General features: G+C 45.9%; 4 protein-coding genes and 1 pseudogene across 4 annotated transcripts; 2 read left to right on the top strand and 3 right to left on the bottom strand.

The window, feature by feature from the left end:
• Positions 1-6,641: 6,641 nt before the first annotated feature.
• Positions 6,642-18,415, top strand: LOC120685074 (annotated as a pseudogene).
• Positions 18,416-27,357: 8,942 nt separating this feature from the next.
• LOC120684344 (achilleol B synthase-like) lies at positions 27,358-28,341 on the bottom strand. Its single transcript, XM_039966209.1, has 3 exons — positions 28,268-28,341; positions 28,094-28,177; positions 27,358-27,733 (listed from the first exon to the last, which is right to left on the bottom strand). The coding sequence occupies exons 1-3, from the start codon at positions 28,292-28,294 to the stop codon at positions 27,599-27,601; spliced, it is 246 nt and encodes an 81-aa protein (XP_039822143.1). The 5' UTR covers positions 28,295-28,341; the 3' UTR covers positions 27,358-27,598.
• A 6,256-nt stretch (positions 28,342-34,597) lies between these two features.
• Positions 34,598-35,416, bottom strand: LOC120685073. Its single transcript, XM_039966915.1, has one exon. It carries the CDS (start codon positions 35,414-35,416, stop codon positions 34,598-34,600), a length of 819 nt encoding a protein of 272 aa, XP_039822849.1.
• A 5,255-nt stretch (positions 35,417-40,671) lies between these two features.
• LOC120686430 (bisdemethoxycurcumin synthase-like) lies at positions 40,672-42,220 on the top strand. Its single transcript, XM_039968632.1, has 2 exons — positions 40,672-40,879; positions 40,990-42,220. Exons 1-2 carry the CDS (start codon positions 40,681-40,683, stop codon positions 42,012-42,014), a joined length of 1,224 nt encoding a protein of 407 aa, XP_039824566.1. The 5' UTR covers positions 40,672-40,680; the 3' UTR covers positions 42,015-42,220.
• Positions 42,221-43,498: 1,278 nt separating this feature from the next.
• Positions 43,499-47,699, bottom strand: LOC120686023 (50S ribosomal protein L4-like). The gene is made up of 7 exons (XM_039968182.1): positions 47,466-47,699; positions 46,199-46,316; positions 45,796-45,944; positions 45,553-45,660; positions 45,334-45,453; positions 44,132-44,305; positions 43,499-44,012 (listed from the first exon to the last, which is right to left on the bottom strand). Exons 1-7 carry the CDS (start codon positions 47,577-47,579, stop codon positions 43,911-43,913), a joined length of 885 nt encoding a protein of 294 aa, XP_039824116.1. The 5' UTR covers positions 47,580-47,699; the 3' UTR covers positions 43,499-43,910.
• Between the last annotated feature and the right edge of the window lie 18,064 nt (positions 47,700-65,763).

The raw sequence follows: 65,763 nt of genomic DNA, 5'->3' as shown, positions 1-65,763 counted from the left end.
TGATGTGTGGCATCAGTACCGGTTGCAACAGCAGCTGGTACCTTTGGCCAGGACCTTTGGCCTGTTTTCTAGTAGTGCGTGCATATGCCGCATGGTAGGTTATCGAGAGGCAATGTGTTGACACAAGGACCAAGGTGGCCAATTTATTCTGCAAAGGGCAACAAGTAGGTATCACAGTTCACATGGCAGGTGAGAGGCAATGTGTTGACCCAAGGACCAAGGTGGCCTCGGAATGAACAATCAACACCAGCTTAATGAATGAACTCTTCTTTGTTTAGTGGATCTCGAAAAAAGACGTTATGACAATCTGCTTGCATACACGGTGGATTCGCCTAGGCACTATTTGGAACATTAGGCCAAGACTAATTTTGAGGACTAATTTTTAGACTTGAATTAGTAGGCTAAGGATTAGCCTAAGGTGGGCTGTCTGCATCTCAGGCTCAGCAGATTTGGTATAGCGGATACCTATCCCTATAAACTACCAGAATACCTAGAATCCACTATAAAACAGCTCCAGCAGATTTGGTATATGGATACCAATCCCTAATTTTTTTAGCAAATTACCTAAATTTCTCTCTCCTTGACCCAAATAAACCAAATCAAAGGCTGGATTGCTAAAACTGGAGGCGTGTGGCGGGAGAGGCCAATCGCTCTTGGTTAGAGCTTTCCATGTTGCCTCCATCCCCTTCAAACACCGCATCGCCGGCGTTCTCCTTGCCTCCGGCCGCCCGCCGCCTTCCTGCGAGGCCGCGCCACCATTCCCCAAGATGCCGGTGCGGCACCGGCCACTTGCCGCTGCTCCCGCGAGTCCGCGCCATCATTCCTCGCGATGGCGAGATCCAGGCGGGCGAGCACCGCCCGCAGGCAAACTCGATGGCGCAAGGGAGCAGCACCACACGAGCTCCAGGCCGCCGCGGCTGCTCGATCCGCATTGCTGGGCGCCGCGACCCTGCACCATCGTGACCCCATGTCGCCGTCGGTCACAGATTGCTGCAGTCCCGCACGACAAGTGAGGCAGAGAGGAGGGGAGGGGAGGTGGCAACGCTGCAGAGGCCGAGAAGGACGCGGGGAGAGGGGGAGCAGGATGCGCTGGTGTCGGAAGAGGCTGAGCAGGATGACGGCGAGATCCAGTGGGCGACCTCATGGTGGAGGAGCACCGCCGCACAAGCAGCACCGACGGCCATGCATAGGCGCGGCATGGCATGGCGGAGGAGGTGTATTGCCCGGAGAGGAGGAGTCAGTCAGGGTGGGGGGGGGGAGGAAGAAGGGGAATTTTATGTGTAGGTGGCGTTTTGCAAAAAAAGTCTTTAGTGCAACATGTAATTTCTGATAGTTTTTCTGTATCTTGGACCTTTTACATAAGAGTATTTTTAGAAAACTTTATAGGTATCCAGTTATACCAAATCTGATGGAGGGGAGCATAAAACCATAACCTAAATCTTTTGTCCTATACCTAAAAACAAATTAAGGTATCCAGTTTTACCAAATCTACTGGAGATGCTCTAATGTTCCAAACAGGACCTACATCCCTTGATAAATACACCAACCCACACCCTCTCACTCCCATTCCCAGGCTTGGGTGTGCATGGAGACTCACCTTTTTTGTGGGGCCTACGTAAAATTAGTCCCATTAGCATCCCTTGGAGGGGTTAAGAATTGGGGATGGGGGTAATTCACTTTAGCTCAAAATTAGCCCACCAGTTTGGATCCTTGGAGCTAATTCAGGGCTAGGTGGGGGATAGAAATTATCCCATGGATCTAAACAGGACCCTGCTCCTGCACGGCCACCAAATTCTCCACCTCCACCAGCTCGAAGACCGTCTCCGCCTCCAAGCCCACAACCTTCTCCTGCACCTACACCGTCTCCGCCTCCGAGTCCTCCTGCCACCACCAAGGCACCAAGACCTCCGGTGGCTATTGGTCAAGAAGGGAGAGAAAGAGAGGACAAGATGTGGGTGATTACAGGTGGGGACAACAAGTGAAAGAAAGAGAAACTAATTAAATTAGCAAAAATTACTTCAAATCACTTTGAGTCGGGAGGGGGGGGGGGGTAATTTGCCCTGTTACACCGGTCTTGTAAAGTTAGAGGGCGTAGTTGTCTGGTTTTTGAGTTTAGGGGAGTTTTCCAAACTAGATCACAAGTTTAGAAGGGTAAAGCAGACTTTAATAAATTTATGTAAAAGTTGGTCCACCTATGTATTAGGTATGGAAATGGTAAGGAAACAGGAAAATGGTTATCCGAGATATCCGAATCCGTATCCGTGCGAATCCGATCCGTTTCCATCCTTGTATGTATGGATACAAATGGGAGAAGGAAAAACACAATCATCTCCTTAAACACAGATCATGGGGAGGTCTGGACACAAGGAGATTATATCATATACCATTAGTAGGTTTCTATATATAAGCAGTTGGTCGGAACAATCCTCCATGTGGAATTCACCTAGCCAATAATTTCTAAGGCGACCATCAGCGCATCTCTCAGCAGAACAATGAGAGCTGAACAAGCCTTTTAGTGAACTAGAAGTATACACTACCGGAATTCTCTAATTCGCAGTGTGCCCCAAGCACACGGCGAAGCCAAGTAGGCACACGGCGAAGACTTCGCCGTCAGTGGCCGACGGCGAACCCCCGACGGCAGCGCTAGGCACGGCAGAGGCCTAGTTTGCCGTGTGCCATCTGTCGCACACATGGCAAACACATTCGCCGTGTGTATCCAAGGGCACACGGCAAAAAAAGGCCAGACGTCGTGACGCCGCCGGCCTAACGGCGCGACGGAGGACTTCACCGTGTGCCAGGAATCAGGCACACGGCAAAATTTCCAACTTTGCCGTGTGCCCTTAGCTTTGGCACACGGCAAAGTATTCAGGTTCGCCGTGTGCCCCTGGCTTTGGCACACGGCGAACTATGGTCAGTTCGCCGTGTGCCCGGTCTAGGCACACGGCGAACTTGGTGTTCAGGGCTGGCCAAATGGTCACTTCGCCGTGTGCCTAGTCCCTGGCACATGGCAAAGTGACCAAACAAATGCTATTTTTTTGGTTTTTTTACGTAAAAAGGACCCCATATCACAACATATATATCACAGGCATTACATATCATAACAAACGTCACAGACATTATATATCACAACTAGCCACAAATAACATCAAACACATACAGAAGTCCAATGCAAAGTCCTGCAAGTTCACAAAATATCCAGAAGTTCACAAATACATATCCAGAAGTTCACAAATACATATCCAGAAGTTCACAAGTCCATAAATATTGAAATAAACAAGTTTATGTTTGTGGTGGGTCGTCGAACGGTGGGGCGCCGCCGAACTGAGGCGGGAACAACTGCTGTGGGAGCGTCGGTGAGATGCCCGGCGACAATTTTGGCGTATTCGATGCCGCCGATAGATTCTGCAAAAAAAGTAAGACAGTAAATTGGAGGTGAGACAAAAACCAAGTTCTCAAGTTATAATTCATGAGAGGAGATATGCTACACTCGTTTACTGAAATGCATTGGGACAGACAGAACAGAAGTTCAAACTTTCATTGAAATACCTGATTTCGAATTCCTATGATAATGCATCTTGTAATTCGAGCTTGAAACTTCAGTTTCGAATTTGATTTGCATAACTAGATCGACCAAATTACCGCAAACGAATCCATGAACCTCTTCTATGAAGAAACCTTCGCCAATGACTTTCTTTACAAATCAATTTCAACATTTCTATATGTAGTTTGGGATAGTTTAGCCAGTAACTTTTTTCAAAATGGAACCTACTTTAAATTTTCTACGAACTCGGATATCCAAATGAAAACTCCAAATTGAAATTTAGACACACTAGCGCTATTGCAAACGCTTTCCATTTCGCTTACTTATTTTGCCAATAAATAGAGCACTAAAGGATCAGATGTAGGTCCCCTAAATCGTTAAGTGAGTAATGTAAGTCACAATCTCTAAGTCTAAAGTTCTCTAAGTATCTAATACTTCAAAAATAACTAAAGGGTTTTCAAGATACTCACCGGAGGAGTAGTAGGAGGAGGAGCCACAGGGAATTGCATGGCTGGGATGGGATTACCCATTTGGACAGAAAGACTATGAATGTAGTTGTACATCTGGGCCATCTCGGCCGCCTGCTTCTGCTCGTTCTCTTGTCGTATCCTCCTCTCTTCGGCCAGTGCCGCCTCGTACGCCGCCTGTTGCGCTTGCATTCGGTGCTACAATAGTTCATGACAATGTTACAATGCAAAGCAAATATATGTACAAAACGAATGAACTATGAATAAATAAGAAACAACCTGAAGTTCTTGCACTTGGAGCTGCGACGCGGACAGTCGTGGGCGTATGGCCGGGCTATTGGCCGTGCTCCTCGCTCGAATCTGGGAGAGGGTGGGAGTGCTGGCCGTGTCTACAAAGCCATCGCCAATGTAGTAGCGCCCATGTTTCTTGCCTCCTCCCACCCTCATAATGACTTCTCCATCAAAGGGCTGGGAGCTCGGATCCCAGTCTGGCCCATGGACCTGTCTTCCCATCTCTGTGTACGCCTGGATACGACTGTGGACGGACGGGTTGCTGTACGCCGAGGGCGGGCCGTCAGGGTTGTAGGTGACGTTGGATGTCGCCTTGCCCTTGCGGGCCAGAGCCCATCCCACGAACGGGTTGCACTCTTGGCCTTCATGTGAGGACGACTGCGAAAAAGGAAGAAGTTGATTACAAATTATGCTGAATTGAATGTTAGTTTAGAGAAATGAGTCTGTGTACTGTGTACCCATATAGCCCTGTACTCGTCGTTGTTGAGGCTGCCTTGATGGTGCGCTGGACCTGGCATCAGCAATCGCCGTTGCCGGCCAGCGTCGTGCAAAGCCTGCCACTCGGGGTCGAACCACTTGTCCACTATGCGCTCCCAGCACACGGTGTCATTACGACACCACCACGCAGGAACCTACACGTGATCAAATGCATGACATGTAAGAAAAGAGACATTTAACGATGTTTTTCATCCTAAAATAAATTTGAACTTACCTGTAAATATTGCTCTCGGGTCAGCTTCAAATCCCTCGCCTCAGACTTCCCGATCTTCTGCTTTAGGAAATGTGCACAATAGTTGATGATGCACTGGACTTGCGCCTCATAATGCATGTCCTTCACGAGTTTAGCACATCGATTGTGAGCCACAATCGCCGCCCGCTCCTCGTATCCCTCATCACACCTGTAAAAATCCTGCATATAAAGACGATGGATCATGTCATCATTAACAAAATATTCAATAAATGTGATGTATTCACCATTTTTTGCCGGGAAAAACTTACCCAGAGCTCGCCCTTTACCCGCTCCGCCTTGTTCTCAATGGCTCTGCCGCTCCGATCCAACTGATCGTTGTTGGCGGCGATGTAGTGGTCCCACGTCCAGGCCGGCTCGTACCGTCCTTGATAGTGGACCAGGCCTGGGAAGTGCTCCCTGCACACCAGAACTACCCAATCCTCCAGCCTCCCCAGCACAGCAACAGCAGCGGCATCACCAATAGCCACAGATGAAGAAGGCTTTTGAGAAGGAGGAGTAGACTTATCTACTCCGGAAGCATCTTCCTTCGCTTCTACAGAAGCACTCGTCTCTTGGGATGTTGCATCACCAGAGCCTTTGATCACCCCCATTATTGGCGAATCGGGGGCGGATCGACTAGAAGACTCTGGATTGCTTTCTATCCAGCTACGCATATCTTGAATCTGAGCTTTCTCTTGCTCAGGGAGGTGTTGAATTCTGGAACAGTCAGAATCAGCATAAAGCAATTAAGCATGAACTGGTATTGAGAAAAGCAAGATACAGTTTGCTGTCAAGACGATAAACTTTCTTCCGCAGCAGAGATCCGGGGCTTTCTTTCCGCTTCTTCCCATTATCATCACCAGATCTGTTGGTTTCGGGAGGAGGTGGGGGTATGCAGTACCATACTTTGTAGTTCACTAGCAAGAGTGGTTTTATCGGAAAACAAAGGGAAGTTCACATGAAAAAGTACTTGGGTATGCTTATTGAACACTTACCCAAAATTTCTCGGGCGGATTACCTACCCAGAACAAAACTGGGAGAGTCACAGACTTATTGAAGTTGTCAAGTACTTTGCAACATCTCTTTAACAAGTCAGATTGATGAATCTGGTTAGGTGAGAATCTAGATGGATCCCCTACACCTTCATATCTGAACCCAGGATGCAGTCGACGTTGCAGTGGTTGTACTCGACGGCTCTGAAAGGAGTATACCACAGTGTCTCCAGTGACCCCATTCCTTTTCAGTCTTTCAAGAGTAGCGAGGAGTTTTATAACTTAACTCCTACCTGGCCCAGCATTCATCCAATTTGTCTGGGCCTTGGGGGCTCCAGGAGTTCTCTCAGGAAAAGGAGATTCAAAATTTCCGACGTAAAACCATAAACTTTTCTACTCAACTCCTTTACCAGAGGGCTGGTAAGATAAGTACTAGTTCACATCCACCAACGACAGCAGGTTTTCTAGCATTGGGGATTGGTTGAAGGAAGAAGAAATATTGGAAAAGGTGAAATGTGGTAAGACACCAAGGAAAGCTTCACACAAATGTTTGAAAATGGAAAGATGCAGAATGGATTGAGGGGTCAAATGATGCAATTGGATCCCCCATAATTGCGAGCATGGAGGAACTCAGAGATAGGGACTGCAAGATCGCGTTCCACAAAATCAAGGAACATGACTGCCTCAAGAGTACCTTCGTACGGGCGATCCTCTCCTTCGGCAGGACGCCATTGGATTACGGCTCGATTCTACAGCATTTTCATGTCCTCCAACTCCTGCACATCGGCTTCTGACATCTTGCACTTTTTCCAGACAGTTGCAATATCCGGAGCCTCTTCAACATCAGGCTTGGATTTAGTTTTCTTCGGATCCATTTTAGTGTCACGAGCAGGATTGTTTGCTCGGGGGCTGAAAGAGAAGCCAAGGGAACGGAAACTGAGCAAGGAAGGGTTTCAAAAATATGGATCTGCAATCGGTGGCGGCCAGGAGCAAAGGGGTAAAAACCCTAGGGAGTTACCACATGGTTAAATAAGTTTACGAGTGGCAATTTGGTGATTTCTTGTAAGTCCAATGGTCATCTTATTTTCTGAGCGGTTTTAAATCATCTGAATATCTTATACGCCACGAGTTTTGGATCCTCAAATCTAAAAAGAAAGATTTACATTCAAGGCTTGGGGGCTGCAGATATGTGGCATCAGAGATTTCTTTTTCAATTTTTTTGGAAAATAAAAGAAGAAAAAGACTAAAGTGACCCTAAGCCTGATTCTACGATTCAACCTAAGGCTCGGAGGCTACTCCATATGGAGCAAAAATACTTCGTGCACCATATATGATCAAGATTTTGGGGCTTGAGCACCTCACACCCTCGAAGCAACCAGAAGAACTTGGAAGACTACTCGATGTACTCGAAGGAAGGCCAAGAAGCAACCCGAAGGATGTTCTGACTACTTGAAGTACTCGAAGACGTCTCTCCAAGTACTCGACACCTGCAGGACTCGGCTACGAAGAGCTCGGGGACTTGTCAGGCCCGGTGCAGTGGGACTTCACATAGGCATAGAATGTTCTAGAGTAAGGGATAACACATAGATGTACCTTACCTCTTTTGTAACTACCCGAATAGACGTAGAACTAGCTGCAGTACAAGGAAACTACCTGACCGGATTGTAGTAGAACTCCAATCGTACCTGGCTAGGACTTTCCATATAACCTGGTTCCCCCGGAATATATAAGGGCGGGCAGGGACCCCCTCAAAACACATCAACACCTAAGGCAATACAAGCAACCATACAGGATGTAGAGTATTACGCATCTCGCGGCCCGAACCTGTGTAAATCCTTGTGTTCCTTGCACCATCGAGTTCCAGAGCTAATCAATCCCTTGCCTACAATCCTACTGCTAAGGGTACCCCTGAGCGGGCTTAGCGGCTAAACACCGACAGGGTCCGCTTGTCGCGCAGCTTCCATGGGCATTTGGTGTTCGAGTCCCATCATCACCATTTTCTCCGATGGAAAGGCATGCCAAGCATCCAAAACATATCTTTGTCAGTTTCAATTTCAAAAATACAAATGATTGAAACATAGAACAAAGGGATCGATGCTGACTTGGGTTAGGTTGTGCAGCAGGCACAACTTCAGGAAGCGGAGGCCTATATGGGTTAATCTGCATAGTAAGCTGGATTAACGAAGTCTAAGGGAGATAAAGTACTCGACTGCTACGAAACGACAACTATAACGACCTCTCGGGGATGCTTGCCAAGTCGGAAGTCTCCTCCGCTTAATGGTGGCTCGAGTACTCCTTCAAATACTCGGCATACGTGGCGCATCGCATCGTCCTTGCTGATCTTGTTAGGAGAGAAGCGCGATGGATTGCTCTAACCCTCATACATGAAGCCCAAATTGGCCCTTTGTTGAAGCAGCTGGATCCGTCGACATGTCCAGTTGAATACTACCGACGACGCTCCAGTTAACTTTTTCTTCTTCAAATGATCTATCTTGCCCAGAAGATCATTGATTTGAACAAGATTCTGACCCTTGGAATTCCAACTGGGTCTCGGCACTGGTGGTCCTGGAGTCCTTATTGGGAGTGATGGAGCTTGGTCCTCAATATAGAACCAGTAATCTTTCCAGTCGATCACTTTTGAAGACAACTTATAGTGGATGTACTTTGCTCCTAGTCCTTGACGCAACTGTAGCCCAGCCCCTCCAACTACATCTATCCTGTTTGCATTGGGCTGGGGTTTCAAATGGAAAAGATGTTGGAATAGACCGAAGTGGGGCACAATCCCTAGATAAGTCTCACAAAGATGAACAAAAATGGAGATATGGAGGATAGAGTTTGGGGTCAAGTTGTGTGCTTGAATCTCCCAGTGGAAGAGAACACCGCGAAAGAAATCTGAGGTGGGGATTCCAAAACCACGTAAAATGAAAGCTGTAAATGCGATGGTTTCCCCCCACACCCTCGCGAGGAGAAGTGTTTCCTATTGCTTTACGCCAATGAACTACCTCACGGGGCTGCAGGATTTTTTCCTCTATGAGTCTAAGCAAATGGAAGGTGGAAGGCTTACTTTCGTCCATTCTTCATGCTCTGCAGCTCCGACCTCCAGCCTTTTCCCCTTGCTAGCTGACTTCTTGGACGCCATCTCACAGATCAGAAAATTAACCTTGGTAACGAGCTCGGGGGGCTAGTGACTACTAGCTGGGAATGGCAAAGGAGAGTTGGCGCATGCTAATGGCGGCTGCGGTTGTGAGAATGACGAAAGGGTGTTAACCCTAGGTTATACCAACCGGTTAAATAACCCAGTCAATGGCATTATTGTTAATATCTCAAGGATGAAGAGACACACACCAGTTAAGATTTATTCTGAGCAGTAATTTAGGGATTTTCTGAGGAAGATATCGGATTATCCATATTTTTTTCTGGGATTATATTCCGAAAAAGGGGTTTCAAATTTCTCAATCGATAATTCCAAATTTACCATCAACATAATATTGTATGCCACAACCTTTAGACCCTTAATTCCAATTTAAGAATATTGGCTCTAAGGCACGGGGGCTGCAGGGTATAGGTGGCATAAATGGCATATCTTTCAAAGAAGATTTGAAAAGCAAATGAAGATTTGTAGGATCTTTTGAAGACTGATTTGACACTTAGTCTGATTCTGCGATTCAACTTAAGGCTCTGGGGCTACTCCATATGGAGCTCGAGTTCATCGCGCACCATATAGAAGAAGATTCGGGGCTTGAGCACCTCATAGTCTCGATGCAGCCAAGAAAGTACTCGGAAGACTGCTCGAAGCACTCGATGCAGCATTGGAGGATTCCAGAAGCACTCGAAACACTCAGCAACGCCTTCAAAAGTACTCGACGCCGGCAGGACTCGACTACAAAGAGCTCGATGGCTAGTTAGACTTGGGGCAGCGGGACGGCTCACATGCGTGGAATATTCTAAAGTAAAGAATAGCGCATGAAATGTACCTCATCCGCATGTAACTACTCATATAGGTAGGACTAGTTGATGTACCAGGAAACTACCCAACCATGATAGAGTAGGACTCTGCTATTACTCAGCTAGAACTTTCTATGTAACCCTATCCTCCCAGGATATATAAGGGCGGGCAGGGACCCCTCCAAAATATCAATCAACACCTAAGACAATACAAACCAGCACACAGAACGTAGGGTATTACGTCCCGGCGGCCCAAACCTCTCTAAATCTTTATGTTCCTTGCACTATCGCGTTTTGATCTCGGTGAGTCCCTGCCTACAGTCAATCTCCTCGGGGTATACCTCGGAGAGCTTGGCGGTTAAACACCGACATGGGCTTTAGCGTTTTCCCCCTATTTCAAAGTGAAATGATGATTTTAATTTGCCCCTATTTTTTGAATTTTGTGAATTTACCCCTACTTTTTGAAAATGAAGGAATAGTTTCCCCTATTCTGTGAAAGCCAGTTAATGGTGTTAAAATTGCTTTAAAAAGACCAATTTGCCCTTGCAAATTTGCCCCTACTATTATATGGATTTGGTGGTTTTACCCTTATTTTGAATAGAAGAACAATTTCATAGGTCTGAAATGAATTTTCTCAAGCAAATTCAAACCAGATTTTTATAACTTTCAAACATGACCAAAATTTGATTTTTTTTTAAAAAAATTTGGCAGCAACATGACACAACATGATAAGTACAAGTGCACACAACACAGCCGGCATGACTTTGGTTCACCATCAGGCAAGCTGAAAAAAGACCGAATTCTAACAACCTATTGCACATCTATGTGATTTAACCTACAAATCATAGCACCGAAATATAAAGTTAGTTGAATCTGTCTAGAGGTCATATCTAATTCGCCATACACAACCGATTTCAATCCACACGATTTGGAATCACAACATCGATTTTACCTTGATTCTTCCATGCTGAAAACGTCTGCAAGGGTGCCTGCTGCCTCCTCCTACCCTACTGATGCCGCCGCCGGCTCCCCTCGGTGCGCGCCCGCACGCCTCCCCTCCCCCCGCACGCCCGCACGCGCTGGCCTGCACGCTCGCTCTCAACCCCCTCACCCCCCGCGTGCGCTGTGCAGCCGCCGCCGCCGCTGCCTGCCTACCTCCACCCTTACTGTCCCCTGCCGCGCAGCCTATAATCCGCCGCCTTTTCACCTAACCGACCGGTCTCCGGTAACCGCCGGGCTCCGGTTCCGGTTTACCGGACCGGTTGCACCGGTTACCGGTAGAAACCGGTCAAATTCAAATTCAAAAAACTCAGTTCAACCGGTTCGTACCGGTATACCATCCGGTTAGACCAGTTTACCGGTCGGTTTGACCGGTTTACCGGCCGGTTTGATCGGTTTGAATTCAAATCCAAATTTAAAATCGCATGTGCAACCGGTATACCGGCCGGTTAGACCGGTTTACCGGTTTACCAAGTGGGACTTAATGGGCCGTCTCATTTTTTTTCCTTTTCTTTTTTGTTTTAACTTTAAATGCCCGAAAAGTATGTTAAACGAACGAATTTTTGAGAAAATTTGACACCATTAGATTCGTCGCACCTTGAAGTATTTTTAGTATTTTTTTGGGATTTTTTCATTTTTTTGAATTTAAATTTGAATTTTGAATTTGGGCCGGTTTGGTACCGGCCCAAACCGGAACCGGACCGGACCGGTTTGACCGGTAACCGGTCAAACCGGACCGGTTCCCACCGGTAAGGGGACCTTAGGGTTCAGGGCGCATGGGATTGGAAAGGGAGGCTTTCTGCCTTTGCAATGAGAAAGGAGAGAGGATAGGGTTATGGATAGCAAGGTTTTTTCCCATTGCTTTGAGTTTTCCTCCAATTTATTTTTATTGTTAAAAGTAAGGGTAAACGGAGCATTCATTTTAAAAAAGTGGGGTAAAACTCAAAAAATTGAGGGTAAAATCACCATTCAACATCAAAACAACGGCAAGAATGCCAATTTCCTATTAATAATAATGGAAATATATATTGGTATACTTTATATTTTTTATGATTATATAATTTATATTCAGATTTAGAGGTTACTTTAACTCAATTGGATAATTTATATGCAAATTTAGTGTTTTATTTCCATTATTTTTATAATAGCATAGGTGGGTGATTTACACAAAGATTATGGGGTTACTTTAGATTTTCTTATAATAGTAGAGGTGGGTAATTTAGATACATATTGAGGAGGATACTTTAGTCTATTTTTATAATGACAGAGGTAATTTATTAAGATAGATAACATATCCAATGCCAGAGGTGGGTAATTATTAAGAAAGATAACAGATCCAATGACTGTTACGATTAGAGTAGTCATATTGATGGACGTATGTTTCTGATTTTTGTGAAAATTTCTAAGATTTCGCTATTTTTTTAGAATATCCACCTAAGATTCTAGATGTCTTCACATGGAGGCTTAAAATGAGCCTCTAGTTAAGAAAGATAATAGATTCAATGACTATTATGATTAGAGTAGTCAGATTGATGGCCAAATATTTTCTGATTTTTGTGAGAATTTCTTTGATTTTGTTATGTTTTAGAGTATACACCTAGGATCCTGAATGGCTTCACATGGAGGCTTAAAAGGAGCCTCTAATTGAGAAAGATTACAAATCCAATGACTGTTATGATTAGAATAGTGGCATTGATGGTCGAATGTTTTTTATTTTTGTGAGAATTTTAAGGATTTCGCTATTTTTAGAGTCCACCTAGGATCTTGGCTGGCTTCACGTGGGGTTTAAAAGGAGCCTCTAATTAGTAATAGTAAGATACCTTTGCTAAAGTTTTTGAATCTCGGCTAAACTTTAGCCGGCCCTATTAGCACTACTATTTGGATAAACTAATACTAAAGTTTAGCTTTTCACCTATTAGCTCTTGGATCCAAATAGAATATAATTATTTGCAAAAAGCTATTTACCATTATTATTATTGTGTGATCTTATTCTATTCCGCAGGAACTCATTACCGGAGGGAGCGACACGTCAGCGATCACACTCGAATGGGCCATGTCGGAGCTCATGAGGAACCCAGGATTGATGCAGAAAGCACAGGGACAGGTGCGCGGCAGGCTCCAAGGTAAGCCGACCGTCACTGAGGACGACCTGCCCGACCTACCCTACCTTAAACTTGTGATGAAGGAGACTCTCAGGCTCCATCCTGCCTTTCCATTGGTCGTGAGAGAGTGCACGGAGGATCGTGTGGTCATGGGCTACCATGTGCCAAGGGGCACAATCACGCTTGTGAACGCATGGGCGATTGGTAGGGACCCAGAATATTGGGAGGATCCGGAGGCGTTCATGCCAGAGTGGTTTCAGGATTGCAAGATCGACTTCAAAGGCACGGATTTTGAGTTCATACCGTTTGGAGCTGGACGAAGGGTGTGACCGGGGATCATGTTCGCGCAAGCCAACATAGAGCTTACTCTCGCGGTGCTCCTCTACCACTTTGACTGGGAGCTGCCTGGTAATGGGGTGCAGCCAAGTGACCGGGACATGGCTGAGGAGATGGGTATGATGGTACAAAGGAAGAATGCTCTTTACTTGTGCCCCATTGTTCGTGTACCGACACCCCACACGGCTGCACACAGTAGCTGCCTGCTAGCTATTTGTAATCTTTTTTTTTTGGGCGAGCTAGCTATTTGCAATCTACAAACCAGATTTTTCTCTTCTGCATGCAGCATCATTTATCGGATGTTTTATTATTCAATAAATTTTCATGAGCTTGTACTAGTATTAGTGGCACGTACACATAACGGGCACCATTAATTGCTGATCAGAAAATTATTACATTAGTAAGCTAGTCACGTGCGCCCAATCAGATCACTCTAAAATCCAGGAGTTTTTTTTTTGTGCGATTTGTATGTGTTAGCCTTCATTTTTCCCAATCAGATTTGATTTGCTAGGTGACTGAAGCTTTGATAGGGTATTTTGCATATTGCGGTTTGGAGTTGCTTACTAGGAGATTTATGCAGGTGTTTGCTGGGGAATAGTGTTCTCAGAATTTTGGACGGCAGCTTGATAGTTAGCAACTGAATATATCATATGATTTGCTTATCTCAGAGCATTCTGTGTACCTTCATCCTTCAGAGCGATAGCAAGCGGCATTTCAGTTTTTTGTGTATTAAGGGTTACAGTTACTCTCTTTTAACCGTTTCTGCATATGGTCACCATCTACTAAAAAACACTTCGTAGAGGCGCCTCATTTTTTAGAGGTGGCTCAAAAGCTAACCCGCTCCTACAAATGGAGCAGGGTTACAGTATCAATTCACCCACATCTGAAAATGTATTTTTAGGGACGGGTGATGGTGTCTTCCATCCCTGAAAATGGCCACCATTTTTAGGGACGGGTGACACCTTAACCTGCCCTTAGAAATACGCCTTCACCCACCTCCTATAAATTAATATAAGTTCTCTAATTTTAAAATCTATAAGTTTTGATTTTTTTTTTCCAAACAACTTCGGATGTAGAGTAATTCCATATCAAACTCAAAGTTGTAGTGGTAAGATTTAAAATTTATGGTATATATATTATTCATTTAAGATCATTTAGGATCACAAAAGATCATTAACTAGTTGTGCCCTACACATGGCTATGACCATATAGTATTTCATACAACTCAAGTCATACTTTGAGGTTTCCACAATCTTAATCTTTATATACATTGAAATATATTTGGCATAGTTTTTATGTATCTATAGTTCATAATAACCATAGTGTAGAAGTTTCAGTTTTTTACTTGTTCTTCTATATTTAAAGATTTAATTAAATTTTAGAATAAAATAGAAAAAAAAATTTAGAGATGTGGATGCCATCACGTGCCCCTGGAAACATATTTTTAGGAGCGGGTGATAGCGTCTCCTGCTCCTAGAAATTGATTTCAGAGTTAATATAAAAAATAGCATATCTCATAGAGTCACAAATGATTGTACAGTGTGGTAGAGAGGATGATATGTGCAAGACTTGAGATAAGTGGTTTGAACCCTGATTTATGCAAGTTTGCATATTTTGTCAAAATGTAGCTCGATAGTAGAGGGGCCTGTGGTGGTTGCCGGTTGGTTGGGATATTTTTTCCTTTCTTCTTTTGCTATTTTTGAGTTTTTTTTTCTAATTGTTTATTTTATTTTCTAAAATTAATTTGTAGGGGCGGGTGAGGCCATGACCTGCCCCTACAAATGTATTTCCAGGGGCGGGCACGTTACCCGTCTCTCAAATCGTTTTTTAAGCTATGAGAAGCAATGATGGGTACCACACCCGTCTCTGAAAATATGTTTTTATTGTTGGGTTGTGCCCTTAAGCCAATCACTCGTGGGCTAGATATGATCCGAGTAGGATGAGAACCCTAATGGACTTCCGGCGTGACGACCCATTAGCGGGGTCTATAAATAGAGGGGCGGGGCTGTGGGCGCCATATCTACATGTGACAAGCCCTAGCCGCTGCCCCCTCTACCTCTCCACAAAACCCTAGCCGCGCGCGCAGTGCTAGCACACCGGCGCACGGCGTTCCCGCCCCATATGTGTGGACTCTGAGGAGGTGCCCTTGTGTTGTTGTGGTGTTGATTGGCGGGATTAGGAGGAGGAACCGCGAGCTGCGATCTACTTCCTCTTCATCGACGTGTGCCTACGTTGGACAAGTCTAGTCCAACACATCTTCCGCTTCACTGCGCATCGAGGGTAACACTCATGATCATCTGCTTGCATGAGATCCTTATCGCTAGCGTAGCGTTTCCTAACAGTGGTACCAAAGCGATCATGTTTAGCTTTTGGTCTGGATGTGCATATAGAGATATGCTTGATTAGGGTTTTGCAATCTGTTCATATGAGATATATAGATTGATGCACGGTGTGGGATTGGTACGAGTTGATTGCATCACGATGACTGTAGATTGGTTCGTGTTCTTTCTCTATTGTGTGCACAGCTTGCCCATACTGGCTGGAATCACCATCTGGGCTAACTGTGCAAACGAGAAGAGATTGAGCCAACATATCTGACTCGTGTGGTGCGGTCTTCTCCGATGTACCTATCGCGATATTCAATGTGATTGACTAGTGAAAATAAGGGACATTGTGAATAGGGATGAAAACGGTCAGAAACAATCGGCGAAAGGCTCCACCACTTTCACTTTCATATTTTTTTCATCAAAAACAAAAGCCGTACGGTATTTTCGGGAATAAAAACGACATCGGTATTCTGGTAATTTTGAAAACAAAAATATACGGTCGGAACACATCGATAATGATCGAAACCCATCAAAACGATATTTAAAAAAGATAAACATATCAAACAATAGAGCATAATATTAACTATATGACTTGACACATCTCATACCCAAGTAGTGAAGATTCGATTAAGATATTAATCCAAATATCGAATCAATTCATGATAACTGACACATAGTAGCATGCACGATAGTATGGTACAAAGTTGCACACAGCATATGTGATATAGTCATACATGATCATTAACCAAATTCAAAGAGCGACTAGGGTTAGGGTTAGCCTGAAAGGTTGGGCCAGCCAGGAAACCCGCGAGCTGTTGGGCTGGGAAAGCATGTGTTGGACCGGGCTTCAAATACGGTAATACCGGCGGTAAATTACCGGATAAATATGGTAATTTTCGAAAACGGTCGGTAGAGGCTGAAATCGTTTTCGCTTTAAGTTTTGGATAAAAATATCATTTTTGTTTCCGTATTTTTGGTAGCCGGTTTCATTTTTGTTTACACCAGAATCTCGGTAAAATCTCGAAAACGGTTCCCGATAACCGAAAATTTTCGTTTTCGCTTTCAACCCTAATTGTGAATGCCCCAGATCGGTTTGATTGGATCGATCCGATGAGATTTTCATAGCAGGACCGCCGTTGCAGTCTGTTGATAACGGTTTTCATACCCTTACGATAGAATACGTTCTATGCTTAACTTGTTTTTCCAGGGTGTGATGTGAATGGTATGGGCTCAATATCATGTGATGATCTATGTGTAATGATTTTTGTGACCTGCATGTCACCGTTACAACAACCGGGTTGAGGTTGTAGCATTATTGTATAACGGCCTGCGTGTCGACATGTGATGCTTGTTCTCCTCATGTAATTTACTTTACTAGCTATTAGATGTAGTAGCTTAGTATTCTTTTTCATGGAGGCTTCAAGCATAATGGCGATGATAATCACCATGGAAGCAGGAGTGATGGCGATTGAGATCACCGTGGAACCATGGAGATGGAGACCACTATGATTCAAATGGCCATACTATTCACAATATAACATGATTATATGCCTGTGATGTTTATTTTCCTGTCTTACTATTCTTTCATGTTTTCATATGGTCGATATGCTTTTGTTATGATAGAATAGCTTTCCTTAGAAAAGTTGAGTTCACTAGATGCCTTTACCAAAAGCTGCACCTATTAGATTTTGATCGTTGCATGGTAGGTCTGCCAATGTAGGGTGCCATCAACAATCATAATAAATGGGGTGGATGTTGGACATTCGCTCGCATAGTTTTGGTTACTCAACATAGCTATCAAAACGGTTTTAGGCTATAGGCATATTGTTGGAGCCGGGGCATAGGATGCCACCCAACGAACAAGAGTCACATAGGGATGTGATTAACAAGTTTGTTGTTTACCTACGTCACTAACTTTCTAGCAGTGAAGCCAAAGCTCACTAGGAGTTTAGTGAATATGGATCTTGGTCCCCTATATGTCGTTAGAGGGAAGACGATGTTGATATAGTGGGAGTGTCTTTTATTAAATTTGTTAATAGAAAAATTACATAAACTTAGTGCTGAAACTTTGCATATTTGTGTTGTAGATTATGGCTGCTAATAACAATTCCAGTTTTAACTTGTGATCTGTGCTTGAGAAAGAAAAACTCAATGGAGCTAATTTTATTGATTGGTATCACAACCTGAGAATCGTTCTCAGGAATGAGAAAAAAAGAGTATGTTCTTGAGCAACCATATCCTAATAACCTCCCTGAGGTTGCAAATGTTGCAGCTCGCAGAGCTTATAAGAAGCACTGCAATGACTCGCTTGAAGTTAGCTGTCTCATGCTTGCCACAATGTCCTCTGTTCTGCAGAAGCATTATTAGAATGCGGATGCTCATACCATGATTCAGGGACTGCGTGAGATGTTTGGGAACCAGGCGAGGGCTGAGAGATACAACGTCTCTAGTTCCTTGTTTGCGTGCAAGCTGACTGAAGGTAGTCCAGTTAGTCCTCATGTGGTCAAAATGATTGGTTACATAGAGAGCTTGGAGAGACTGGGTTCTCCCGTCAATGCTGATCTGGCTATAGATGTTATTCTCCAGTCGCTCCCTCCGAGCTACAAGCAGTTCATTATGAACTTTCATATGAACAGCATGGAGAAAACATTGAGTGAGTTGCATAGCATGCTGAAAACAGCATAGGAAAGCATTAAACAAAATACCAATCATGTGATGGTTGTACAGAAGGAGAATAAAAAGAGGAAGCGTTGGATGCCTCCTAAAGGCAAAGCTAAGGGAAAAGTTCCCAATGAGCCCTCAAGCTCTGAGCAAAAGCCAAAGTTCAAATCTGGACCTACTCCTGATGATGAATGCTTCCATTGCCATGCCAAGGGACACAGGTCAAGGAACTGCAAGAAATACTTGGAAGATAAGAAAAAGAAGGGAGGTTCGACTTCCGCTTCAGGTAATTATCTTACAGAAATTAATATTGCTATATCTTCTAGTGATTCATGGGTATTTGATACCGGTTCAATGATTCACAGTTGTAAATCATTGCAGGGCTTGACAAGGATTAGAATATTTGCAAGAGGCGAGCTGGACGTGTGAGTCGGCAATAGAGCAAAGGTTGCTGCGTTGGCGGTCGGCACCTACCACTTGTCGCTACCCTCGGGCTTAGTTTTGGAATTAAATATTTGTTATTGCATTCCTGCTTTGAGTAAGAACATTATCTCTTCCTCATGTTTGGAGGAAGTTGATGGTTATGAGATTGTAATAAAGAACAAGTGTTGTTCAATTTATTATAAGGATTTACTTTATGGAGTTTGTCCATTGGTGAATGGTTTATATGTTCTTGAGCTTGAGGATAAAGATGTCTGTAATATTAATGCAAAAAGGCTTTGTCCTAATGATTTGAATCCCACTTCTATTTGGCATTGTCGATTGGGTCACATAAATGAGAAGCATGTAGAGCAGCTCCATTAGGATGGTCTACTGAGTCCATTTGATTTTGAATCAATTGGCACATGTGAGTCTTGTCTACTTGGGAAGATGACTAAGACACCCTTCACTGGTCAAAGTGAGAAGGCAAGTGACCTATTGGGACTAGTACATACTGATGTATGTGGACCAATGAGTTCGATTGCAAGGGGTGGTTTTCAGTACTTCATTACTTTTACCGATGACTTCAGTAGGTATGGGTATATTTACTTAATGAGGAACAAGTCTGAATCCTTTGAAAAGTTCAAGGAATTTCAAAATGAAGTATAGAATCAACTTGGCAAGACAATTAAATTCCTATGATCTGATCATGGGGGTGAATATTTAAGCCACGAGTTTGGTGATCATTTGAAACAATGTGGAATTGTTCCACAGCGGACTCCGCTTGGAACACCTCAGTGGAATGGGGTTTCTGAACGGAGAAACCGAACCTTGTTGGACATGGTAAGGTCAATGATGAGCCAAGCTGATCTTCCAATTTCTTTTTGGGGTTATGCTCTCGAAACTGCAGTGTTCACACTGAACCGGGTTCCAACTAAGTCTGTGGAAAAGACACCATATGAGATGTGGACTGGGAAACATCCCGAATTGTCTTTCCTTAAAGTTTGGGGATGTGATGCTTATGTCAAATGTTTGATGTCAGACAAACTCACTCCAAAATCAGACAAGTGTTTCTTTGTGGGGTATCTGAGGGAAACCAAAGGATATTATTTTTGTAGTCAAGCGGAAGGCAAAGTGTTTGTTGCCCGCAATGGTGTCTTCTTAGAGAAAGAGTTTCTCTCAAAAGGAGTTAGTGGGAACAAGGTGCAACTTGAAGAAATTCAGGATGTGCCTGAAACGGTTTCAGCCCCCACTGAACCATCACGGGATGAACAAGGAGTTGCAGAACCCGTTGTTGAAGAACCAACCCCACGAAGGTCTCTAAGGGCACGTCGCGCACCTGAAAAGTTCACGCTCCTAACCGCAGAGCAGCGCGACGTATTATTATTGGATAATGATGAGCCTAAAGACCTATACTGACGTAATAATGGGACCAGAATCTGAGAAATGGTTTGGAGCCATGAAATCCGAAATAGAATCCATGCACGACAATCAAGTTTGGAACTTGGTTGATCCAATTAAAGGTGTTAGACCTGTGGAGTGCAAGTGGATTTTTAAGAAAAAGATAGACATGGATGGAAATGTCACATCCATAAAGCGAGATTGGTGGCGAAAGGGTTTAAACAGATTCAAGGTGTTGATTATGATGAAACATTTTCGCCCGTCGCAATGCTAAAGTCTATTCGGATTCTTCTAGCTATTGCCGCATTTTATGACTATGAGATATGGCAAATGGATGTCAAAATGGCTTTCCTGAATGGAAACCTTAGTGAGGATGTGTATATGATACAACCTGAAGGTTTTGTCGATCCTACAAATGCTAGAAAAATATTCGAACTTCGGAAGTCCATTTATGGACTGAAGCAAGCATCTCGGAGTTGAAATCTTCGTTGTGATGAAGTAGTCAAAGGGTTTGGCTTCATCAAGAATGAAGAAGAGCCTTGTGTTTACAAGAAGGCTAGTGGGAGCGCACTTGTATTTCTGGTTCTATATGTTGATGACATATTGCTGATCGGAAATAATATTCAAATGCTTGAGACTGTTAAATCTTCATTAAGAAAGAGTTTCTCAATGAAAGATTTAGGAGAGGCAGCGCATATTTTGGGCATAAAGATCTATAGGAATAGATCGAAAAGGCTAATTGGATTAAGCCAAAATACATATATTGACACAGTATTGAAAAAATACAATATGTAGGATTCCAAGAAGGGTTTTCTGCCGATGTCACATGGTGTTAGTCTCTGCAAGAGTCAGTGTCCGTCGACACCTGATGAGCAAGCGAAGATGAATGTGATTCCATATGCAACGGCTATTGGATCCATCATGTACGCCATGCTTTGTACACGCCCTGATGTAGCCTATGCTCTAAGTGTTGCAAGTAGATACTAGTCAAACCTAGGAGAGGCTCACTGGGCTGCAGCTAAGAATATCCTTAAATACTTTAGAAGAACTAAGGATAAGTTTCTTGTCTATGGAGGTGAGGAGGAGCTCGTTGTAAATGGTTACACCGATGCTAGCTTCTAAACTGACAAGGACGACTTCAGATCGCAATCTGGATTTGTATTTTGCCTTAATGGTGGAGTGGTGAGCTGGAAAAGTTCCAAGCAAGAGACGATGGGAGATTCTACGACAGAGGCCAAGTACATAGCAGCTTCGGAAGCTGCAAAGGAGGCTGTTTGGATTAGAAAGTTTGTTTCTGAGTTGGGGGTTGTACCTAGTGCGTCCAGTCCAATGGACCTCTATTGTGATAATAGTGGTGCCATTGCACAAGCCAAGGACCCTAGATCACATAAAAAATCCAAGCACATACTGCGGCGTTATTACCTAATTCTAGAGATAATAGATAGAGGTGATGTGAAAATATGCAAGGTGCACACGGATCTAAACATTGCGGATCCCTTGACGAAGCCCCTCTCACAGCAGAAGCATGAGGCACATATGAGTTCCATGGGTATTAGATACTTGCATGATTGACTATAGAGTGAGTGGGAGATTATTGTAATCATGTCTAAGTTTGTGTTTTAATAAAATGTTATTCGTTCCCTGGATGATAATTATTTACATTAATTAACAAGTAGATTGACCCACCTCGAGACACTGCAGAGGTAGTTATCTTAAATGTGCCATCAGATGGTCTCGAGTGATATACCTACTGAATCCTTAGACCTAAGATAGCCATTGTTTCTCACTGTGCGTAATGGTGCACTTTAGAGCTGCCAAACACCACTCCGTAACTGGGTGGCTATAAAAGTAGTCTATGGGTGTATCATGAAACATGGAATGGGATGTGTGCGGATCAAAATGGAATTTGCCCCTCCTAGATGACCAGAGAGATATCTCTGGGCCCTCGATGCGGTTGGATTAAGAAAGTGCATGGCCATGCCAAAGTGATTAAATAGTTAATCACAAAGTGACTAAAAGGTTAGTCATAAATTGTAATCCGCTGCAAGATCGAGTTAAGTGGTCAAGCTATCACAAGGGTGGCACAAGACTCGCCTTGAGCTTGACTGGTATCCTGAGGCAAAGGGATTAGTAAATGCGTTTATCAAAAGGTTTGGCCGATATGATCTTTACGTGTGTGTGGGAGTCAGTACGCCCTGCTAGGTACCTCTACTGATTAGTGATGTAAGAATGGTTCTTGCAACACAGCTACTCACACATAAACCTTACGGGTCACACACTTAACGGGTTGGAACGAAAACTTGCCTATGTGATTGTCTCTAGTGCAAGTAGGAGATTGTTGGGTTGTGCCCTTAAGCCAATCACTCGTGGGCCGGATATGATCCGAGTAGGATTAGAACCCTAATAGACTTCCGGCATGACAACCCATTAGCGGGGTCTATAAATAGAGGGGCGGGGAGGTGGGCGCCATAATCTACACGTGACAAGCCCTAGCCGCTGCCCCCTCTACCTCTCCACGAAACTCTAGCCGCGCGCGCGGTGCTAGCACACCGGCGCACGACGTTCTCGCTCCGTATGTGTGGACTCCGAGGAGGCGCCGCTGCATTGCTGTGGTGTTGATCGGCGGGATTAGGAGGAGGAACCGCGAGCTGCGATCTACTTCCTCTTCATTGACGCGCGCCTACGTTGGACAAGTCTACTCCAACGCATCTTCCGCTGCACTGCGCGTCGAGGGGTAACGCTCCATGATCATCTCTTGCATGAGATCCTTATCGCTAGCGTAGCGTTTCCTAAAATTTATCCCAACTTAAAAGTCCTTTTCGTAGTAGTGCATAGGGTGACAGGGAAGCCTAAGCAGCGAGTCAGTGAGGTAGTGATCCAATTAATAGCGAGCGAGGTAGGAAGCCAGGAGCGAGGTGTGCAACGCAAACTCAAACAATTTGTGCACGGCCAGAATGGTTGCAGCTAAAGTGCATTCAAGGTTTACTTTGTCACAACTGCAATGCATTAGAGGCGAATTGGCTTGTAGTCCAATGGTAGGACGGTCCAGTGGGACGCTACCCACCAGGGTTCAAATCCAGGTGCTCGCACCTTTTCCTGGGATTTTCCTAGGATTTACCGGTGTTACACGTTAAGTGGTAAGCGATGTTCCCGTCGACGACGAGGCGCCAGTGGTGACTTCGAGAATCTTCAGATCTGCCGGTGCTCAGTCCTTCGGAGGTGCTTATAGGGGTAGGATTTGTGTACGTGTATTCATAGGGTGTGAGTGTGTGTGCGTGTTGTGGGCGTCTCCGTTGTACTGTGTGATTCTCAAAAAAAAACTGCAATGCATTAGAGGTTTTTAAATGATAATGCATTACAGGTTTTGACATGTATGTATGTATGTTGAATGTCTTCTTGCTTCTTTTTTTGAGGGAATTTGTTCATTCTTTATTCACCAAACTCTGGATCAACATAATCACGATCCAACATAATCGCTATCCAACAGCGACAATACAAAATTCGGGAGGGGATCAGACCAAATGGCTTGTTGATCCGGGTCCCTTACCAAACCAGAATGAGCCAGTTCATGAGCGATACGATTACAAACACATGGAACCTGGGTAAATTTAAGAGGAACAAAATGCAACGCTAACACCCCCCCGAATCTCCTTGAAGATAACTCCCACTGGTGCGAGATCGAAAGATCCTGATTGGATTGCTGTGATCAGGTTCAGCGAGTCAGTTTCTATAATAACTCGAGATATCCCAACTTATATCGCTGTCTTCAGGGCCATTAGGCAGGCCTCTCCTTCAGCTGATAGTGCATCATGCACTGCCCATAGTCGGCCAGAACCTGCTAGAATGCCATGGCCATCACTATCACGCACCACAAAACTTCAAGCACCTGTCTTATCTTTCTCCCGGAAAGCACCATCGGAATTGATCTTAAGAATATCAGGTGGTGGTGGTTTCCACCCCATTTGGTTTCAGTTCCTTGCACTGATGCCACCCTCAATCCCCCTTTTGCTGCTGGAAAATTTCAGATGAGAAGACCATAGCCCTACTAGCAATTTCCTCAACAGACGGCCTTCTTCCTCCTGCATTGGCCTTGTTTCTTTCCATCCACCAAGCCCACACAGGCGGATCACTAGCTTCTGTTTGTCTCGTTTCAGACAAAGCATAGCCTGAATCACCTCCCTTGCCGAAGCCAATGGAAGCATGTTCAGACGCACTTCCTCAAGGTTCAGTTGTTTCCAACACTTACGAACTTCTGGGAAAGATGTGTTGATAAAGGCAGTAGCACAGGCTATCCCGACCTATGCAATGTCATGCTTTGACTTGACAAAAGGCCTGTGTGATGATATTGGAAGGTTGATCTGTCGATATTGGTGGTCGCAACAAGAAAAAGAAAACAAAATGCATTGGCTGTCATGGGACATGTTGTGTAGCAGAAAGGAAAAAGGAGGTCTGGGCCATAGAGATCTGCATTTGTTTAATCTAGTGATGCTTGCTCGGCAAGGCTGGAGATTACTCACAGCTTCTGAATCTTTATGTGCCCAAGTCCTGAAGGCAAAGTATTACTCAAATGGTGACCCTCTTACAGCCAGGGGCGGATCTAGCACCGGGTCTAGGCGGCCTCCAGCCCCCTAGACCCGAAAAAACAATGGAGCCCCCCTTGAGCCCCTCCTCTAATTTTTAGAAGAAATAATGAGAAAGAAGGGGAGGAAGAAGAAAAGGAAGGAGAGGAAGAAGAAATCAGCCCCTCTTTTAATTATTTCTAGATCCGTCACTGCTTACAGCTAAGGAAAAACCAAGCATCTCTTATTCTTGGAGAAGTATTCTGCGTGGCTTTCAAGCTCTGAAGGAGGGGCTGGTGTCGCGAGTTGGAGATGGATCACAAATCAATATATGGAATGACCCATGGATCCCAAGTGGGAAGGGAAGAAGGCCTATTACGCCGAAGGGGAGGATACTTCTGAATAAAGTTTCAGAGTTATTGATTCGTACACTGGTTGCTGGGATGAGGAACTAGTACGTGGAATTTTCTGGGAGGAGGATGTGATTAATATTCTAGCCATCCCGGTGAAACAAGGCCACGAGGATTCACTGGCCTGGCATTATGATTCGAGAGGACTTTTCTCTGTCAAATCAGCATATCACGTACTAGTGGACAAAAGGGAGCAGGAGAAAGAACGGCAACCGGGAGAATCGAGTTCAACCGGGAGCAAGGTACTGAGAACAAATTCTGGAACTCCTTGTGGAAAGTGGACTGTGTTCCCAAGATCAAACAATTCTTATGGAGATTGGCACAAAATAGCCTACCACTTCGGATGAACATTGCTAGGCGAGGGGAAACCACGTAATCAGTTGGTCAGTGGAGAAACCACGTGCCTACCACGCCACCGTGAAAGAGGAAGTTCCAAAAAAAATCCAACTAAAATTTACACTCGTTCGTTCTATACCATCAAAAATATAGTATTTCGTTGTTTGCTATTAAATTTTGATCTTCCATCCCTTCCATGCCACTTCCGTTTGCTCCGTTCATAGCCTTTGCCTGCCGGCGCTGCCGCTCGCCAGCCGCCTCTGCTCATCTCGCCTTGTCTTGACAGACCTAGGAACCCAAGATAGAGGACCGAGGCGTCGAGGTCGAGCAAACCAAGATCCTTCCTCGCGGCCGTGCCACTCGCTGCTCCGGCGGCCCACGCCCACGCGTGGCCACCGTCTTGCCCCGCTGCGTCACATGTACAGTAAACTATGCTCCTGGGCATTTATATTTTATTTGAGCACCAAGATGGCTCCAAATGAAAAAAATTTGAACTACAAAGTTGTAGATCTCGTCGAGATCTACAATTTATATAAAAAGTTTATCTCCATACGAATACATATAAATTAATTATGATTTTTTGAAGGTGTGCTGTCCAGTGTTCATACCAAAATTTAAATTTTAGATCTGAAATTTGCGTCGATTATTTGAGCTCCAAGATGGTTCCAAATAAAAAAAGTTAGAACTACAAAGTTGTAGATCTCTTCGAGATCTACATTTTTATATAAAGTTTATCTCCATCCAAATTCATATAAATTATTTATGATTTTTTGAAAGTGAGCTGTCTAGGTCTAAAAAATTCCGTCGGGTGAACTGTCGATAGCATCGCTACAGTGCACGGCGGTAAGCTCTTACCGCTAGTTGAACTGGCGACTGGAGGCCAGATCTACAAAAAAAAAACTAAAATATATATTTTGAAAAATCAAAAAAATAAATAATTTAAAAATAAAAATAAAAAATCTCACCTGCACCGTAGCTCGCGCGCCCCCGCCGTGTGCGGCCTGCAGTCTCCGCCGCTGTTGCCCGGGTCACGACCCCCAACATCTCGTCCCCTATGCTGTAGCCTCTACTCCCTCTGTCACTTATTATTTATCGTTTTTCGTGTTACGAATTTAACTCAATTTATAGAAAATACATGCACTATTTATATCTCCAAATAAATTTATTAAAAAAATAAATTAAAAAATCTATCAAATGATATCAATTACGTATCATAAATATTAATATTTTTATATAAAATTAATCAAAATCATTTTTATATAAATCAATAATTATATAATTATTAATATTTAGGGAGGGAGGGAGCAGCTCGCAACGCTCTATACCGCCTATGCACAGCGCGAGCGGTTAGAGCCGCTACCGCCCCCCTCATCAACGTGGCAGCGTCAGGTTAATCTTGTTCGTTGATCTGCGATCCGACGCTGGTAAAGCAGCTCAACAGGGAATGAACAAATTGAAACAAAGCCTGTGTTCGGCTGGTGAGCAGCCCACCAGCTCTACAGTTTTTCTTTCTCACGTTCCTCCGGCTCCAGCCTCCAGCTCCAGTCTGCCGAACAGTGTTTTTCTCTCACAGCACTCCAGCTCCAGCCTCCAGCTCCAGCCTGCCGAACACGGTGAAAGTCTAGGCGGTCACTGGTGCTCTCTTTTTTCTTTGGCAATGTAAAACAAACCATAAAGTTTGCTCCATCTGGTCAGTCAGGGCCACTTTTAAATAAAATTCAGGTGGGGAATCCTCTCCTCCTCCATTGACCCCTAAAAAAAAGACAAATTGAAACAATAACACATAAGGGAATGCTATATTTTCAACGGCATATAAGGGCTTGGTAAAGTATGGATGGCGTTGAGGAAAATTTTTCAAAGTAAAACACATACATACACACCTTACGGCCTCATGTAATTAACAAGACTAGCGCTAACAGCTACTCCATTTTGCGAAGGATACACATATCAAGGACTGTATTTTCTTTGGATCATACATCATAATCATAGTGTGCCTGTGGGCATTTTTCTTGAAAGAGTTGCAAATCTTGCATGTACATTTAATTACCCCCTTCCTGCAGTGGATTCGAGCAGGAGAAAAATTAATCATGCCCATTGTTTCTCTTCTTTTCTGCAAGAAGTCGACTCCGAAACTCTCCAAGAGCCCAAATGGGAAACAAGTTGCGGTAGTTGCCATAGTTGAAGTAAAAGGAGCAATTGAAGCTTCCAACGTGTTCCTGCATTATTTGAGGTCAAACACAGCTAAGTAACTAAACCATATATCTTGAGGCATGGCAGAAGCAATGGTTCAACTGTAGAATCTACAGGGCACTAGCACAAACTCATATGGAAGGGCGATAAGTGATGCACACTACTACTGCACAGATGATGACTCGACTTATGCATATGTGATTATACAGAAAAAAGGAATATTTACAATATATGTGCCTTTTCTGACCATTTATAGTAGGGACGAAACAGTAAGATTTTTCATTACATATATTCTGACTATTATTAGTGATAAACCTACTGTTGGTAGAAAGATAAACTTTTTTTTGTGAAAAAATAAGGTGAAATTCCCAACTCATAAGACTTACTTGCTGGGGAAACTCGCCTGACTCTAGCTGCATATTGATCAATTCTTTTGCAGCACGATACAGGGGTTCTGGATCCCGTTCAACCTGCTTTGCCCACAGTATGAAATTAAAAAAAATCGACATCAGAATAGTTCCATTTATAATGTATTGCAATGTCCAATGTGCGATGTATACCTGCCCAGCATAAATCAAAGAGAGCATTGCCCATGCAGTGTTCACTGCATGAGGACGTCCAGTCCCTGCATAAACCTGGCAAATGTTTGTTATGAAACCATCACAAAATGATACAATTTATTAAAGTTCAACTAATAAATGTACTAGAGACACGGAAACAGATCAGATGCTCAGATTTGAAACTTGCTCAGGGATCAAATCTTAAATTTTGCTTGTCAGGCAAACACCTAACTACCAAACATGGCACAGAAAATCCTCAAACAAGCTCAGGGTCAGATAAGAGATCAAGAATTACCGCGTTTGCACTAGAAGGATAAGTCTCTCCCCATCCCCCTGTGCTTAACTGCTTTGACAACAGAAAGCTGCATGCTTTCCTGATGGAAGAACTGTTTTCGTAAGTTCTTCCAGCAGAAACTAACCCTTTTACCGCAAATAATGTCCCGTTAGTAAAACACACACCCCAACTGCCAAACCTGTTAGATAATGATGAACCAAGTTATTGCTACATATATACATGATATGTTTGAATAATTTAGGCATAACACATTAAACAAGATTTTGATATGACCATGCGCCATCCTTTCGCTGTTTGTTCTCAATAAACTTGGATCCTCCTTTAATGCATTTTTCTATCTCTTCATCGCGGTATCCTGGGTACAGCTCCCTGAACATGGCCAGAGTTTGTAGTGCCGATGATGTGCATTCAACAGATCTATCAATTGGTTGGTACAATGAATTACCTCCCATGTGACTGAAAAATAAAGAAACTAATGGTGTTCATGATTTTTTCTCTTACGGATGATCAACAACAATGTTCAGAAAAGTCTCAGAAGGGTTCAGAACCTATTGCGAACAAAGTGCAGGTTAGTGTGTAGTCGAGCATGACATGTAAAAGAATAAAAACACTGAACAACTCTGAATAAATGTAGAGAACATGAATACCAATGCAGACTTACATTTTTGCAGTTGTGGATTTAAAAACAATATGCCTTACGTGAACTAATTTTCGTACCGATTTTCGTATTCTTGCCGTCATTATCTTATACAGCGTGTATCAGTTGTATCGACTGGTTTCTACAGTTTTGGTAGAAGTTTCGAGCTAGTTTTCTTTGGAGGAATAGATAATTCCTTTTAATACTACGTGTCATTCAGCTACAGTATTGCTACTTGTTATTTGCAGGGTCAGTTCTCCATGCATGATCTAAAAGGATACCTGCAATATACTTATTTTCAAGACAAACAATGATTCTTATTAAAATTTGACAATAAAGTAAAAGTTCATACTGCATACAATCTTCTTTTTCTTGGGGCTCCCACAAACTCCAGGAGCTAACCAAGAGCATCCAGGTCAACATGACCATCTAGGTGCCATCAAACACCAAGAGTAACAAGTTCCAAAACCTTCATTTGACCTTCACTAAGTTGGCCCTAAGATCAAGTTTGATTATCATGTGAGGGTCCAAGCCACTCGTAACTGTGAGAACAGTTGATATATCAGTTTTCACTCTGCAGAGGTTGTACACTTTACCCACAATTTGTGTCTACCTTGATGTCCGAGGTAGCTAGCCTATTAAACACTTCCGAGGTGAGTGGTAGGGATCCACTATGAAGCCTTTACAGAGAAATATGAAGATCACTATGAAGCCTTTACAAAGATATAACTAATGGTCCGCTAGAGTTTCAATAGTGAGGTGGGTCATAGCCTATCTAAATGATCAGCACCTTAGCAATGGCTGCTACCCCAAGAGGACCGGACTATACCCCAACACTGACCCCCTCATTGTCCTTTCGGTAAGACCATCAATCAACTACACGTCTAATTATTTGGCTAAGGTCAGAGCCATGTGACAATTGTGGTTGTACTGCTTTTTTGGGTGGTTCTCAATGTTCCGATTAAACATATGATCTTGTAATTATCCATATATTAATAACAAATAAAGTGATGATTAATACTCTCAAAAGTTTGTGACAATACCGTCCCAAGACAATATGCAGCTAAGCACTTCTACCCAACAAATAAACTAAACCCGGTGTTCAAGAATTTTGGGTAAAAGATCTCCGGATACCCTCAAGGAAGAAAGAAGTCAGACTCGTACTAGGATTCCTCCGTAATCTTACTAGGACTCTACTTTGTAATTCTTCTTATACTCCTACCTTCTAACTGACTAGTATCCCACCCTAGAGTATATAAAGGATAGATCAGCAAGCTCAATAGAGCAGCCAATAGGCAATACAACACCCCAGCGCAGGGCGCAATATACAAAATCTAAAACAGAACGTAGGGTATTACGCTACTTTGGCAGTCCGAACCTGTCTAAATCTGTGTCTTATGTCATCGCGTTTATCTTCAAATTCTAGATCCGGCGATCCCTCACCAAACAATCTTCTATCTTAAGGTATCCCTAGGTAGGCTGGCGGTAAAAACACTGAAAGGGGTCTGGGAGGTTCCCTACCTAGGAGGAGCTCGGGCGGCTGCAAGACGACAAGGAGGAGCAGCGAGGTGGCAGATCAATGGTGAGGGTGAGCTCGAGGTGACGGCATTAATTAAGTTCATTATGTTGTGGAGAATGTGTTGGCATGAAAATAATGGATAACGCAACTAGTTATCGGTTGGCATTGCAGACACAGATGGTCCATGTGGTTGCCATTAGAAGCGCGCGAAAATCAATGGATCACTTATCACAAGAAAAAATCAGACTTGTCAACTTCACATGACAACCAATGAGATAGAAGAGCCTTGTATCACAATCAATCTCAAGGATAAAACATGCAAGCCGACATATTATTAGGATGACCCATACTATAGAAATAGTCTTCAATCTCTGATATTTGTTTCTGTCGATGTTGGTCCTAGACTAATATAGGCATTAGTCGTAGGTCGAACGGCTAGGGGGCGAGAGGGATCTTTAGACCCAGTTTGTATCACCAACCAGACTAAGAGTCTATACTTTTAACCCCGGTTTGTGCAATCAACAGGGACTAAAGGACCTTTTAGTTTTGGTTGGTGCTATCACTAGGGACTAAAGGATCCTCCTCCATAGGGTAGTTCAAGAGGAAAGCATCCTATCTAGGGTCACATGTATTGTATAGATGGGGTGGTAAAAGTCACTCACGAAACTAGAGGTCTTGAATGCAAAGTTTGGGTTGCTTGTGACCATGGTTTTTATGGCAGAAAGGCGAGGTGCGGCGACCCACCCCCTTCCGGACGCCTAGGCGAATAAGGCACGCGGTGAGGCGACGCCATACACATACCCTCATCTGGAATGAGGTAGCACAAACATTCACATACATACCTTTTCGCTTCCTGTTCTGGAGCACATGTACCATTGATCCTCCTCTTTCCAGCAGCCCTTGTTGGCTTGTTCCATGTAGCATGCATCCCCTTAAGGTTTCAACATGGATGAATGTAATTGTGTAAGACAAATACTTTGTAATCAATAATCAAATGAATAAAGGATGATGCATTCAAATGAAATACCTTTGTATGAACTGAACTTTCTTTTCTTTTCCCAGGCAACAAGCTGCAAGTACAAAAAGAAATTCAGCAACACTAGGAATCATGGACACAACCCAACAATAATAACAGATGTAAATTGGGTAACTTGGGATCGAGTAACAGCACACAGGTAGCAAAACATCATTAAATCAGTCCACAAGCCTAGACCCTTAGAGTCATAGATACTAGTGGCATAAATAATAGCAGTCCACAGCCACATTACAAATGTTCCACAAACATGAACTAGAGTCTTAGTGGCATAACTACGAGTAGTCAACAGCCACAAACAAAAGTAGCTTTAGTGCAGATCTGAAATCTGCTAGCAGCCTACTCTCAAGCCTCAGCAGTCAATATCCATCATCAAACTCATCCGGGATGTTTGTAGCCTCCATGTTTTCTGCATCGCCACTAGAGCCATTGGGAGCATCATCACAGTCGCTCACATAAGCATCATCATGTGGATCTTCTTCTTCATTAGCTGAGCTTGAGTCTTCTTCAACTAGCCTTGGATGCCCACTTCTTGCACGCTTGTTGTTGGCTCTCCTTGGTAAATTGTGGCCTCGCAATGAGCTTGATGCACCTACAGCTTCAGCAACAAGTTCCCATGTAAGACCATATTCATTCTCACCAAGGTCACACCCACGAGCACCTTGAGGTTGAACATAACAGGAGTCAGCCCACTCATTGTCCCAATCAAACTCCTCAATGACTAAAGGGTCAAAACTTTTCCCTTTTTTCTCACGCCTTATTTGAAACCTAGTCTTCATCTTCCGATTATAGGGAACAAAGACTAGCATTCAATCTCTTCTGCAACAACCTATTTCTTTTCTTTGTATGGATCTACAAAAGAACAATGGGAAGACAACAAACAAATAGTAATTAATTGGCTAAAATTATGAACTCAAATTGAGCAAGAAAATTAGTATCACAAACTCAAATGTACTCTAGTTTCTCTCAAAGCCAGATGATGCTGCACAAAGACTAACAATTCTTCTAGCAAACCTTTGAATCTTAATAGCACGACCACCATAAGAGCGCCACCAATCAACTATATTGTCAAATTAAAACAAATATTAGCAATTGGGAATAAAAATAAATTTGCTAGAATTTTTTGGATATGAAATTGCATACAACACTTACGAGGGATGTTTGTCTCAAGGTTTTGCTTGGCCAATTTGTTTGAGAATGCCTCTCCTCTAAGGGCTTCATAGTCCAAGGATTGTGCATCAATCTTGCTTCTAGTTTCTTCATCCTCCACCATTCTTCCAAGCACATCAAGAAAATAACCTCTTAGCTGCCCAACAGCGGCATCCTCATGATCTCGTATGAGAGGATGTAACTTTGTAGTGAAAATGGCCTCTCATGCCATATTTCAATATAATATTTTGGTGATTGACATAGACAACACAACACTTGGACTAATATGATTGTTAAGATGACCATTCTCAGACTTTTAGGTTCAAGTGATGACAAAGAGAAGATAGGCGTAGCAAGGCCCGAAGGGCCGCCCCTACGGTGGTTCGAAGATTCGAAGATTGAAGAGACCGTGAAGAAACCAAGTCAAAACAATCAAGACAGAGATATTTTAGTATCACCGGTTGAACCGACGCTAAGAAAATTACATACGTCGGTGCATTGACTTGGAGCACGTCTGGGAGTTTAGGTAACACCGGTTGAACCGACGCCAGGAAAGTTGAATACGTCGGTGCAATGAACTCAGCAGCTGAGGCAAAATCTATACACCGGATGAACCGATGCTAGATATTGGTGAACGCCGGTGCAGTTGTCCAGAGAGTTAGTTTTTCAGCAACTACACTCACCAGTTAAACCGACGCTGCATCGGTTGATTACGTCGGTCGATTGAGGTAGCCGTTGAAGTATAACGGCTAGTTGGAAAATGCACTCACCGGTTAATCCGGTGATGACAAAAATGGGAGCATCGGTTTAACCGGTGATAGCGCTTTTTGTCAGTCTTTTTCCAACGGCTAGTTTGGGGTGTGTGGGCTATATATATGCCACCCCACGGCTCATTTGAGGGTGCTGGAGACCAAGGAAGTATACAAGAGCCAAAGATCATCTCCAACCACCTTAGAGCTTCATTGTACATCATATAGGGTTAAGCACACTTGTGAGAGTGCTTAGTGCTTGTAATAGGGATTAGTTCTTGCGAGAGCTCCCTTGAGAGAAGTCTTGCTGCGGCAAGCAATCCTTGTGATCCGTCGTGTGACCCTCCAACTTGGTGTGGAGTGGCAACGACACTTTGTGCGGGGGAAGAGGAGACCCCCACCTTGGTGGAGAAGCTCCGTAGTGGATTTCGGCTGGGTGACCGAGAGAGACGATGGCGGTGCACGAGACTCGGTGTCTTGTGGGCACTTGCCTTTGCTTGCCGGCATCGCCTTGGTGGCGTAGTGCAAGACGGTGATCGGAAGAGCCTCGGTGTCCTGTGGACGTAGGCGTTTGTGCCGAACCACGTTACATGACCGTGTCTACTCGGGAGTTTGCATCCCTCTTGCACTTACCTCTTTACTTACCATATTACATTTCCGCATTTACTTTATCTTGCGTGCCTTTACTTTCCTAGTTAGTTTGTTTATGATTGGTTATAGGTTGCAAGTATTTTGGGGTAAGTAGAGAGTAGCAAAGATAAACCTTAGTCATTACTAGCATGTATAGGACGTGTTAGGTTTATCTTATGCAAGTAGTTTGAGCCCTAGGTTAAAAAGCGATTAGCGACCCTATTCGCCCCCTCCCCCTCTAGGGTCGGACACCTCGGTGATCCTTACAAACTTTCCTGGATTCAAATACAATGCAGCCCCATACAAAGGATGGTCGATCTATTTCATCCAACATTTCTCAATGATTTCCATGATTTTCTTGAGCAAAACTTTCTTATTGTCAACAATGAAGCTCAGCTTGATCTTCTCTTTTGCATGATTCATTAGTGTTGTCACATCCGGCATTACAGGCTTCTCATCACCATCAACCACCCTAAGAACAATACGGAGTGGGGCTGAAGCTCTAAAGCAATCTTCAACTGCATTCCAGAACTCCACCGAGAGCACAGTGTCATGCACTTCCGCATCGGCTGCAGTTTTTGCCAATTTGTTCCCAATCCATTCTTCACTCAGAACTAAAGCCTTCAAAGAATCCTTGTGCTTGTGTAAACTCTTCAGAGTGAGGAAAGAAGTGGCAAAACGAGTTGCTACAGGTCTCACAAGATCAGCCCCACCTATCTTCTCTCTCATTAAACTAAGAATTCTCCCATGCCTATAGATGAAAGTTGTGACACGTCTTGCTCGTCCAATGATCTTCTGAAATGGATGCAATTTGCCCATGTCTTCCAGCATAAGGTCCAAGCAATGCACAGCACATGAGCTCCAAAAAAGTGTAGGAATCCTATCCATTAGAATCCTACCAGCTGCCTTGTAGTTAGCACCATTATCGATGATAACTTGAACCACAATGTCTTTCCCAATCTCCTCAATATTCTTCTCTAGCAAATCAAGCATAAATGCATATTGAACCTCAACTGATGCATCAACAGACTCCAAGAAGTAAGTCCCCTCTGGGCTGTTCACAAGAAAGTTGATCAAATGTCGGCCCCTCCTATCAGCCATCCATCTGACATAAGCATGCAGCCATAATGCTTCCATGCTTGCTCATGTTCCTTCCTCGCATCACTGGTCAATTACACAAATTCCTTAAGTAATGGTTCCCCAAGCTGATAAGGAGAAGGAGGCACATAACCTGAATCGAACTGCGCGGTTGCCTCACTGCAATCTGAAATTGTCTTGCTGCTGCTAATGCTGCATTAAAAGGTACACCACACTCATAGAACCACAAAGCCCCCTGCATATCCACATAGAGATTCTCCTCTGGGGTCTTCATCTTGGCTAGAATTGTTGGTTGAGAACAGCCTTTACGCCTTTCATCAACTCATAGAACCACAAAGCCCCCTGCATATCCACATAGAGCTTCTCCTCTAGAGTCTTCATCTTGGCTGGAATTGTTGGTTCAGAACAGCCTTTACGCCTTTCATCAACCATTTCTTCAGGTGATTTTCGAAGCATCTCAATAATTGACTTGTTCCCCTTTGGTGTTGCCTTGGTCTTGCTTACTGTTGGAGCCTTAGATAAATAGGCTGCACACCTTTGTTTGAATGCAGTCCCTAAACTTGGCTGCACCTTGGAGGCTTGAGATTCTTCAGGTGCACCCACTTGAACTTGAACAGATTCAGCTGGACGTGCTTCCACCACCACCACATCTTCATGCTCTTGCTGCTCATCATCTTCTAGGAACAGTGGCCTTCTCCTCTTGTGTCCATCCAAGTAATCTCTCATCTCTTTTCTAATTGCAGTAGTGGTCTTTGCACACATTTTGACATCTCCATAGCCACATGCTAGATGCTGCTTCAAACTTTTTATCCCTCCACAAACTATGATGTCACAAAGGGTGCATGTCACCTGAACTCGATTTTCAAGGTTTGCCCAATAACCATACTTCCAGCCTGGATCATTAGACCTAGTCTTTCTTGCTTGATCAGTCTTTGGATCATAGTTTTCATTGTTGACAGAAGGTGGACTAGCCATTTTTCCTGTTGGCTGGTACTGCATGCAAAGAAAAGTAAAGTAACAACTAAATTCTAATTACACAGGTCACTATAGGCACTACCAAGTAGTAAAAAATGATTAGCACTTTAGCAAACAGCCAGTACATGTAATCAATAGTAAAAAAATGGCAAGAGGTCACTACTCACTAGGAATTTAGGCATCATACTGATCGCAATCATGGCACCAGCAGCACAGTGCATAGAATAATCTAGTAAAAGCAACATAGCATGGCATAATCAATAGTCTAAACACATGCATAGAGCACAAAAAAGGAGATCAATAAACTATTTGAAAGGTACATCTCGGGCATCGGGAAAATAATAACTCAATCACATGGAAGCACAGATCTGCACTGTGTAGGTGGATGAAGCAAAGGAAGAAGAGGGTGCAGGATCAAAAACACCGACTAGAGGGGGGGTAAATAGGCGGTTTAAAACTAAAATCACAAACACTAAGGAAATCTAATTAGTAACACAAGAGAACCCTATGTCTTGCTACAACTATCTCTAGTTTGGGTTTGCAACCTAGGATGACAAGATACAATTCAAGCTCTAGTAAAATAAAGTGCTCAAAGTAAATGCTAGAATTAAAGAGAAATAACCGAGCTTGACACAAGAAATTTATCCCGTGATGTCGATGACTTGACGGTCACCCCTAATCCTCGTTGAGGTGGATTCAAAGAGTCAACTGCTCCTCTATCAAGAAATCTCTTGATCTTGAGCCGGCTCGAATCAATGAACCGCTCCAAACGTTGATTCCACTAGAGTTGCTCTTCACCACTCCGGTGAGGTGAGCACAAGACCTCTCACAACCAATTTCGGGGCTTCTCAACAATCTTCTTAGAGAGCTCCACGAAATCAACTCCTCCAAGCCGTCTAGGGAGCGGCAACTCCCAAGAGTAAAAAGTCGATGACGCTTGCTTGAAGTTTCCCTAGTGCCACAAAGCTCAAACTCTTGATGCAATGCACCAGGAAGCTCTCATACTCACAAGAATGCAATCCCTAAGCAAAGAGTGTGTGAGAGAGGGGAAGACCAGCTCAAATGTGTCAAGTGTGCTTTCAAAGTGTCCAAGAGAAACCTCAAATGGCCGGTCAATGGGTATATATAGAGTTCCCCTCAAAAACTAGCCGTTACACTCTGTTCTGCGTAATCGCGGACCGTCCGCTGTTCAAAAACCGGACTGTCCGCCGCTATAAACCATTGAGTCAGAGTGCAATGATTATGTGTCAGAAGTGACCGTTAGAGCCCTGGTGGACCGTCCGCGCCCTAGGGGCGGACTGTCCGCAGTTAAAACTTACAAACCACCAGAGAAGAAATCGTCTCTAGACATTTTCTCCAAATGACCAGCGGACCGTCCGCACCACAGGGGCAGACCATCTGCCATTCAACCTTTGAACCTCACCAAAGATGCAGACGTCTCTGGATAAAAACTCAAGTGACCGGCGGACCGTCCGCGCCCCAGGGGCGGACCGTCCGCCGTTCATTCTTTCAGCGCACACAGAGGCCCCAGCATCTCAGTAAAACTTAAAGTTAGAGGGGCGGACCGTCCGCCCACCATGGGCGGACCATCCTCCCTTGGCTGTTAGCTCCAACCAGAGAAAACACTGCCTCTGGACGAATTAGATCAAAAGTGGTGGACAGTCCGCCATCCATGGCCGGGCTGTCCGCACTAGGTAGTTAGCTCACAACTTTTTGAAACCAAGTTTCCATTTTCTCAAATCGATGTTATCCCTCATGCATGCATCTAGACATTTTGAGCAATATGGCACTAAAGACTCATCAAGCACGAGTGCAAAGACCTCTCTTGATAGCACAACTATCTATTCTATAAATCTGGTCATTTTTCTTCTGCTAATCACCTCATGACCGGCAAAATGAAAAGCCCTATATAATACCTTTGTCTTAAGCTCATGCTATGCATATTATCTCCAAAACGTTGCATGATCACAATAAAACCCCATTCATCCATGGACCAACCTATGCTCATAATCTCAAATGAAATCATTAGTCTACAAACATTGTCATTAATTACCAAAATTCGAATTAGGGGCCTAGATGCTTTCAGAGGGGCAGAACCGCATGAGGAGGTAGAGCAGAGGAACCAGTGGCTGGATGGACTACGGAGAGCCGCAACACCGGATTCCAGCTCCTGCCGCTGAGGATTCCAATGCCCGCCGTCGGATTGCAGGTTCGGCAGCTGCCCTCGTCTCTTCCCTCCTTTCTCGATTTCTCTCCGGCGCAGGGGCGTGCGGCGTGCCCGTGTGGGGTATATGCCCATGATTTCCCGCCAGCGCGTAGCTCGCTATCCTCTTCCCACGTGCGCGCATGGGCACATGGCTTTTCCCCAGCGCACGCAAGGTGGTTGCGCCTATTTTTTTTTCCCATGCACATCGCCTTCCTCCTCTTGTGGCGTCTGTCCAATGCCTTGGCTATTCCTAACTGCGCGAGGCGACGCCATAAGCCAGAAGGTCATGGTGGGCCGGACGCCCAGGTCAAAAAGTCGCCTGGACGCCAAGGCGACGCCTAAGCGACACCTTAAAAACCATGCTTGTGACAATTAATTTTTTTGCCCTGCAGGACCTAAGGAGTTGTGGACAGGGCGGGACTAATGGCCCATTCTCAACTAGTGGACTTTGGGAATCAAAAGTTATGGGTGCTTAAAGCCATACAAGGATAGGTTAATAATGTAAGATCTGCAACATAATATGGGTATATATAGTGGGTCTTGACAACCAAAATTAGCATATATGAAGAAATAGGTCTGACCATTTTTTGGGGTTTGCTAAAATGCATATTTGACTTCACTATTACATAGCTCTGGTCATGATGATCAAAATACATGCATATAACATCCCATTTAGACTCTGGATAAGAGAGTTATAACCTTAGGAAATATTGCACCTAAGGAAGCAGGTTAGAAACCATGATGGACCGATTTTGGTATGTGTAATCCAAGTAGGAGTCACGTCCCATTTAGACTTTGGATAAGAGAGTTATAACCTCAGGAAATATTGCACCTAAGGAAGCAGGTTACAAACCATGATTGACCAATTTTGGTATGTGTAATCCAAGTAGGAGTCATGTTTCGACACAGAATTTATAACGGATCCAATTTCTAATGGGGCACGGACACACCTGTCAGACCCGGGGCCACGGGATACCTAACGTGGTACAGTCCTGTATAGGATGTAGGGTAGAACATGTCATGTACATATATGTGTCATGTAACTACTCTTATGAAATTTTGTACTAGTCAATATAGATAGAAACCATCCGAGTAGTACTCGAGGAGGACTCTAGGGCCCGTACCGACCTAGGGTTTCCATGTAACCCTGCTCCCCCGGCCTACATAAGGGCGGACAGAGACCCCTCCAATGCAGAGCCTAAGGCATATCCTAGATAACCTAGAGAGATGCATCATACAGGACGTAGGGTATTACACAACTCTCGCGGCCCGAACCTGTCTATAAACCCTCGTGTTGCTTGCACTATCGTGTTCCTGATCTCGGCGATCCCCTACAACTAAGTACTACCTAAGTGTATCCCTAGGTAGGCTTGCCGGTAAAACACCGACAACGCCTTACATCTAACTACTGTTTTTCTTACGTCTCTATAGAGTACAAGGACATTTTGAGTAGCTAGCTGATGTAAGAGCAATTCTAGGTTCACCATTCCTTTACGGGATCCCTCTTGAGCTTAAGTTCTATGTTTTCACTCTAGGTTTTCACGGCGCTTAGCAGAAGTGCCCAATCCTATTCTAAAGACCGGTCAGACTGGTTTACACTAAGAGCACCCCGAGATGATTTGCTGCAATTCAGTGTGTTCTAGCACATTCAGTGTGTTGATAGGATTTTACATGAATAATGGGATATTCAATGTTACGACATGATTGTTCATTCAAAGATATAATTGATATCATGAGAGAACGAGTATATAAATTATCTTTCAATGAACAATATATCAAGAAAGCACATTGATATACGGTGTCCAATAATTGTAAACATGGGCGTTCACATGGAATCTTGTTCAGTTCTTCTAGTCTTCCAAATCACCCAATTCTATCATTTAAATCATGTGGATGGCCATTATATTTAAACCATTGTTGACTGTTGGCCGTTGATGACATGATTAATTAACTTTCATGTGACGACTCAAAACTTAATTACAACCTGTTTCATGTCAGTTATTTGACAATAACTTCCAATCTCCAAGCTGGTTTCGAGTTTCGACTGCGATGCCCGGTTGTTGGCAGTTAGCATATTAGCATATAACACATCTGCTTCTAGGCTTCTAGCAATCCAACAACCATGGCTGCAAGTGCCCATCCGGACACCGTCCTGTGTGACATCCATGAGAGACAGCGTGCCGATGGCCCCGCGGCAATACTGGCCATCGGCGTGGCATACCCGACGAACTGCATCCACCAAGACGAGTTCACCGACTGGTACTTCCGTGTCACCAAGAGCGACCACCTCACCGAGCTCAAAGCCAAGATGAAGAAAATATGTACACACAGATCATTTGATTCAGCTCAGCTAATAGAAAAGTGTCAGTAGGTCGATCATACTGTTTTGCCACATCACTAGATTCTTGCTGCTTCTTCCTACTATACACAGGCGACAAATCCGGCATCAAGAAGCGCCATTTCTACCACACCGAGGAGTTGATCGGCGGCCACCCTGTGATAACTGACCGCGCAGCTCCGTCGCTTGGCGCGCGGCAGGGCATCGCCGCGGACGCCGCGCACAGCCTCGCCGCGGAGGCCGCGTCGAGGGCGATCGTGGCCTGGGGCCGCCCGGCGGCCGCTATCACGCATCTCGTGGTCTGCACCAACGCCGGCGTCCACGAGCCGGGCGCAGACCTCCGCCTCGCCGGGCTCCTCGGACTCCTGCCGGCCGTGCGCCGCACGCTGCTCTACCTTCACGGCTGCTCCGCCGGCGTCGCCGCGCTCCGCGTTGCCAAGGACATCGCCGAGAACAACCGCGGCTCCCGCGTGCTCGTGGCCTGTACGCAAGCCAACATCCTGCTGTTCGGCCCCCCGGACGTCGCCCACATCGACCACCTCGTCATCATGGCCCTGTTCGGCGACGGCGCCGGCGCGGTCGTCGTCGGCGCGTACCCGACCGGCTGCCCCGTCGAGCGCCCCGTGTTCCACATGGTGTCGGCCTCGCAGACGACGTTGCCGGGCACAGACCACGCCGTGGCGATGAATCTCAGCGAGAGCGGCCTCACCGACAGCCACTTGTCCGTCGAGGTCCCGGAGCTTGTCCGGGGCAGTATAGAGCGGTGCCTGGTGGACACGCTGGCGCCGCTGGGCCTCCCGGACGCCGGCGACGGCGGCTGGAACGGGCTCTTCTGGGCGGTGCACCCCGGTGGCCGCGCCATCTTGGACGGCTACGAGGCCGTCCTCGGCCTGGAGCCTGGGAAGCTTGCGGCGAGCCGGCACGTGCTGAGTGAGTACGGCAACATGAGCGGGGCGACGGTGATCTTTGTTCTCGACGAGATACGCCGCCGCCGGCAAGATGACGCTGACAAGGAAGGGAAGGACTGCGAGTGGGGAGTCATGTCGGGGCTCGGGCCGGGACTCACAATGGAGACTGTAGTGTTACATGCCACCGGCAGCCAGGATGAGAAGTACTAATTGTCTCAGCTTCCTGTAGCAAGAATAATGCAAGACAGATGAACAGCTAGAGTTTGATGGTCGATCGACAGCTTGGAAAGCGGAAAGATATACTAATAATGTTACAATTTGCTTTAAGGAGTGTGTATGTAAGTTTATAACAGATTTTTACTGAATGTTGAGTACAGCTAGGGTTTTGTACAATACAACATTGTTATTCAGGGTCAGTTATAACAGATTTTTACTGAATGTTGAGTACAGCTAGGGTTTTGTACAACATTGTTATTCAGGGTCAGTGTTTGCAGTTTTTGTGCCTTATATATGTTAGACTGGATCAAATCAAATTGTGCTACTATGAGGATGCTATACGTACAGCTCCTGAAAATTGTTTTGTTTTTCCTACACGCAGCGACATTTTTCAATCTTGATACGTGGTATCAGACAGTTGTGTATGCGTGTTTTTGGTTTCGGGACAATATGAGATGGGATGGTTCCGTCCCTATTTTTGGAGTGGATCAATTTTTCTTGTGTTTGGTTGAGAAAGATGGATCCAACCTAGCTTTTTCATAGGAAATTGGGTTGAATAAGATTATAGCATTTTGACATCGTCAACTACCTTTCCCACGGGGTCGACGTGTCGGTATCTCTTTCCCATCTTCTTCCCTTTCCACTCATGGTTTCGCTCATCGCTGACCTCAAAGTTTCTCACCACTCTTGGGTGAAATTCATTACCGCTTTCGGGCATCTTCCCACCTTTCGGGCATGTTTTGTCCCGAAAGCAATCGGACAAGTGAGTCCTGGCCGCGCGCCTGACCGAGGGTGACGACTGGGCAAGCAACCGTACGAGCTTGCCATTCCTCTCACAGGACTGCCTGTGCTGCTGTGCAGCAACGTTTGTGCCATCGCTGAGGGACACTATTTCACCTGTCCTTCCTCGCTGATAGACAGGGCAGGGAGCAACTATTTCAGAGGCATCGCCGTCAAGGCCGCACAATGGAACGCTCGTCCGAGCAGGATAACTACGTTGCTTTTGTGGTAACAGATGACTAGTTTACTAGCACATGATAGCTGAGTGCCTGTGCTGCTGTGCAGCAACGTTTCCGGGAAACTAGCAAAAAGACCACCAAAGCACTAGCCTAGGAGGGATCTTGTTAGGGCATGACAGTCATCGAGTTTCCCCTTAATCGGCCAGCAAACAGACAAGGATGACAGTTGCGTAAGTGTTGTTGAGCACACGTGCGGTTTGTTACAGCTTATTCACTGACTTCCGCAGCAGCGTCCAATGAAGCTGTACCAAACATTAAAAACTCAGAACGGCTTCACCAGTGAATAGAAGGGATTTTGGCCCTACTTGTTAAAATATGTTGGAAAACAAGAGAGTATTATGAATTTACACTCAAGGTTTTGCTTCATGTATGTCTGCTTGAATGTCTCCCTTATAAATTCATTTGACGAATACAGGGTACAATCTGTCATTGAATCAACACAACTCCACATGGAAACCATGAATCATACCGAGTTAGGTTTCAACGGCTCATTTGAAAGAAGAGGAAGGTGAGACCAACAAAGCGAATGTAGCATACAAAAGTTCAAGCAAGCCTCGTGTGCTTCAGAAGCCAAATGTAATCGCAATCTACTTGTTTCCTGAATTACAAAGCTAGGACAGCATAATTGACCTTGAAAGAAGCTTACAGTCCAACCACAACCTAGGAACAACATCCCCAATCTGCCGAAGCTAACTTTATTGCAAATACTAATATCCTTGCACGTCAAAATTAAACCGGCCATTTTAACACAAAATGGTTGTCTTTGGTGCTTCAAGTCAGCTCCGAAGTAACTGGAAAGCTCCTAGCTCCAGGGGATTAAAGTGCAGTTGTTGGCTGTAAGAAACAATGATCTGACTGGAATCTCTCCTTGCTAGCGGTTGATGGGGGTGTGCATCCGCTCGACAATTCTATTGATCGCAGCTCGAGTCATTACAAGGGTGTCATGCTGGAGGATACTGTAAACGTTGAGGCCCTGCATTTCAGGGTATAGACCCATCAGTACAATGCTCCTTGACCCCCAAAAGACATACCCAGCAGAAAGCACTAATTTTGATTACTCAAACACTCAAGTAGTGAAATTATGAAGCTTACAATGGAAGGAAGAACATTCACGTAGTGAAGGTTTTGAGTAGCCAGCTTTAGCTTCTTATCAATATCATCTCCGTCCACCAATAAAACCTTCTTTGTATCATCCATCTGGCGTATGTATTGCACAATGTTTTTTGTCTTGTGGCTAGGAACTTCCAAGTCCTCAAAAATCAAGAGCTATACAAAGATCAAGGACCAGTAAATTTAAAGAAAACATTCTGATAGCGAATAATGAATACATCCGTTAAGGACTTAACGTACAAACATTTTGATATACAGGTATTAACATGAAGGACAGAAAAAGGTTAGGAGTGCTCGTAATGTTTGTACGCAAGTTATAACCACACCGGAAAACATTGCAAACAATCATGTATTGTCGTATACTCATATTGCTGCACAAATTTCAGTTAACCTTCAGGAAAGCAGGGTAAAGATGTCAGTTTCTAGTCATATCTGGTAACTAATGATTCAGCTTCTTGTGAGAACATGATAATAGTAATTTAAGTTGACAGTAATATCATTAAGTCCTCGAAAGCCAAGAGCTATGGAAAACAAGGACAACCAAATTTTACTGCATAAATTTTAATAGCATGGAAGAAAATTATATGAGCCACACCAGAAAACATTGTGTAAAACAGACATTTACTGTCATATTATTTAGTAGATTTCAGTTAACTACAATATATTTCAGGAAGGTGGGGCAATAATGTCAGTTCAGAGTAAAATCTGGCAACCAGCAATTCAACCTGATGTGCAAACATGATCTTAGTAATTTAAGTCGATCATGATATCATTAAAATGGCCATCTGAAAGAACAGCATATTCATGAAGCTTAAATATGCTACAAGGACATTAGGACACAGGGGACCGGCACCATGTATCATGGAACTAAGCTCATATTTTTTAGATAAGTAGACATGTGGCTGGCAACTTAGCCTGTAATCCTTAAAGAAGATCTAGAAAGACAAGATATGCAAAACAGGTTCTCCAATTATGTCGGTGTCATTTACAAAGTTCATCATGTGAAAACATTGGAACAAAGTCTTGTGTATGTCTAAATAATAAGCATATTTCTTCCCAGGGCCCACTATTAGACCATTAAATATAGCAATTGGCCTGTCTATAATAATTTTGCAACATAATATAGTTGCTAACCAAAAATGACCACATTGAAGCGCACATATATTTAGTATGTTAGCAAATACCTTCCCCTCTGCAGTTCGAGCAGACAACGCAATCTTAAGCCCCAGCCGCCGTACTTTCTTTTGCAGCTTGATTGCATGGCTTCGTGGTTTAGGCCCATGCATGGTTGCACCACCACGAAACTGTTACATTCTTAGTTTAGTTGACTGAACTCCAAACTGGATGGGATGTTTCTAACAACCTCAATAAGAATGATGTATAACTCAGTAGTAGTAACTAGCCTGAGGACCACGTAGTGTTCCATGCCGTGCTCTTCCAGTTCCTTTTTGTTTGTAAGGTTTTCTTCCTGTGCCACTGACTTCACTGATAGTTTTAGTTGAGTGTGTCCCCTGCAAAGACAAAGGTGCATCCAATTTATCAGAACATAGAACTGTTATTTCATCAAGATGATACTGTAGATCTCCAAGAGTCAAGGTTCAAAAGTCAGGGCCAAATAAAGAGAACAAGAGATCCTATGGGTGCACCTGCTGTCTTTTAGCAAGCTGCCACCTTACAACACGGTGAACAATATCCTTCCTAATTGGAACATCAAAAACATCACCATCCAAAACCATGAAGCCCTTGTCCTCATTATGGAAGTTTGTCACCCTAGCTACCAGGTCTTCATACTGCCCTGCAATATTATAAGAAATCAGGTTGCCAAAATTAAGAAGAAACTGTAATACTGCATAAGTGACGTCGAATTGCATTCATGCCAAATTTTGATCAGGGTAGATAAACAGCTAGCAAAGCTGTAGTTAACCAAAAATAAGATAAGCAGTCACGCAATAAATCAATTCTAGTTAAATGGAAAGTTGAGAAGATTAATTTCATCAGAAATGACATTAAGATGGTGCCTTGCAACTGGTCAATAGGGGGAGAAAGTACCAAGTTCGCGGTCTGGTGTCCAAACAGTCTTGCTGGATAGAAGTTCTGGTGGAATCAGCACTTCGTTTGCTGGAGCCAAAAGAGTAGAATACCCACTGAAACAGGAAGCTGGCAAATTCTGGAAATGAAACACGTAGTCAAAACAAAAAGTCAATGCTAAAATCGTGTGCAATCAAATATACCAAAGCACACTTCAAAAGGGAGTGATGCAAACATTTGACTTCTTAACATATGAGTGGATAATAAGACAAATATTCGCAACAAGAGAAATTGCTTTACTGAAATATCGACAACCCAAATTGCTAGCAGGATGCATATAATCAACTTTATCCTCTAAGGCATACCTATCTTATCTAGGAAACACAATAAATCAATTATCATCAACCAAAATATCAAAAATCGAAGGAAAATGCTCCAGAAGACAACAGCATGTCATAAATGTAGCGTTTGCAGTGCATTTATGGGCAAATGTCAAGCACAAGTTTAAAGGATAATTTCAAATCCCTGTTGAGCAGTAACTGAGTGCAGCCTAAGGTAAGCAGGAAGAATCACAGCACCAGCAGCACCAGGAACAGAATAAACAGACAGGGGCAATTGGACTAAGGCCCAACTGAATCAACACCCACAACCACAACTAACACAATGCAATTGCACTAGTATGTTTTCTCACCCAAGGCAGATTCAGAGATGAAATCTCAAATTTCACAAGCCACCAGCATGCTATAATTAGATGGGCCCCCAACAATGAAATCTACACGATGCACCCCTTCCTAACCCGAGCACAGCTGCTGCTACCGACAGTAATTTCTGAAAATTGACTTAATTTTGCATCGCCCTCAGGAACTTTGGGAATGGAGTAATCCCTTGACATGCCAACCAGAGTGGACCTCAAGCAAACCTAACTGCACTCGAGTGAAATGGCCACCAGCTTCAACAGATGTTTGCTACTAAATCACACTAGATTCTCAATTCGAAATACGAATCGGCATTCAGAAAAGCAGCACCGAAACCACAGCTCCACCCCAAAACAGGTCCATCTCTTATCCTACACGGCACCGAGCCACCCGAACGCAAGAGCGACAGCTCCTCAACCCTCTCTCCTAACCCACTCGTAAACCCTACCGCGGCGGCAGCCAGACGCGGACCGGAACCAGCCGCCGTCGTAGCGCCAGCACCGTCGTTATGAGCCAGCCGTCGGGGCACCGCCTCACCGAGGAACGGAGAGCGGGAGCGGAGGGGAGGGAAGGGGAGAGGGGGGGATCCGGACCTTGGCGAGGCTCGGCAACGCGCCGGGCAGCGGGGGGCGCGGCGCCACGGGAGCCGGCGCCGTCCCCGCGGCGGCGCCGCGGAGCAGCGACGCGGCGCGGGCGAGGGCCCGCATCGGGAGAAGGAGAGGGCGGCGGCGGCGGCCGGTGGTGCGCGCAAGCAGAGCGAGTCGGCGGCGGCGGCGGCGGAAGAGAGCGCGGAAAGGCACGGCCACCGATCTGGGTGGGCTCTCCCTCCGGTGCCTCTCTTCCTCCGCGAGAGAGTGGGCTTAGTGGCGCAGTTGCAAGCGTACTGGACCGGCCCGCGGCCCGCATCGTATATCGGCGAGCGCGTGGGCTTTCAGCAAGAGCCCGCGCGCGAGCCCACAACAGGCCGCGTGCGATGGTAAGAACTTCAGATGGTCTGATGATCTCCCTCAAAAAAAAAAAAGATGATCGAATTGTTTCTGGATCTTGAGATGGTGTGATGGTCAGAATTTCAACCTACATACATGTTTTGCTCTAGCAGCAACGGGTGGCATCGTTTTTTGAGATCAAAAGTTTTATAAGCATGTACTTCGATTCGTGGTTTGTATCTTTCTATCATAGAGAATGTAATATGGCGGCGTATGCGATGGCAGCGTAAGGTTGTAAGGTTGTACGTGTTTGTCCTAAATTGGGACGGCACGCCTCGAGAGGTAGGGGATCCGTGGCCACTGACATCACTGAGCCTCAAAGTTACTGGAAGAAAATTCCCACAGAAGTGCAATGAACAAGTCTTTGAACTTAAAAAGGGGTATTTTTCCCGCAAAAGCGAGTTCTCCGGTGACAGACCAGACCGTCCTCGGACGATAGAGCCTTCCGATCAAAGGCTGAAGCAGGACCTGCTGACTGGACACAAAGTCATCTACCCTTGTTAAGACAAAGAAAGAAAACAAGGTTAACATAACGTACACGTTATTTTTTTCTTCTTCAAAAATCCTTTTTTTGCCCCATGGTTGTCACCTGTCACATGGAGTATACAGGGAACAACCGGTACATGTATAAGGCCATAAACAGAGGACAAAATGTCAAAATGTAGTGAGGGATAGGGTGAGTTTAGTTCATTTTGGATTTCGGAAGGAAATCTTTCAACATTTTAAGTATTAAATGTAGACTAATCACAAAACTAATTATAGATCCCGTCTGTAAACTACGAGATGAATATAATGAACCTAATTAATTCATCATTAGCATATATTTACTATTGCTATACTGTAGCAATTTAGTGTCTAATCACGTCCTAATTAGGCTCATTAGATTCGTCTCGCGATTTACAGTCCATTTATGTAATGCGATTTATTTTTCGACTATATTTAATACACTATACAAATGATTTATAAAAATTTTTGATTTTAGAATTTTGGATCTAAACACGACCATACATACAGAGATACAATAGAGGAACATGCACATGGACCTGCTGCTATCAATCAAATCTATTGTAGACCGGTCTGGTCCGTCGTCAGCGCACGCCACCTTTTCCTCCGGGCCTCCAAAGGCCTCTTCTTGACAAGAGACGAGTCGACCAGCCCACCGTCGCTCCTGGACCACCACCACTTCCTCTTCCCTCCTCTTTCAAGATAGGTGGGCCGAATCCATTCTGGCCCATATCCTTCTCCGCGCTTTTTTCTTTTTTATATTTTAAAAAAAATTCAAAAATATATGTCCGTTTTGAAATATTTCAAAAATACCCCCCGGTCGCCCCCCATAGGGCGACAGGCCCTAAGTGTTATTTTTTTCTTCAAATTCGCAACGAGGTCCCTGAAAAAAAAGGGGGGCCTGTCGCCCGTTGGGGGGGCGACAGGGTCCCCTCCCCTTATATAAGCCCTGGCCGACATATGCCGCCATTCCCTTTGTCATTTGAGCCTAAAAATTCAGGAAAAAAGAGAGGGGTGAGGAGAAGAAAAGCGGTGAAGCTCTGCCGAATTGCGTACTTGTGATCTACAGATAACTTCCGTATGAATCCATTGATATTGTATAACAATTTAATTTAATTAGCGGATTAGCTGAATTAGATTTGGTGCTTTAGAACACTCGTTTAGTTTTACAATTTCATGACTATAAAAGACTTGTTTTTAAATTAATTATGAATTAGAATAGAATTATGAAAGTACCTTATTGATATTGCAGCATAAGGCAATGACTGCCTTCAATTGTGGAGGATTTTCATGGACTGAAGAAAAATCTAGTATAATACTTGATATCATGACCCATCTTGTTATCAGTAAGAAGTTGGATCCGTTAGCGGATGGTACGATAGAGATGGTGTTGTCCAAAGTAGTAGAGTTTAAAGATTTCACATTATTTCGAGGTATTACGACGCAAGATGTAAAAGGGACACTTGCTAGAACGTCGGAAGATATACATGAGAGTATGTGAACTAGCGAAACATTCTAATATCATTGGATTCTTACAAAGTTCTTGTAAAATATGGATGCGGCTAGAGGTGTACGAGATGCACATTAAGGTAACTCTCATTCAGTTGTAATCACGTCCGTCATTTCGAATCCATATTTATGAAACAGTAACATTGTTTTTTAATTATATGCTAGGATTACCCCAAGGACACGGAGTTGATTAACAAAACGATACCAAATTTCCGTAAATAGGTATGTATCTTCGGTGGACTTATGCCGCAAACTAGACGAAGGAGGTGGATAAGATCTTCGGGTGATAGTACTTGGCCTGCGCAAGAACAGATGCCCGGAGTTTCGTCGAGTCATGCTTCAGCACCTCAACCACCAACTTGTGTTAACTGGAATGACGACATGGATGACTTCATGCCCCCCAAACCATGGCCTCCAACACATGATGTTCCTCCCCCTTTACATGAACCTAGAATCAGAAAAAAGACAAAGGGAAAGGCAAGAGATTCGTCAAGTCATGTTTCACCACCTGCAGCACAAACTTGTGTTAACTGGGATGACGACATGGATGACTTCATGCCCCCCAAACCATGGCCTCCAACACATGATGTTCCTCCACCTGTACATGAACGTAGATCCAGAAAAGAGAGAAAGGGAAAGATAAGAGGTTCGTCGAGCCATACTACACCACCTGCAGCACTACCATCTGTCAACTGGGATGACGACCTCGATGATTTCATGCCATGATCTATAATATATGATGTTCATCGGTTTAAGATGTATTCGCATTTAGTATTGTTAATGTTGTATTATGCTTGTATGGATGTCTCGTACCAAACTTGCATTCACTGGACATGTACATAATGTCGAGTTTGAATCGTACTTAGTCGTAATGGAGCATCGAAGTATAAACATACCATCTATTGTATGTAATGGAAAATACGAGAGTGATCAGAGGCGAACGTTGAAGTGTATAAATAAGCGGTCCACAGCTATCTCATTACAAATAAACATCAGAGATTCAAACATCAGATATATCTAACCACCCCTAGGGCGTCGGACCCTCTTAGCCCTCTGCTGGGCACGGACATGGCCCTCGGAGCTTTTCATGTGACTAGAATACTAAAAAGCACACATTTAATTAATATAACGATAAGAAATAAGAACTAAGAAATGCATTACATAATATGAACCATCAAATTTTACATCATAATACAACGATAATGAAACACACATCACACATGCAGTGGCATGGCAGAACCCGTTGCAAACTACGGTAAACAGATTCCGGACTAACCTAACATGCCTTAGGTAATTTAAAAAAAAACAGAACAAACACAACGATGCAGCAAGTCACTACCACTAGGGTAGTCCTAGTAGACGTACCCCCACATAGCAAACTGCGTTGAGCCTTCTCCGCAGTATGCACCCATTGCAGGTGGTGCGGGCGATGGTGCCGGAGGCACAGGGCCCTTCTTCTTGTGACATGGGCAGTTGCAATAAGGAATAGTGCATGGTTCATCCTGTGAACCGGCAGCATTGCTAGTATCATCAACTTCGTCGTCTTTGTTACCCTCGCTCACTTCCTCATAATGGTTCACCTTGCATTCCAGATCAAAGATCTTTATCTGGAGGTACTCGATGAACTCCTGCACAGAATCAATTGGTGCAGGATCGACCCACCTAGTAAAACCACAGTTTTCTGGAGCATCGGAAGACTGCAAAACAAATTTCATGTAAGGTGTCTCATTGAAGATAAAGAAATGAAACAACCGAGTATTACCCATGCGTGTGGACATTTAAAGAAACGCCGACCACTATCCATCCTGTCGGTGCACATTTGCACTAAGCAGTTCTCACCATGTCTGCATTTTGGCCACGGTTCTCTATGGTTATCGTATTGTCGAAGAGGAGTTTCATTGGTAAATTCACTCTTGTGCTGTGGCAGAAACTCAAACACTGGTTCCGGAAAGGAATCAGGTCCAAGAGGCCCCTCCCATATTATGGGGTCTCCCTTTCTTCCCCCTTTTCCTTTCCCAAAACCGTAGTAATTCTTCCCACTAGACCCACCTCCAGACATTGGGTATACAATGAGTTTTGGTGTTTAAGTGCTGCTGGGAGTTCACAAACTTCGGAGTATTTGTAGGCGCACAAAGGTCTGGTACCCGGAGTGTGGAGTGTAAATGCACCTAAAAAACCTACATGACAACACAGTGAAGAGGCTAGCTGACCTAACACTGAAAAAGCTAGATTCGATTCTCGAAATGACTACTCGATGCATCTCTGTGCATGCAGACTCACAGCGCTGCATTACTGCCGCTCGGTCGATCGCGCCTAGATGCCGCCTTCCCCACTACACGCCATAGACCTGCGCTGTAGAATGACAGGTCTGTCGTCCTCGCCAGAGAGACTGCTTTGAAGGTGAGCTGGTGTGGTTGCCGTGTTGTCACATCTTTTTGAAATGGTGGAAGTACACTGCTATTGCGTCACGTATGTCTGGGCAAAGAATGCGACATTTGGGAAACCCGTGATCGCCGTGCTGAGCAGTGGCAACCTGTGATCTCGTACTCGCAGCTAGATACACTATGGTTCCTATTTTGAGCTATTCGAGCGTGTAGTCGTCATCATCGTCGGCAGGATCTCGGCCGCTAACTCCTACCGCATCTAACTTCATGAAATCACGGAAAAAATCGCAAGAACTTCCCTTATTTCACGAGCATTATGGAACCCACAAACATAACAAGTTCACATCAATAGTATCTATAGAAACAAATGACAAGTAAACTAGCACAATCATAAACATCGGATACAAATAAGCGGTCCACATCTATCTCATTACAAATAAACATCAGAGATACAAATATCAGATATATCTAACCACCCCTAGGGCGTCGGACCCTCTTAGCCCTCTGCTGGGCACGGACATGGCCCTCGGAGTAGGTGAGAACATCCGGAGACCTCACCTGTCGCTCAGGACGCGAAAGGGGCTGCGGTGTCTGCTGCAGAGAGATCCCAAGTGGTGCTCCTCCTAGCTGTGAATACCCCAAGACATCGGGGTCACGTTGCGTTCCCATGTGTCTTCATGCAGCCGTCGCAGAGTCCACAGTAAGTGGCTGCAAGTACCGCCTCACCCCAGCTGTAGGGCGGTACGTCCTCGTCCCCATCCGCAATCTCCCGTGCATACGGAAGGAGAATCCTATAGACCGAGTTGCCATGAGTGTTGTGGAACATGATGTAACCAAACAACCAAAGTAGGTACGCCTCCAGCGATCTGGTCATACTGTACTCATCGGCATCCGCAGCCAACAGGGCAGGCTGCATAAACAATTAAGATTAGTGGTTTCAACTAACAATGGAACATGTGAATTGTAACAATTAAATTTAAATATGGAATGAATATGTACTGTAAACTGTAGGAACCAGGTCTTCGAAGGACCTGCTGCTCGCGGGTGTGGATTGATCGGACCTGCTCCTTCCACGCGGTCAACCAGTGCAAAACGGGCCTCCAGGTCATCCTTCCACGAGGCCGCCACCACACGCAGACCTACAGCCTCCCCGACGATAGGGAGGCCGAGGAGGTAGGCCACGTCCTGCAGCATAGGAGTCATCTCCCCACACGGGAGGTGGAACGTGTGTGTCTCCGGCCTCCATCTGTCAACGAACGCCGTCAGGAGGGATCGGTCGAGCTGAATAGGCCCAACCTCGACAAGACGGCTCAGAGTCAGTAGACCGGCCTCACGTAACCTGCAATAAACAAAATTGTCGAAACAAAGGAATACCAACGAATACATAAGTGATAAACAATAAATTTTCATTACATACCTGTCACACCAATCGTGGTGTATAGAGATCGCCTCTCCGGGTGGACGAGGACGTAGCACCTCTAGGGCTCGGTGCTCAACTGCTGCAAAGTAAGACCTGTGGCTCGAGTCGATAACTGGGTCTAGCAAGGAGTCCATCTCCATACCTGCATTAAAAAATATATGAGAACACATAGGTACATATATGTTTCATACAAACTGGACACCTAGGTACAATAATATTTCATTACATACCTGCAATATTTCATTACTACATATTACAAATAATGAAATACACTTGTGGATCATGACACCGAATGCCTTCCACGTGCAATTCTCGCCGATGCTCGTCTGAACGTAGGAGGTGCTCCATCTCTGGGATTTCCGGAAGGACCGACGTCATCAGCATCGTGAAGTGCATTCTGAGGACACTTCTTGTAGTTGTGACTCAATGCTCCACATTGGCTGCAACGCTTTTGTGCCTTGCTTGGTTCGGACTCGTCCATACCATTCCGAATACGACGTGTCTGATGGCGGCCTTTGCCTTTCTTAGTGGCTGGATCAGGGATAAACATCTTATTCTCATTATCCTGAATGAAAGGCCCCACTATTCCAATTCCGTATACCTCATGTCCCCAGGTGGATACAGCTGCTTCCTTGCTGAAGTAAGGTGAAACAAATACTCCTGGCTGCAACCCAGAATCTGCACATGCCGCAATGAGATGGGAGCATGGCAAATGCAATAACTTAGGCTTCATGCAGGAGCAGAAGGCTTTGCCATCTACTGTAATCAAACTCTCCTGTACCACCCTATCTCTACGGATACCACGACCAGTTCTATCCTTGCATAGAACCTCAAATCGATGCTCCATTGTACCTGTCGATATGACGCGGTGCAGTTTGGCCTTTTCAATCTTCTCTTGCATATATTGTGTCACTCTTGTGCAAAACTGAATTTGGGGGTTGCTGATGTTTATGCTTGCAGCCGTGTAACGCTCTCTGAAATACTTCATGCACCCATACATGATGAACTCAACAATTCCCACAAGAGGAAAGGCACGACAAGAATGCATAACCATATTGAAACACCCTGCATGGTTCGTTGTCTGAATACCATACCGTATTTCGTTGGTATCATAAAGTAATGACTATTTCTCCTTAGGTGCACCTCGAATCCAGTGTGAAAATGGCTTCTCAATTGAATCCCTAGCCTCTACAGCCTGACTCGTGCCTGCTCCTGATGCCCTTACCTTCACTAGCTCTGCAGTCAACTGATCAAGCATCTGCCATAATGCATTGAATTTTCTCTGTTGATTTTGGATGCACAACCTCTTAAACAGGTTCTTAAGATCCTTGTTCTTGAAGTGGTCATAAAAGTTTGCACCCATATGCCTAATGTACCATCTGTTTTGGACATCGGGCCACAATAGAGGCGTTGTCGCAGTTCCACGTTGCAATTTCAGTATTGATTGCAGCAGACCTGCATGTCTATCACTAATAAGGCACGCATCTGGACATGCAGCAACAACATGAACCTTCACTCGTTCAAGGAACCAATACCAACTGTCTAAATTCTCATTCTCAACAAATGCAAATGCGAGCGGAACTATTTGGTTGTTGCAATCTACCCCGATTGCGGTGAGTATCTGACATTTATACCTTCCAGTAAGAAATGTGCCATCAATGCAGATCACCGGAAGACAACACTGAAATGCTCTAACACAAGCAACTATGCAAAAGAAGGCTCGTTGCATAATTCTTTGCCCCCTAGTCACGGCTGGTACGAGGTATGTGTCATAAAAGCTTCCAGGATTTCTAGCAGCAACCTGGGATAACATACGAGGTAGGTTATCATATGATGCTCCGTATGTGCCGAACCGCATCTCGAACACCCTTTGTTTAGCCCGCCATGCCTTCAAATAACTGATGGTGTACTGGTAAGTCTGCTCAATGTGTCGAACAATCATTTTTGGCTCATAATTTAGGTTGTCCATAATAAACCCATATATTTGCTTTGCAACAAAGTCGCATGATATATTGCGATGCGATGGAAAAACTTCTGACAGCAAACAAGTGTGGTCTGTCACAATGGAACATTTCCAGTTCGACTTCCATTTTCCCTTGAATGCATGTACTCGCCATGGACATCCATCATTCACACACTTCACCTCATATTCTTTACTGCCAGACTTTACGACTCTGAATTCTCGTTTCAATGATATTGCCCATAGTCTCACAGCATCTTTTACGGCTTCAATGTTTGGATATGTTGCACCTTGCACTACCTCATTCCCTCTGTACTCCCACTCCTGATTTCGTACATCTTCTGCGACATGACTGCCAAAACCATGCTTCTTCCACTCTTTTGGCAATGAGTACTGCTCGTCATCAGATGAGCCCTCATATTCTTCCATCTCTATTGTGGTTTGGTCTTCTGCCTCCATCTCGTCCACAATGCTATGTATCCTCTCTCCCTCATCAGCAAGGCCCTGTGGTCTCATGTTTTGGTTCTCTGTCTCTTCTGACTCATCTTGCTCAACATAATTGGTCTCTCTTCGAATACTCGGAGTTCCTTGATCTGCACAATGTTGGATTTCATTTTGTGTCTTCTCCCGGATTTGAACAAGAATGGTCAGAGGCCACCCACGCTCTAGAGCTACTTGCATGTACTTTTGCTAGTCATCAGTGCTGTGTATCATCATCAATTCCCATAATTCACTTTCTACCTCCCAATTTACAAGAGACTGGACGGTGATCACATGTGTCAACGGATCAACACGGAACCCACGCTGCAGCCACTTACATATGGAACCAAAACTCCTTTCCAGAGGTTTATCTATGGCGCTAGATGTGCACTTAAAGGCAGAAAGATCTACTCTATTTGCCCCATACAAAACATTGTAGTCACCATAAAATACTTGAAACTGCATCTTGCTCGACATATCTGTATATCACATAATACTTATCCAGTTATACTCTTTACTTCACTACCTTATTCAATAATCCGTAAAAACTAAGTATGAAATTCAACTAAAATGTATAAGTATTCATAACTACGTGATGACACTCAAATTCTATACTCATATGCCAAATTCTATTCTAAATCATAATTAATTTATAAACACGTCTCTAATAGTACTGCAATTATAATAATAAATGTGTAGTACTAATTTTATAAACTAATTTACAACTAACTACAAACTAAAGTATCATTAAACTCTTACTTAAATGGTTCTACCATAGCACTAATTAAATTAATTTACTCACCCCTACTTAAATTACTCCTACTTAAATGCGTAGTACTTAAATAGAAAAATATATAAATTAAATGTACTAACCTGCAGATCACAAGTGCTGAATCTGGCAGGGCTTCGCCGCTTCCCTTCTCCTCACCCCTTTCTTTTTTCTGGATTTTTGGTGGAATTTTCGGGCTCAAATGAGGAGGGAATGGGGGTTGGATCCTTATATAAGGAGGGTTACCCCGGTTGCCCGAGGGGGGGGCTGTCGCCCGCGGGGGGTGCGACAGCCCCCCTGTCGCCCGTTGGGGGGGCGACATGCCCCTTTTTTTTCAGGGACCTCGTTGCGAATTTGAAGAAAAAAAAACACTTAGGGCCTGTGGCCCTATGGGGGGCGACCGGGTGGTATTTTTTAAATATTTCAAACAGACATATATTTTTAAATTTTTTATTTTTTTCAAAATATAAAAAAGAAAAAAGCGCTCCTACTCCGGCGCAGAAGATCCCCGCCCCCGCGCACGCGCGGCCCCCTTGGCCGGCCGGGCCCCCGGCTTCTCCGGTCGCCGCCGCCGCTTTCGGCTTTTGGCTCGGCGCGGACGCCGGCCGCACTGCAGCCGCACATGACCCGATCAGACGAAGACGAGGTCAGGACAGGCAGCCCATCCATGGCTGCTGCCGCGCTGCAGTGGCAAAGCTCTCCGTCGATCTGCTGCCACCTGCGCGGCGCACGAGCGGGCGGGCGTAGCAGGTGCCGGCCAGGCGTACTCCTCCTACCAACTCACTGCGCGCGCTTTATTGCGCGCCAGACCCTGGCTGGAGACTGGTCGCCGGCCGGCCGGCCCGGTCTGTCCGCCCCGGCCGCCGTCCGCCGTCCGCCACCGCCATTATATTGGCGCCGCACGGCCGGCCACGGCCAGGCCGGTCGACCGACCCACGCACGCATGCTCCGATCAGCCCATGCGGCTGTAGTACACATCTGAGTCCAGTGTACAGACTACAGTGCCGTACGCACGTTTACTGATCCAGAATCTGATGAGCGTTTGCCTAATTAGCGTTTTCAAACTAATTATCTTGTCCTAAACGTAGTATCTTAAAAAAATATGAATGGACTCTGCAGTAGGTACAGTGTGTACAGTGTACACACACCATTGGTGCCTGCATGCATATACGAGTAGTCATCACCTTCACTAGCTGCGAGACAGTATTGCATTCTTTTTCCAAGCTGGGAATGCTGAGCGGCCGCACTGACTGACGGTTAGGACTTGGCAGCCGGCTTTTCATCAGCTGTTCAGTAAAGATATTACTCCGTTGAAACTGAGTTGCTCTTCTAAGCATCTGCATGCACTTCGAAAATCTTCAGATCTCGCATCTCGCATAAAAAAAAAGAAAAAAAATCTTCCAAGCATGTCCTACTGCACATACAACGTTCATTCGTTGCCAAACAGGTCTACGTGCGTTGGTCCACAGCTCCCACACCATTCTTTTCCCCTAAATCATAAAAAAGAAACACTAATAAAATTCGAGTGAGAACAAAGATAAGTGTATGTGTTCATCGGAAAGCTCTGAATCTGTCTCGTCAGTGGTGATCACTACATCCAGCTGATCCAGGTCATCCGCACCTGAATGATTCCCAAACCCCAAGCACGTCCTGCCCACAAATGCCACTGCCCACCTGTCACCCATGGTCCACATTTGCTCACCCTCTTCTCCACAAAAGAAAGAAAAAAACACACACACTCTAATCCGTCCATCCATTAGCATTGCATCTGACAGAACGCGCAAGCAAAATTATGCAGAAGCGGCACATCATTCAGCGTAGGAGTACGTATTCCCCAGGAGATGGACTCTCAAATCACTCTCCCCGGCCAGGAAATGGGCTCTCAAATCACTCCTGCGCCGTGTTTAGTTCCCAAGTTCCAATTTTTTTTTCCGGCACCCGTATGGAGACTTAAATCTAGACGAAATAAAAAACACATTGCACAATTTGCATGTAAATCACGAGACGAATCTAATGAACCTAATTAGGCCGTAATTAGACGCTAAATTGCTACAGTAATGCTACAGTAAACAACCTCTAATGACATATTAATTAGGCTCATTAGATTCGTCTCGCGATTTACAGACAAGTTGTCGGTACCCCGTAGAAGGGATACACACTCCTACTACAGCAAGGCAGGACTCGCATAGTTATCCGTAACTACGCCATAAGGGGCGGAGCAGCCGGGCCCCACGGGTCAGGCTCTTACCTCACCGGGCCAATGGCCCCGCACCCGCTCCCCGCTCTAGGACAGGTCCGGTGACGCTACGTGTCCCTGAGGAGGGGAAGCTCCGCGCCAACAGCAGAGGGCTCGGACCCCCCATAGGGGTCCGAGACCTCCCCGCGTCCGTCCGGACATCCCACGCGCGTAAAACCAACATATCGCCGGGGCGGGGTCCGGGGGCGCCACGTGTCCCGCAGGCGCAGGCGCGGGCGCGAGTCTTCCACTGGTAGACTGCCCACCCACCGCATTCAATGCGTGTGGTTGAGGCGTGCTCTGCCGCCGCGGCACGCGGGGCAGCTTTTATCAGGCCTCACTGTAGACCGCATATTACCGAGGTACACAGTGCAGCCGCATGCGCCGCATCCGCGCAGAGCCCGTCTGCCGGATTAAATGGATACGACGGTACGACACTTTTTCATCATACCGCCTACGCCGCAAGCTACACGGCCCGTTCAGCTATGCTACAGGCAACGCCGCAAGATACACCCTGGCGCCGTTTCGACAAGACAGGGCATGTCTATGCCGGACGGAAGATTCCCACGGGCAGAGCAAGGAAATCCAGGAACGAGATCTCCGTCGCCTGCAATGCCATAATGTCTGTACAGTATGTCATTTTATACTAGATCATTGGGCCCACCTGTCGGCGACTCAACGGCCATGTACGCGCCTCCCTTGAGATATAAAAGGGAGGCGCTCGCTGCACACTTCAGACACGCCAAGACTCTCACAACACAAGTTCGGTTTCACTCCAAACAACCCTGCTCTCAACCTCTTGAGAGCGCAAGCAATACAACACACAGTGGACGTAGGGTATTACGCTCCGGCGGCCCGAACCACTCTAAACTTGCTGTGTTCATCGCGTTCTTCCACCGAGATTGGGCTAATCCTAGCTAACCCCCGAATACTCACCCTCTGAGTTTAGGCGGGTGCACTACACCACCCGGCTGTGGTTTTGCACACCATTACATTTGGTGTGCCAGGTAGGGGTGATTTAGCTAGTTTTAGCTCATCTCTTGCCCATCTCCATGGTTCGGGTGGTTGAGCACTCCCATCACGACGCCGACGTGGAGATGACGGAGGGTGTGGCATCATCTGCGCCACACACCTCTCGCCTTCCTGTGCCAGGGGCAACCATGCCCGTGGAGCAGCCACCGTCGGTAGCGGCGCGCGCTGCACGTCGGCAAGAGTCAGGGCGCCCGTCAAGGGCCCCCTCACAAGCTGCGAGCGGCGGAGCGCTGGCCTCAGCGAGGGAGTTGCTTCGCAACCCTCCGGATGCTGCAGCCTCGCCAGACGCCCTGAGGCAGTGGCGGGACGACGTTGATCGTCTCCTCCATCTGGCTCAGGCCTCCCCCAGTTCTGCAAGGAGACTGGGCAATGACCTCCGCCTGGCAATGCGGTGGTACCCTACCACCGGCGCCAGGGCGGTGTGTCGGCGTCCGTGCGCTCCCCCACGGTAAGGGGTGCACGAACAGAAGACATGCAGGCGGAGCTCAACCGCAGGCGCACGGGTGAGGACACCCGCATCTCCGTGGAAAGGGCGCGAGAACGCCGCCTCAACATTGAGGGCCGCAACCTCAACGCCGACATGGATGCAGCGGCACCCAAGCCTCCGGGAAACGCCCGGATACAGGCGGGCACCCCGGAGGCTGGGGTGGGTTGCGCCGCGCTGACGAATCACGTCCACGCGGTGGCATGGCCGTCCAAGTTCCGCCCGCACCTGCCGGAGAAGTACGACGGTACGACTAATCCGTCCAAGTTGTCATGGCGAGCTACTTTCATGTAGCCTTGACTGGGCCAGCCCGGACTTGGCTCATGAACCTCACTCCTGGGACGATTCAGTCCTGGGAGGAGCTCTGTGCAAGGTTCACTGCGAACTTCGCCAGTGCGTACCAACAGCATGGTGTGGAGGCTCACCTCCACGCCGTGAGGCAGAAACCCGGAGAGATGCTCCGGGCATTCATCTCGCGCTTCACCAAGGTACGGGGTACCATTCCTCGTATCTTTGACGCATCTATCATTACTGCTTTCCGTCAGGGGGTACGTGATGAGAAGATGCTCGAGAAACTGGCGATGCACGAGGTGGAAAGCGTTACCACGCTTTTCTCCCTGGCTGACAAGTGTGCCAGGGCCGCTGAGGGCCGCGCATGGCACTCAACCCTCCAAGACGGAGACGCCAAGGCTGGTGACTTCGGGGCTACCGTCCAGGGCGGTGGCAAGAAAAAGAAGAACAAGAACCGGGGTCGCGGGGAGCCACATTCTGGCGGTCCAGTCGCTGCAGCAACGGCACCAGCTGCTGCGGCAGCGGCTGGGGGCCAGAATGCGCATGGCAAATATCTGCGCCCGCAAGGTGGTAACGGAGGTCCATGCCCAGTTCATCCCACCGCTCGCCACAGCGTCGCTGACTGCCGCGAGATCCAAAAACTAGCGAAGCGGGTCAGTGGGCGGTGTGAGCTGGCCTCCAAGGACGGCTCACCCCCTCCTCGTCAGCGGTCTGGCAAGGAGAAAGCCTCCGACAGCGAGAACGCTGTCACGGAGAAGGAGCTGGGGTACCAATCCCCCGCTCGGGAGCTGAAGGGCATTTACAGCCATGACAACTCCGACTCTGACAACAAGGACCACCGCAAGAAGCTATACGTAATGTACGGCGGAAGCTGGGAGCTTGTCTCCCGGCGGGACGTGAAGACCATTCGCCGAGAGGTCCTTTCGGCGAAGCCGGGGATCCTCACCGTGCGGGGTGACACCACTGCCGTCGCTGCAGTTGAGAAATTGTATGCTCTGGCAGCAGAGGCTGCACGTTCCGAGGAGGACCCATCCACCTCGCGAGCCAAGGCGCCCGCAAAGGCACCTAAGGTTCAGCCGTCTGATCCGGACAATGTTCTCGTGAAGACCGTGCAGATCGGAGCGGACTCCTCCAGGACCACCCGCATCGCGAGAAACCTGGAGGAGAAATAGGAAGATGCGCTCATCACTTTCCTCCAGGCAAATGTGGACGTGTTCGCCTGGGAACCGTCACAGATGCCCGGCATCCCCAGGGAAGTGATCGAGCACCATCTGAGGATCTATCCCGACGCCACGTCGGTACGCCAAAAACCTCGGAAGCAGTCTGTGGAGCGGCAGAACTTCATCCGTGAAGAAGTCCACAAGCTGCTACACGCTGGCTTCATCGAGGAGGTCCACCACCCCGAGTGGTTGGCCAACCCGGTCGTCGTCCCAAAGGCCAATGGGAAGCTTCGGATGTGCATCGACTACACCAGCCTTAACAAGGCATGTCCTAGAGACCCCTATCCTCTTCCACGTATCGATCAGATTGTGGAATCCACCTCCGGGTGTGACCTTTTGTCTTTCCTAGATGCATACTCTGGTTTCCACCAGATTCAGATGTCTAGAGAGGATAGAAAACATACTGCTTTTGTAACAGTGGATGGACTTTATTGCTATATTGTCATGCCATATGATCTGCGGAATGACTTACCCACGTTTGTGCGAGCTATGAACAAAACTTTTTGTAATCTAATTAGAGATATTGTTGAGGTGTATGTCGATGACATTGTGGTCAAGACTAAGGTAGGGTCAACACTAGTTGAGGACTTGTCCCTCGTCTTCAACCGACTGCGCGACACGCGCATGAAGCTGAATCCCGAGAAGTGCATTTTCGGCGTCTCGGCAGGGAAGCTGCTAGGTTTCCTGGTCTCACATCGAGGCAAACCCAGCCAAGATCAAGGCGATCGAGCCGATGAGGCCTCCCGGCCGCATCAAGGACGTCCAGAAACTTACTGGATCTCTGGCCGCTCTTAGCCGCTTCATTTCGAGGCTGGCTGAGGGCCCTCCCCTTCTTCAAGCTATTGAGGAGGTCCAGTCCATTCTCTTGGACTGAAGAGGCTGAACAAGCCTTCCAGGAGCTGAAGCAGCACCTCACCTCACTGCCAGTATTGGTGGCTTCAAAGCCAGATGAGGCGTTGTTTTTGTATCTTGCTGCGTCTGCAGAAGCGGTCAGTATGGTGCTGGTCGCCGAGAGGACGGAGCAAGCCCGCTAGGGGGACACCAGGGTCTCCCCCGCCAAGGATGGTGAGCTGGACCACGGACATGGGGGTCCGGCAGCCACTCCTCTGTCTAAATGTCCGGACCCCGCACAAGGGGGTCCGGAGGAGCCTCGACCCAGTGGGAACCCAGAACCGCTGGGGGCCCAAGGACCTGACGTGGTGGATAAGGGCGAGCCGGACCCGGTGGCAAGGGTCCGGACCATCTAGAAGCCAGTCTACTACATCAGCGAAGTCCTCCACGAGGCAAAGGCCAAGTATCTTGAGACGCATTAGCTTATCTATGCCATACTTATTGCGTCCAGGAAACTGCGCCACTATTTTCAGGCACACAGAGTTGTCGTAGTGACCTCTTATCCGTTGAGAACGATCCTACACAACTCCAACGCCACGGGCAACATCGCCAAGTGGACAGCAGAGTTGGCTGAGTTCCAGTTGGACTTCCAGCCCCGCCATGCAGTCAAAAGTCAAATCTTGGCTGATCTCATAGCAGAATGGACTCCTTCTCCAAGCAATTCTGGGGGTCCGGACCACAACGCCGGACCCCCGGAGCCGGAAGTCAGGACACCAGTCTTCACCGAGCCCTACTGGACACTCTTCTTCGACGGGTCCATCCGCAAGCACTGGGCTGGAGCTGGTGCGGTCCTCATCGACCCAAACGGACATCAGCTACAGTACATGGTGCACCTTGAGTTCAAGGCCACCAACAACATGGCAGAGTACGAAGCTTTGATCTTTGGCCTGACACAATCCCTGTCTCTGGGGGTCCGGTAGCTCCTGGTGATGGGAGATTCTCAGCTAATCATCAAGCAGGTCCGGGGGGATTGCAGCTGCAACAATCCCCAACTCACGGCATACGTCATTCACGTGAGGAAGCTCGAGAAGGACTTCGACACCTTGGAACTGCAACATGTTCCCCGCGAATTCAACTCAGCAGCAGATGATCTCTCCGCGAGAGCATCTACCTAGGCATCCGTGCCCGAGGGCGTCTTCGAAAGACGGCTGCTGAGACCTACCGCCCAGCCTGCCGAACTGGGTGAAGGGGATCAAGCTAGCACCTCGAAGCTAGCGGTCCTGGCGGCATTCCATCCGTGGTGCCCGCACAGGGTTGTGTGCGCTGTTGAGGACCCTGGAGACCTCATAGCGCCACTCCCACCTACTCAGGGAGGTCCCGATGCATGGATCTCCGAGATCCGGGACTACCTGAAAGACAATATGCTTCCTGATGACGATGTGTTTGCTGAGCGCATAGTACGATTGGCTAAACGCTACGCGGTGGTAGAAGGGGATCTCTACCGCCGTGGCGCCAATGGTATCCTCATGCGGTGCATTTCCAAGGAAGAGGGCCGCGAGTTGCTCGCGGAGATCCATGGAGGCGAGTGTGGAAGTCGTTCCTCATCTCGCACGTTTGTTGGTAAGGCCTTTCGGCATGGCTTCTACTGGCCGACAGCACTCCAGGATGCAGCTGAGCTGGTAAGGTCCTGCAAAGCATGCCAGTTCCATGCAAAGCAAATACACACACCAGCTCAAGCACTGCAAATGATCCCACCCTCATGGCCATTCGCCGTATGGGGCGTGGATATACTGGGGCCGTTCCCCCAGGCCGTCGGCGGGTACCGGTTCCTCTACGTAGCCATTGACAAATTCACAAAATGGCCGGAGGTTACCCCTATGGTGAACATCACAAAAAAATCAGTAGTCGTATTCCTCAAGTCCATTGTGTGCAGATTTGGCGTCCCAAACTGCATCATCGCGGACAACGGGACCCAATTCAAAAGCAGACTCTTCCAAGAGTACTGCGAGGACATCAGCATCGAGCTATGCTTTGCGTCCGTGGCACATCCCCGTAGCAATGGATAGGTCGAGAGAGCAAATGCAGAGGTCCTTAGGGGACTCAAGACCCGCACCTATAACTGCTTGAAGAAGCATGGTGCAAAATGGGTTGATGAGCTTCCGTGCGTACTATGGGGCAACCGGACCACACCCAGCCGAGCCACCGGGAAGACCACATTCTTCCTGGTCTACGGGGCTGAAGCATGCCTTCCCCCGGAAATTCACCTGGGCTCACCAGGGGTCCAGGCTTTTGACGAATCCATGCAGGAACAACTGCGGCGTGACGATGTGGACTTCGTTGACGAACGAAGGTGGCGAGCAGCAATCCGAAATGCACGCTACAACCAAGCGCTCCGGCGCTATCATCAACGGTTCGTGCACAGTAGGGAGCTCTGGGCTGGGGACCTCGTCCTAAGGCGGATTCTGAACGGAGCTGGGCTCCACAAACTCTCCCCCAGCTGGGAGGGTCCCTTCAAGGTTACAGAAGTATGCTGGCCTGGATGCGTTCGACTTGCCACAGAAGAAGGGGTGCCGCTACCCAATCCATGGAACATAGAGCATCTGCGTAAGTTTTACACTTAGACAGAGCAGGAAAATGAAATTTTCCTTTGTAATAAGATAGAATTAGCGTGCGGTCCAGAGCGGTGGGAGTCCGTCCTCGTAAACCCGGCCTCTGGCATCCATCGCACCATCGGCTAGCATTAACGCGCGGCCCAGAGCGGTAGAGATCCGCCCTCATAAACCCT

Source organism: Panicum virgatum, chromosome 8N, assembly GCF_016808335.1.
Source record: "Panicum virgatum strain AP13 chromosome 8N, P.virgatum_v5, whole genome shotgun sequence".
In the NCBI taxonomy this organism is placed as follows: Eukaryota; Viridiplantae; Streptophyta; class Magnoliopsida; order Poales; family Poaceae; genus Panicum; species Panicum virgatum.
Note: the sequence above shows the minus strand (reverse complement) of the source record. Positions and strands in the feature narration are given on the sequence as shown.

What these genes read in the sequence shown, in the direction of transcription:
- LOC120686430 (XM_039968632.1), top strand. Translation starts at nt 40,681, where the DNA reads ATGGCTGCAAGTGCCCATCCGGACACCGTCCTGTGTGACATCCATGAG. An exon ending in AGCCAAGATGAAGAAAATAT is followed by an intron (nt 40,880 to 40,989) that starts GTACACACAGAT and finishes TACTATACACAG; the next exon opens with GCGACAAATCCGGCATCAAG.
- LOC120684344 (XM_039966209.1), bottom strand. Translation starts at nt 28,294, where the DNA reads ATGCTCTCTTTGATTTATGCTGGGCAG. An exon ending in CTTTGATTTATGCTGGGCAG is followed by an intron (nt 28,178 to 28,267) that starts GTATACATCGCA and finishes TGGGCAAAGCAG; the next exon opens with GTTGAACGGGATCCAGAACC. An exon ending in CAGGCGAGTTTCCCCAGCAA is followed by an intron (nt 27,734 to 28,093) that starts GTAAGTCTTATG and finishes CAAATAATGCAG; the next exon opens with GAACACGTTGGAAGCTTCAA.
- LOC120686023 (XM_039968182.1), bottom strand. Translation starts at nt 47,579, where the DNA reads ATGCGGGCCCTCGCCCGCGCCGCGTCGCTGCTCCGCGGCGCCGCCGCG. An exon ending in CTCGAACTGCAGAGGGGAAG is followed by an intron (nt 44,306 to 45,333) that starts GTATTTGCTAAC and finishes ATCTTTGTATAG; the next exon opens with CTCTTGATTTTTGAGGACTT. An exon ending in TGAATGTTCTTCCTTCCATT is followed by an intron (nt 44,013 to 44,131) that starts GTAAGCTTCATA and finishes CCTGAAATGCAG; the next exon opens with GGCCTCAACGTTTACAGTAT.
- LOC120685073 (XM_039966915.1), bottom strand. Translation starts at nt 35,416, where the DNA reads ATGGAAGCATTATGGCTGCATGCTTATGTCAGATGGATGGCTGATAGG.